General features: G+C 43.8%; 1 protein-coding gene across 1 annotated transcript; it reads right to left on the bottom strand.

Moving 5' to 3' along the window:
* Window positions 1–1,041: 1,041 nt before the first annotated feature.
* LOC124700714 lies at window positions 1,042–7,744 on the bottom strand. Its single transcript, XM_047232802.1, has 17 exons — window positions 7,639–7,744; window positions 7,488–7,545; window positions 7,231–7,367; window positions 6,343–6,394; window positions 6,185–6,243; window positions 5,430–5,908; window positions 4,673–4,833; window positions 4,292–4,480; window positions 3,238–3,454; window positions 3,080–3,160; window positions 2,762–2,889; window positions 2,593–2,677; window positions 2,332–2,459; window positions 2,144–2,249; window positions 1,935–2,008; window positions 1,746–1,785; window positions 1,042–1,447 (listed from the first exon to the last, which is right to left on the bottom strand). The coding sequence occupies exons 1-17, from the start codon at window positions 7,722–7,724 to the stop codon at window positions 1,383–1,385; spliced, it is 2,145 nt and encodes a 714-aa protein (XP_047088758.1). The 5' UTR covers window positions 7,725–7,744; the 3' UTR covers window positions 1,042–1,382.
* Between the last annotated feature and the right edge of the window lie 53,204 nt (window positions 7,745–60,948).

Genomic DNA, 60,948 nt, shown 5'->3' with positions numbered 1-60,948 from the left:
AGTTCCTGCGACGCTTTTGTCTGATATAAATCAAAGAAAATGAAAGGGATTTCTGGGCGATTGAAGTGAACCGCGTAGCGACGGGGAGGGGACGACTAGACTGCGCTGTGTGGGACGGGTAATTTCTGTTCTTTTTCCATCCATTTTCCTTGGTTGTTCCGGTGAGTTCCTGTGCATATTGCATCTCGTCGGCATTAGGTAGTCTCAAATTTCTCGAACAGATCGGCTGGCCTTTCTCGGGTCCGCGTTCTTCCTAGATTTTTTTTTTTTAAATCTGGGTTCTTCCTAGAAAGTTGAGCGCGGTTTCAAGCGTTTTGCACTAGCGACTTTTCCGTACTAGCCTGCTAGCTGGGAGATTGTAAATCCATGAGTTTCCTTCACCATCAATTTTTAAGAAGATGCTGGTGTAGTTGCCCCTTCTCTCAAAGCCAGATCCATGTCGAAATGAGAGTGTTCAAGAGAGGCGACAATTGCCATCGTCCGCCAGTGGGGCGAGTTCATCACCCCAGGCGTCCTCTTCCTCTACATCGGCAGCTGGATCGGGTGGTTCGGCAGGAGCTACTTCATCCACGTCGACCTCGCATCCAAGATCACCCCCCCGTGGGGTGGATCAATGGTGACATCGTCGTCGACTGACATCGGCTACTAATTAGCGGCCTTGCGTGCATGGTGGCTACTCGGTCCCAATTCTGTGAAAAAATCTGCATCCATCCACTCATGATGCGCTCTGCCTCATTGTTGTCTCAGGGCTCAGCTAATTAATTAATTAATGGTGGAAGATTAATGTACGTTCTTTTGCTTTTAGCAGATGGGCAGCGGATGTGGGTTTGGTGTAGGAGCTGCAGGATCATGGAAAAATGGATGCTCTGTTGTACTTAAGAAACTGGAATCTTTTATAACTATTGTTCTCTCTCTTGTGTGTATTTTTATATTGTTCAGATCATTCATAGCTATTTCATGATGCACAGCATACTTTCTGTGTAAATGTGTGAACATGAACCGAGATGACAACTTAGAAAATGAATATTTGCAATATGAATAGGATTAGACAAGGTTCAGAATATTTGCTCTCAGTATTCTATATACAGTTAAGCCATGTGTTCTCCTTCTCTGAATGATTTTCGGTAGAATACAAGCCAAATGTCTAGCACAGCCAGTAGAAAATTTAGCATACATGGAGAAGTGTGAAAAAACGGTTGCTAGTTACAACACAATTGATTGAAGACTTGAGTCTAGTAGAGAAAAGCCTGTTCCAGTGCGCCAAGTTCAATCACTGGTTGGCACCATCGTGTTCATAACCATCACTTACAACACAATTGATATTTACGAAATAAATGAACACTTCAGTCTTGTAGAGGAAAGCCTCTTCAAGTGCCCCAAGTTCAATCACTAGTTGCCACATCATGTTCATAACCATCAAATTGGTTGTTCGAATTCGGCAATTCCGCTGAAATTAAGGAAATACAGCATCAGGGCACGAAACTGAAGGAACATCTAAGATTCAGACATAGTTTAACTTTCAAGAAGCCGGCATTTCCATAGTTTGGTACTCATGATCCAAACATACTAGCTCTATTTATTCTGAAGTGAAGGTAAATTATTTGCTTCCAACTTAGTTGGAAAGTTGAAAGAGTTCTTATTGGAAAGGACGTTTGGAACATTGTAATAGAAGCTCCATGATTTAGGAAATGAGATTATATATCAAAAGTTATTGTAATGGCTATCATGGTATCAAAATTGCATACCGTTGATAGCTGCCACAAAGCTCTGGTCTGCCATAAGTTCCTGGGATCACAAGGATAAACGTGATTATCACAATACAAAGGAAAAAATATAAACCATATGACTAGCTGACTGCGACATACACTGGAACAAAGATATTAGTTTTGTTCTTAGCTATAATTCTTCTAACATGTTCAAAAGAAAACACATACTTGAATTGGAGATAACACACTCCAGATGTCATCTGTCGCATGGTTAAATGAAGAGGTTCCCTGACTATGTCCATCTGAAAAGTTCCAATGCCAATATTTTCAACACTACCCAGCAATGCACAGTCCACAAGGGATTTAAGTTTGATGATCTAGAACACTGCATAGGGCATATACTATGAAATTAGAAAAGTGGGATGTAGCCATCACACCTGTTACAGGACAAGAAGTACCAGGAGCATCAGTCATCAAGGAGCTTAAGTACCCATTCTGTTGGTCAGTTGGACTTGTGCCTGCGATCAAGCCCTCCTCTCGAACCTACCATTAAAAATATATTTCAGGTTGTTGATGAAATATTGTGGGTGGAATTGTTGATTGTACCATAGGTAACTATACTTACCGGCAAAGCACTGTGGGATGGAATAGTTGGCTGTCCTGAGAATGGTCCCTGATCATTTAATATATTTCTCTGCATCGGGTAGCAAGGAGTTTCATTCTGTGACGTACAAGCATGGTGCTGACCAAGTTCTACAGCAAGTTAATTAAAATTATCAGATGCTATAGTAATAATAATAATTTTCTTATGATGAAGCAGCAATAACAGCATGGAGGATGAATGCAAAACCGGGATGTAGCAAGCACACTATTACAGGACAAGTACCAGGAGCATCAGTTATCAAGGAGTTTAAGGATCCATTCTGTTTGCCAATCAGACTTGCACCTGGAATCAAGTCGTCCTCTGAAACCTAGCATCGAGGAAACCATTTCAGGTTATCAACTAATAATTGCAGGACCAAATTGTTGATTGTGACATACTTAAGTTTACTTACTGAAACAAAATTCTGGGAAGGAACAGTTGGCTGTCCTGAGAATGGTCCCTGACCATTCAAGAAATTTTCCTGAGTTGGATAGTAAGGAGTTCCATGTTGTGGCATAGAAGGATCATGCTGACCAAGTTCTACAACAAGTCGATTGCCAAAACTATCAGAGTAATAATAGTAACAATAACAAGATTTTTTTCTTGCAATGAAGCAGCAATAAAAGTATGGAGGATGAAATTGGAAATAACAGGGAAGTTTTTTTTTCGAGAAAACGCAACAAAACTTTGCATTTCATTTCATTGTAAATAAGGAAGTAAAAAAACATACCTTTTACAGGACAAGAAGTACCAGGAGTATCAGTCGTGGAGGAGCTTAAGTATCCATTCTGTTGGCCAGTTAGACCTACACCTGTGATTAAGTAATCCGTAAATTGAGTGTTGACACAGGTAACAACCAAGATCGTGGAATACAATATTAAAATTCACCCTTTTGTGCAGCCATATTATTAGGATATGGCCATGTTGTTGTAGCTCGTACAGAAGGACCTGCATCTTTGTTCAGAGGGACTGCACAGACAGGGAGGCCATTGATCATCGGGCCACCATTGAACTTGCACATCACATAGTCAGGAATAAGACCCCCTGAGTTCTCTCGCTCCTCAAATTTCTCGCACGCCGATATTTTCCAGTTGTTCACTTTATGCTGTAACAGAATGTTTCATTTATGTACATGCTGGCTTATAATTTTGGATACAGCAATGAACCTAAAGTTCAGACCATTATAAAACCTCCTAAATCATTGAAAAAGAATATTTTACTGGGATAGCAATCAATTGATGCTATAAAATATTTGTTTTCTTAGATATTTTTATAATGAATCTGTTTTTTAGGGGTTTGCATTTGGTGTGCTAGGGTTGTTGTTAGCTCCTCTGTTGAATTCCACAGTGTTTGAAGGACTTAACATGGTGCCAACACAGGAATACCAAAATGTGGGAACCCAATTATTCTACATAATTCTGTTTGGGATATTAACTAAACAACAACATATTTTTAATCGTGAGGGAATAGGCCTATAGAAAAATAAACTCCACAGTAGAAGCAGAGGCTCGGTTTAGTCATAAGAGTTCGTTCTGAATCCTTCCATAACTAAACAATACCATCATTTCACCTATTTGGGAATGAAAACTGGAAGGGAAAATCCCAACGGTATAAATAAGAACTCACATCAATGCCCACGTGGACTTGAACCCCCAGATGGTGGGATCGCTCCCTTGACCAAGTAAGCTAGGCTCAATTCTCTAACAACATTTTGCCTTGTTTTGTTCAGCAATACCCGTGATAGGTGACCTAATTGCTATTCACTATGACACCATGAAGTATCCAAATCCCCAAAAGTAAATCTTTTTATATACCTTACCCACAATAAACGTGTATATATGTTGTAAGTGTGACATTTGCAAGATAATTTTCCGAATAGTATTATTTTAGTGAATAATAACAGCCTAATTGCGGTGGTAGCAGAACAGTATCAAATGCATACCTGCGGAAACTGATCAAGGTCTTTGATGGGAACATATAATCCATTTATCATCATACCAACAAGATAATAGAAATCATTGAAGAAGAGTTCACCCTCTGCGACTCTATAAGAATAGATCTCGTCCCCAGGATCACACCTGGTGGCATGATTAATCATGGTGCTCCAAGCCTCTTTCTTCATGCCAGTAAGCTGATTGCCAGAAAATACGAGTTCTTTTAGCAACTAAAGAAATGGTAGAAGATATGATAGTGCATACAAACATTTAGTATTACTGCAGTCCAGAATAGTTACAGGAGGTGCTGGATAATGATCAAATAATATCTATTACAGGTATTTTGGAATACTGAAGACTGAGAAATATCATTACAACTGCATATTTACCTTTTGTAGACCAGATTTATCTTTGTTATACTCACGCAACAAGTGCTTCACAGTAGTGATATTTTTCCCCGTAAGGGCAATCCAATGTTTGCCCTTTTGGGAAATTTTCTTCAATTGATGTATTGCATCTCCCTTAGATGGAACATTACTCTTTGCGTTTACTGAAATATACAAAAAAATTGCATGCGTTAAGACAAGATTGCTGATATGAAATTTGCTCATTCTAGCTATCTTTTTTTTTGAGGGAAAACAGTGGGGATTTCCCCACTACAATTCATTCTAGCTATCTTTGCATCTGATGTTAATGTTATGTATCATAAATACATTGTACAAATTACCATGCATATATTAAACTACCACATAATATACAGCATCACAATATTACAGCATTGAACACCCTCTGCACTACTGTGAAAATAAACATGTTAAAATTAAGTACTTAGGAAAGAAATGTGCAATTTGTAATTCCAGCTCTGCATACTGTTTTGTGACAGAGGTATCCGTTCCCTTCTAAAAGACTTCATATTTCAATAGAAATTAATGACATTGGATGTATAAGGTCACAACTCGTTATGAAACATATAATATGCGTTGCACTCTTTTTTTCTTAAATCAGCTTGGCAGCCACTTAAAAGAGAGGCTGTTCTTCAGCTGACTATGGCAGATAATACTGTTTGAGCAGATTATAATGTATCAAAATCCAATTAAGTATGCTTAAAATGTTTTGATGTTCAGAATCGGTAAATGAAATACTCACATTCACTGCGGCGGTCTTTGACAACGAAGGGATCAGTGATTGCTTCTTGAACTCTGACCGTAAGATCCTGCCTTTTGACTCTTGCTGTCAATCTTAACTTTTGCCTGTGGGAGCTATCTTTAAAGATGATGGAACCAAGATCAGCCTCACCATTCCTGAGATTAACAGTTGTCAAGACTACCTCATTCCCTTTATACCTATGTATCTGGTTGTTGAATTCCTCTTTGGTAAAATCCTGGTGTCCCCGCTCAGTAAAAAAATCAGCATAGACTGGTAAAATCTCAATTTGTAATTTAGAAAGATCACCTCCTGTGATTTTCTTCTGATTTCGAAATATTGCTACCTTAGGGCTTCCTCCATTCTGCCATTTTACTGGACCACCAGTGAAAAGTGGATCTTTTGGTCTGTCAGCATCTACAAACCGTAGACTGACTACTCCAGAGCTGCTTCCAGTTTCAGGAAGACCTTCCGATATCGCCCTAAAATTTAAAGTAGGATGGGAGTGAGAAAGTAACAACAGGAAAGATATTCCCAGATTATGTCAAAAAGCAAATACTTGGTTTGATTTTCCATTTGCGGTTTAAATACTTGATTTGATAGGTTTTAGTATCATAACATGAACCGGATTTTTTTTTTGTAAAGAGTAATTTCCAGAGGAACTACACATTAGCATGTTCCATGCTCGACTTTTAAGGGAGAATTAGTATTCACAGCTATAGAAGGAAGACATATGAGAAAAATAAAATGGCTGGTACCTTGAGCTTGAAGGCTGACAAACACCATTAGGAGGCGCAGCTGCTTGTGGTTGCTGCATCTATTGCATGACAGGTGGGGAATGGGTTAAGATATGTATAGGGTGCAGTTACAGAGACAGACAAAATATTTTACATGGATAAAGGTCGAAAATACTAACCTCTGTCTGGCGAACTGACCGGATCATATCTTCCATGGATACCATAGAAGTCCTTTGGGGATGATACAGACAAAAAAAAAAGATAAAAAAATAATTAATTAAACAAAGGGAGAATTTATCCATCACATTGACAACACCCAAAGTTGAATACTCTAAAAGATACCATCTCCTTATATTTTAACGCGTGCAGTTATGATTACTGAAGAAGAACACATTAGTACCATGGTTTACTCACTCGATAAATATAACTTGATAATCTGAACTCGAGTTAGTACTACAGTTGTAAAGTTTCGTTTCTAAATATGATCTTTTTTTTGAAACAGGCAAAAAAGCTTTTGCCTTATATTAATATAGGAGAAGAAAACATGGGGATGGCTGAAGCCATAAAAAAGAAAAAGGGAACAAAAGGGGGGAAAAACGAAACAAACCGAGAACGTTTCTAAATATGATCAAGCTAGCATGTTGCTGACAACATCTTATCGTAAAAGGCTATGTACTTTCCACTTCCAGGGGTCAAGAACTGTCAGTTTCCATAACAAGCAAGTCAACACTTCACTGGTTAGTTTCCAGAAATATGTGCATTTCTAGGGTCGCTCATAATAACTAGTGTAATCCTAAGGGGAAATCTATGTGGCATATATATGTTTTTTTTAGATAAAGGAGCATAGCTCCAGCCTCTGCATTAATAGATGCACACAGCTTGCTTTATTAAACCAAACTGTGAAATCACCAAAATTCCGATAGTACTTATTACATTCACGGATCAGTTAAAGTGGATACATGAATCAACAAAAAAAAAATACAGCACACAGAAAAGCTATGCATCTGCTATTCTATGAAGATGCCGCCACCCAGTAATGTACCCTAGAGGAGAGAACATGTGTGTACCTGTGAAAATCAGCCAACTGATCCGCCAATAATGCCCGTAGCATGTTGGGGAGCTGGAGGAGCAGGCTCTCCATGGACCCAATCCGCAGCAGGAGCACCATCAGAAGTACAAACAGTTTCGCCATATCGAGCTGAACCTGTCGCACGAGAACCCGACAAAGTCGTCACCTAGTGGCCGCAGAACCGAAAACAGAAACCGGGAGGGAGAGAAGACTATTCAAAATCGAAATGCGGAGAGTAGAAGGGGATCCGCTTACCTGGCGAACCATCTGCGCCATCTGCTCGACCGTGGCCGCCCTCGCCCTGCTCCTGTCCCTGCGGCCACCGGGGGAAGCGCAGATCCGGGCGACAGGTTAGTTCAGGTTAGGGAGACGAAAGAAGGATGGAGTGATCGGGAGGCGCGCTCACAGCCACATCATGACAAGCACCGTCCGCCGCAGCCGCTTCCTCGGGGATGCCTGCCCGACGGCGTCCAGCGGCCGCTTGTGCACCATGACGCGCTTTCCGGTGGAGCTGGGAGCTGTGAGCGAGTGGGGGAACTCTGCGATGTGCAGTGGTCGTGTGGCTTGGGAATTTTGGAAGCGAGCTTGGTCGCCTATATATACTAGTGGGGCTGGGGTTCAGGGGTTTGGAAGCTAGCTCGTCTACTTGGATTCAGAAATTGGAGGGAAAATGAGAAGGGGCGGAGCTCGGCACCCACGGGCCACGGCTCGGTTCCGAGATGGTACCGCGTGGAGTGTCAGGGTGGGACTCCCCGACCCCGGGGTGGTGGTGGTGGGGTGGCCGCGGCCATGGCACCGGAGAATTGCAGATCACCACTTCTAGTTCTACGAAAATGCTCGGACATTTTTTTTCTGCCTTATTATTTGGTGTTTACTCTTTTTTTATTTAACTGATAAAGACATTCATCCCTCCACAGCTCCACTGCTCGTCATTTGCGAGAAGACATTCAAAATGGTTGACATCGAGTTTTGAGTTGCACAATGCCATTGTGTATTGTCTCCATTCTCCAAGCCAGATCGTTGGACGGCTAAGGGCATGGCCAACGCGCCAGCGTGTGCTAGGTCCCACGGGCAGGCTTGGGTGATACCAAGACATGCAAACTAGCTGCTTCCGGATGGAAGGCTGCCTCTTACACCCGAGACTCGAATTGTATGTTTCGAGTTGCCGAACATCTCAGTGTGACATTTTCAAAGGTGTCGCAACCTCTTGTACAATGTAAAATTCCAAAACAGCACCTCCGATGCGCTTCAAATTGGGTTGATAATCGTTCCACACGTAATTTTCCATTACATCTTGAGACAAATGCAACTACAACCATTAAACCTGTCAGGTAAAGGAAAATATACCTATCAAGCTTGCTAAAGGGATCCACATATGACCTTTTCTGTGCTTTCCCATATGTATAATGATGAGACTGGCATGCAATCTGCTAAACCGTTGGGTTCAGGGTGGTGAATAAAAAGGATATATGTTAACCTACAACAAACCAACACATAATTTGCAATTGCATTTTGAGACAAATGCATATACCACCATTGAGCTTGTCAGGTAAGTGCAAATCTAATCTTCAAGCTTGCTAAAGGGATCCACATATGACCCTTTATGTGCTTTCTCGTATGTATACCGATGAGGTGGCATGTGTTCTGCTAACCCGTAGGGTCCAGGGTGGTCTATGATTTGTTAACCTGCTACAAGCCAACAGAAAATTCCCAAGCCACACGACCATTGCACATCGTAAGTTCATGAGGGTGATGTCGGCGAGGCCATCACTGGCATGGATTGAGTAGTGAGCTTCATGAGTACTCGTCGATCAATACAGTCGTAATGAAGTAGTCACTTAGGTCGCTACATTCGCCTCTGGTTTGCCTCCTCTTTCTCTTATGAACCGTGAGGGGTGGCATGGGATTGTATTGATCAGATATCATGGAGGAGGAAAATTGCAGAAAGCACGTTGGAATGTGGACACCTACATATGGTGCATCATTTCCCCGTCATAGTTGTACATATTGAAAAAAAAAACTAGAAAAGACCAAACCCAATTGGAACAGTTTTATATATGCATGTATTTCTCTTTCTTTTTTCGAAGCCCGATGGTTTATATATGCATGTATTAACTTAATGTAAACTAGACCAAGTTTTTGGAGAAATATTTCAACATACATAATACTAAATTAGTAACTATAAATATTTTTTTATAATATATTATTTGGATATTGTTGATGTTGCTATTTTTGGTTAAAATTAAAGAGGGTCGACTTAAGATAAGACTAATTGACCATTGTACGTGGAATAAAAATCGTATGCATCATTTCGACGCATAAGCCGGGTACTTCCCCTTTTAAAAAAAAACATTGTGCGTATGTATAGACGGCCGGGTAAGAGAAAAGAGCTGGAGAACCACAATCCTTGGTTCGTCCTCGAGCCCTGTTCCCTTTTTTTTCCTGATATATATTTTGGTCAACTCGGCATTTCACCCTGTGCGATGACCATTCGTATATAATACTTTTAGCTTGGACAGAATTAAGCATTCAACTTGTTCTGATCAATCCTATATAATCCTATTTTGGTCCAGTCGGCATTTCGGCCTGTGCGATAACCATTGTCTTGCTCATCAGGGAGTATGTACTAACACATAATCCTTTTAGCTTGGACAGAATTCAGCATATTCAACTTGTTCTGATCAATCCAATACAATCTTTCCGATAACATTGCTGGCCCATTGGGGAGAAATGGATATACTGCCATATATGGCTGGCTGGTCGTCTTCGTCTTCGTCGTAACCCACTGCTCCTGCATTGAGAAAATGCAGACATGATGATGAACTTACAACAAATACGAAATCATATAATTAAGTCACAACTCACAGATGGTACTGCCTACCAAAGACGATGATCGACACTGATCCCAGCTAGCTTTGGGGTATCGCCCCGCCCTAGCCAAACAAGAATGGTGGCAGAAGGGAGCGAGAGCCCTACAGTGTGTTACCAGCGCACACGAGCATGAAGAAGAGAGACATTGGCCGGGCATCATATATACATAAGCCGCCGAAAGGTGGACAAGTCTTTGATCAATGGAGACGCTGCGCCGCCAGCGCGCGTTCAAGTATCGGGCGAGGAAGTTCCTGCGAGGCTTCCGTCTGATAAACAACAAAAATAAAGGGGGATTTCGGAGCGATTGAAGCGAACCGCGTAGGGATGGGAGGGGAAGACTTGACCGCGCTGGGCAGTACGGGGAATTTCTGTTCCTTTTCCATCCATTTTCCTTAGTTGTTCTTGGGAGTTTCTGGGTATTTTGTACTGCTTTCATGGGACTGCATCTCGTCGGGATTAGGTAGCTAGAGTATCAAAAAATTTGAAGGACGCGTCTAGCGGGCGGTCGCGTGCTCGTTTGTAGTGCCCAGCATCCCCTCTATATTAGGAAAGTTTTTGTCCCCACTGATAAAAATGGAAAGATTCCACGGTTAATTCGCTGCTTTGCATGCGGTGGTATGCTTTTTCTTTCCTAAACGTGTAGGCTAGCTAGATATTGTAGATCTATTTTAAAAAGCTATAACTTTAAAACCGTGTATCGAAATTATGATTTGTTTTCACATTTGGAATCCTCGTGACAAGATCTTTAAAACTAGATCTCGCTTGCATACATTTCGACAAAAGAAATTAAGAAGCAACTTTGGTGTGCTTCAAAGCAACTTAGGTGAGCGACTAAGTAATTTTAGTACGCGGCGAAAAAATGTTTAAAACAATGGTAGATAACTTCGCAACAACAATTGACATCGTTACAACAACTAAATACAACTTCGCATGTTCATAAATAACGATAGATTGCAGTGGCATGCATCTATACAAAAACGATACACAATTTAGAAAACAACCACAAAAGCAACGAGCAAGTTCACGATAATAGTAAGAAACTCTAGTGCAGTTTTAGGTACCTTCACTGTAGTGGTAGGAAAACTTGACAAATAAAAAGGTAGCCAACTTGGTGTACCAAAGTAGTGTACTCGACATCAAAGTTGCCACTTGGGCATTGTCAACAGTAGAGTTGCACAGTAAGGCACTAAAGTTACTATGTCAGACACCAAGAATGTGCCGCAAGCACCAATGTTGCTCTGTCCGGCAACAAAGTTGCTATGTCGGGTTCCGAAGTTGCAAAGTTGCTATGTCGGGTTCCGAAGTTGCAAAGTTGTTCCGTTGGGTTCCGAAGTTGCTCTGTCCGGCAGCAAAGTTGCTCTGTCTGACAACAAAGTTGCTCCGTCGGGTTCCGAAGTTGCTCGCTGGGCGACAAAGTTGCTCCGTCGGGTTCCAAAGTTGCTCCGTCGGGTTCTCGAAGTTGCTCGCTAGGCAGACAAAGTTGCAAAGCAGGCTTGAGATTACCTCCCCATAAGTTGCCGACTTGAAATGAACGCCACGACGTGGCATGGCGCGATGGTCTGGACGGCAAGATCACCCCTGATGTGGGAGATGTGGCCGAATCGGATGGCCTCCGGCTTCACCCGCTGGGCCTTGAACTGGTCGCACTTGTTGCCTATGCTTTTGGAGGCACATCCCTGGCGGCTGCCGACGGAGCTCATGGAGGAAGGCTGGCGATGGTCGACATGGGCGAAGGGAGGACTACGACTACCGTCTACTGCAGTGTTACCCATGTCCGAGGCAGCCCCAGCTCTGAATCAATCTGGCCTAAAGGACCGCGGCGGCGGGAGCAGCGTCGTGAAGGCCTTCACGGTCGCCGCCTCTCACCCGCTCACGCCCAAGCTATTCCCCCTCTCCTACGCCTCCTTGCACTACCGAAAAGCATTATAGGCAACTTAGCAATGACGAAAATCTTGCAACAAAGTTGCTAGGATGACTTGGCCGGTATGAGCGAGGGAACGACTGACTCGACCGACGTGGGGGTGTTTCGGAATGCAAAGCTCGCTATGCCAGAGCCACCAAATGTGGGGCGATGATACTTACAACTGTGCTTGTTAGTGGCGAGCGCTCGGATGGCTTGATCGGCAACATTGTTGCTGCGACCGACTAGGGCCAAACCTTGTGAACTACATCATGGGTGTGGCCAACGACCTACAGTTGCTCGTATCATTTTTTCTGGTGCATTAGGAGTTGTTGTTGCAGCTGTTGTGAAACCTACCATCGTTGTGAATCAAGTGTTTTGGTTGCACATCAAAGTTGCTTTGCCGCACACCAAAGTTGTTTTGTTGAACAACAAAGTTGCTCCGTCGCGCATCAAAGTTGCTTGTTAAAAAAACCCATCGAAACATATGAAAATGTGGTCTAGTTTCGAAGCTCTCGTCGTGGTGATTCTAGAAGTGAAAACAGGTTGTAATTTCGCTGCACGATTTAAAAGTTACAGTTTTTTCAAAAACAACATGTGTTATCAGCTAGCATACGGGGATACACGGTTTAACAGCTGTCAGCTGTCGTGTACTGCGTCCGCCCGGAGCTTTCGGTTTGGCACGCGGTCGCCCGGAAGAATTCAGGATCAAAAAATCCTGGAACAGATCGGCCGGCCATTTTCGGGGACGCGTTGTTCCTAGAAAGTTGAACACGGGTTCGAGCGCCTTCTACACTTAGCGACTTTTCTGCCTTTGCCTGCTAGCTGGGGGATTGTAAATGCACGAGATTCCTTTGCCATCAAAATTTTAAGAAGATGCAGCCGCGTGGAGTAGCTGTCCCTTATTACAATAGGCTTTTTTTTAGGGACAAGGTGTTTCTACACCTGGGTGCATATGCACCCTTTATTTGAAATGTATATTAAATATATTTCTAAATTTCAAAAAAATACAAACAAAAATGCCTCGTGTATATCTTGACATGTTACATATTCACAAAGTTGTTTCAGAAAAAACCGATATGTTTTGTGTCTTGTACTAAAAAGTCAAATTTTTGGTGTTAAAATAGTCTATTTCTAGAGACATTATTTGTCTTTTTTACATAGGGTACAAAAATTGTCGGTTTTACGTGAAACTTTATGTGTACTCATAGAACGTGTCCCTCTACATGCTAAATGTTTGTTCCTAATTTTTTACTTTTTGAAATATGTGTTATACATATAGGGTGCATATGCACCCATGATCAGTTTTGGTTTTCTGTTTTTTTAGTCTCATCTATATCCTAAATTTATGGTGAGAGGAATCATGCTAAGAGATCATCTCTTAATTAAGAGAAGACACACCCTTTTTCAACTTTCTCTTTCCTCCACCTCAGCATTTATCCTACGTGGCACCGCTAAGATATCACCATTGCACATGTCCTTATGTTTTACATAGTTTTGAATGAAATTAATCTAAAGTTAAACTAAAATCTATTGGCGTCCGTTACGGTCATTGTGGTAGTAGTACTAGAAGTACCGGTAGTCAGAGTCGCCAACCACGTTCTTTTCGTACGGATCGGTGGGCTCGTCCTTCGTTACGCCGATGTATCCAGCGTTGTTGTCGTTGCTCGTGAGGTCGACGAGGTGCTAGCCGAATTCACGGATCGATGCCGCAATGACATCCTCAATGTTCCCCTCCCACGCCTTGAAAAAGTGATAGGATAATTATGAGCTCGATTAAGATTTTGGGCTTAAGGTTATAGGTGCTTAAATTTGTAAGCATGCTATCATACATGTGATGCCTCATTACACTGTCCACATATCTGTGGTATTAAGTATGTTTAAGTACTATGGTGCAACTATTTCCAGCACTAGGAGTCATATCTAGCATGATCTACTACAACTGTCATTGATCAATTGGACCAATGATTTGATCTTATTGATCCAAGCTGTTTATGATCTAATTACTCACTCTGTCTCATAAAAAAGTTGCGTGGTGATAATTTTGCAAAAAGATCCTTGTCCTTTTCACTTGATGCCCGTAATCCCTGGTCGCTTCCTACCTCGTCTCCAACCCCGACGTCTCCTCCTCGCCTTTGCCCCTTCTCATCTTGCTATCGACCCCGCCTCTCTCCCCTTGATTCGTTGTTGTGCCCCACGCCCCTCCACTCCTGTAGCACCCTACCTTTTAATAAAGGCAAGATACCTGTGTATAGTGCTATTCCCGGGATCACTGATAGCACATACATTACAAAATATAGTAATCATTGCAACAGTATCAAATTACTACATCGTTGATCCAGAGGGTACAATAAAACCTTACAAATTGCATAGTCACATGGACTAGCTCAGAATAAACACAGCGGAAAGTAAATCAGCAATGAGCCTTCATCATCTTCATGTGCCACGGGCAGTCATGTTGGAATGTAGACTCGAGATCCTACCACGTACTTCTCCTCGGAAAATCCTGCACGTTTGAATATGCAGCCCCACGAATGGAGGTCAGTACAATGATGTACTGGCAAATGACACTTATATGGTGGCTGTTTTGGGCATGACTATCTACATGATATTTGGCAAGTGGAGTTTAGGCAAATTTGCATAAAGCCAATTTTATCCTATATTTTATTTTAAAACAAAACATTTTGAAAGTCTTTGAATGTCATTATGAAATCACACCATGGTTAAATCCTCCATGGGTTTTAGAATAATCACATGGTTACATCTCCCATGAGTTTTCTCAAAGTTGACCAAATTTTAAATACATTCAGAAAACAATGATGAGATTCTTCCGTACATTCCTTGCCTAGAAGCTCAAATTGTCCATAACCGGGGACACGGCTAAGATCTTAGGTTTAACTCTCGAGAGGTTGTACACTTTCACCTTACGACCCACCCTTCCCAAGAGAAGAATGAGACAAGATCTTTCAGAAGAAGAATTCAACCATACAAACTAGACTCGTTCCCTTGGCCGTCGCCTCCACCCGCTGTCTAGCCACAAGTTGAATCCTCACAACTTACTTAATCCTGGCAGAGCCCATAATACCATAAGGCTGCACTGGAAGCTAACTAAAAACATGGACGACATAGTAATCTCTTTAATCTCGGGTGGCCAACCACAAGTGGAACTCACAAGCTTAAAACCCCTCACGGGTAGTAAACCCCCACACGATCCCCGGTGAAAACCAGGTGTGCGATCAAAAGCGACCACTCTACAAATGCGAACTCTCAGGGATTCACCACTTCAGCCCACTTGGGGCGTGGACCTGAGCAGCCGCCCACCAATCAACCAATCCACCCAGGTGTTTCATTAGGGTTGTTAATTTTAAATTTTCAAACACTCACAACCAATAACGAAACATCATTTGAAATTTGTTGTTGCAAAGCAAAAATTAAAGCATCCTAGCAATGGGTTCATGAGTAGCTACACACTACTAGGGTTTGCTAAGCATAGCATAATACTTTAATTTTGAAAACAAAATCCTACCATGCATACTAGTTTCAAAAACACTAATGCATAAATAAAATAAGTAGGATTTGAGTGTCACTTGCCTTTTTGGTAGTCGAAGCGCGTTCACTTCTCTTAAACAAAATACGTGCCTCTCCGTACAAACTATAACATAGAATATAGAACAACATAAACACATCATTCAACAACAATAAAATCAAACCAAGCAAACAATAAGTAGTTATTCATTGTGTTTTTTTCATCGGATAAAGAAGATATGGCATGGGGTATGCCTTGCAGGACACGGTTGTGAGAGTTTGGACGGAAAGTCACATGATTAGAAAGAATTGGATAATCCAAGATATAAATGAAGAATATTTATGCTTTACAAAAGCATGAAAAGAATTCGGAACGACTTATGTGAATTGAATCACATAAGTGACAAATAGTGCAACAACAATACTACTGAATAAGTGTGACAACAATTACTCAAAATAGTATGAATTGCACATAGGCTTGGGTATGAACTTGTGTTATATTGAATTACTCAATTAACTCATTTGGAAATTGAATATTTTTAAATTAGTTAAAGGAGTAAATGAAAAACAATTTAGATAGACATGATATTGATTCAAGATAGAGTGTCTAGTGGTATTGGTGTGTGGATGTGATCATAAGTTTCAGCTTCACAGAAGAATCATGTTGAGAAATGATTATAGAAATCTATAATGGATATATACTCAAATTCTCATATTTGAATTTGAATATTTGCAAAGTGATTCAAATATTTTGGATAGTGGTGCTATTGGATGAAGTACTGTGAAGCAAGGCTTATGCAACTGACATAGTGTGACAACACTTATCAGAGCAGCACAAGGTCACACATAGCATTGGATATGAACTAATGGTATATTGAACTACTCAAGTAACTCATTTGAAAATTGAATAGTTCGAACTAAGTGAAAGAATTGAATGACATGAATGATATCGGGATTTGGTTGGAGGGGCCTAAAGGATAACAAAGGTTCATCACACGTGATATGGTGTAGAGTATCTCCACCCTACTAAAGCAAGGTAAAAATCTAAAGTAGGACACGTCACACTTTACTCAAACAACTCAATTCTTATTTGAATAATATGAACTAGACAACCCGGGGTAAGCTATGCATTATCTGTGAACATGATAAAGAATATAACTGGTTCTGAAATATGGGTATGAGCATAAGTATCAATTTGGCTAAAGGAATTATGTTTAAGCCAGTCATAGGACTGCACTTTTCGCGAAAAGTCATTAGAAGAAGTTTTTTCGGATGGAAGACTTTTCTACACGGAAGTTGTAGAGAATTCCATTACAAGCGTATCGCTAAAAGAATCTCTCGGAAAACAATTATAGGATTTATTTTATAGACGATGTTGCGAATCAAAGTGATACCGCGAAAATAAAGTGGGCGAAACTGCCACGCAAAATGTGTAACATGATCTACATGATTTGCTAATTGCAACGGTATAAAGTTTGCCGAATTCCAACTTGTAGAACTCAAGATATGAATTTTACAAAATTATACTGAAGCGGCTATAAATTTAATGGTGTGCGAAAAGTTGTTCGAACAAGTTGCTCGGATGGAAAAACTTCCTACGCGAAAGTTGTAGAGAATCTAATTAGAAACTTAACGGAAAAATCACTATTCTAAACGGAGGTGTAGATCTAAAGAAATAAAATTGCGAAGTTACTAAAGACAATCTACGTAAAAAGGATGAAAATCGAATTATTACCGAACAAGAGATGCATCGAGTCGCGGCGAGTTTCCCAAATAGCGTCGCATGTATGCGTCGCGAACCGCTGCGTCGCGGAAGGGAGAGCAGCAGCAGCGCCGGAAGAGAGGAAGCAATAGGCGTCGGGCGCTGATGTGTTTTGGGCTGCCCTGGGGTGTCTTTATATAGACTGTACATCGGTGCAGTTTGATTAAAAGAGACGAGGTGGGACTAAAAGAAGAAAGGAAAAAGTGCGGCGGCGCGCAATGGCTGTGTGCGGCGCCTGCGCTTGGGCTGGGGGCCTGGGCTGAAAAGGAAAAAGAAAGGAGGCGGGGGCGAGCTGGGCCGGGGTAGGGGCGGCCTGGCTGGTGGCCGGGTGGGCTGGGGGCAGGGGAGGCCGAGCGGCGGTTGGCTGGCTGCCGCGCGGGCGGCGCTGGCTGCTGGGCCGCAGCGAGGCGAGCTGGGCTAGGCGGTGGCTTGCTGGCTGCCGCTCGCGCGAGCTGGGCCGAGAGGCGGCTGGCAGGCCCGTTTTACTTTTTTTTTCGTATTCTTTTTTTTTTACTGAAAATGGAAATACACTTTGGGGCTTCAAATAAAATCGGAAAAATACAAATAAGATACCGTTGGGATCGTTATGAAAAATACTTTAATATGAGACTAAATTTGGAATAAAAATGTAAATTTTATAAAACCAAAATTTGACATACATGTCTATGTGGCTATAGTGCCTTTTTAGGGTTTAATGTTTTTCTCAAATAAAATATTTTTATAAGTTTCAAAACCTCCGAACAAAATAGAGCATTTTTGGAAAAATCTTTTCAAAACTAAGTTTTATGAAAACCCTATATTTTGCAAAAACCTTTTTAATATCCCTTTGTGAAAACAAAATAATCATTATATACATTTGGCCTATATGTTTGATTTTGAAAATACTTTAAAACCAAAAGTCTTTGAAAACACTATTTTGGAATTAACTTGTAAATAAGTTTAAAAAGTTTTAATTCTTTGTGAATTTCAATCAATTTCAAACAATCAAGCATCAAATGTATTTTTATTTTACATTCCAAAATTTAGGAAATTTCGGGATGTGACAACTCCCCTTTGCCGCTGCGCTCCACCTCCAACACCGCCTCTGCTAGATCCGTGCAAAAAGGTTGAATTTTTTTGACCTTTCCCACAGATCCGGTGGCGATGATGCTAGGTCAGGTGCCAGAGAAGCCGTATGTGATGGATGGTAACCCTAGCTCCAACCCCTCCTTGTCGCTCTAGGATGTGGTAGAGGCGGAGAGAGGTCGGGAGAGCGGGAGGAGTGGGATGACATGTATAGCAGGCGGTGCAGAAGAGTGGTGGGTGCTTCGGGAGGAGGAGGTCGTCCGGTGGGTGGAGGAGGAGGAGGCCGGACGGCGGTGGGTCGAGGAGGAGGAGGCCGATCGAATTGGGTGGTGGAGGAGGAGGATAAGTGGAGGTCGCCGGAGGAGGAGGAGGTCGCCAGAGGAGGAGGAGGAGGAGGAGGAGGAGGTCGCCGGAGGAGGAGAAGAGCTCGCCGGAGGAGGAGGAAGAGGAGGTCACCGGAGGAGGTCGCTGGGTTGAGGAGAGGAGGGAGGAGAAGTGGAGGAGAGGAGGAGAAGTGGAGAAGTGGAGGAGAGGAGGTGAAGTGGAGGAGAGAAGGAAAAGCGTAGGAAGATCAAGTTGCACATCTTCTCCAACACGAAGCTGGACATGAATGGAAGCCATATCATGGTGGCGTTGGCCTTGTGTGAGGCCTTCAAGGCCTTGTCCACCTCCATGCGGTTCTTGTTCTTCTTTATGGCGGCCAATCGTGTTGCCACCTCTGCAGCTACCTGAGCCACCAGGTCAGCCACAGATCTATTGACGGCCGGCACAGGGGTGACCGCCACCTTGGACTCAAAGAGAGGCTATGAATCGACAACTTGCGAAGGTTTCTGAGAGTCCCCAACGCATACAAGTGCCTGGCGAAAGTCATCACAGAAGGAGTCCTACATATGTTTTAGTACATATAGCGCGAATCTAGACATGGCTAAAGTGGACAACACAAACCATACCAATATCATCCTAAATCAGACAAGCAATTCATTTCAACTGTGGACAGCATAAACCCTAGCAACATCATGATAGGTCAGCATATTTGGGACAAATAAGGAATCGGAAATGTGGCACCCTAGCAACATCATGATAGCTCAGCACAATTCAGACTAACCCCTGCTACAAGATCAAACCCTAGCTAAGATCTGACAACTCTTAACCTAGATATAAACATAACCGAGGTACCGGGATAAGGGAAATCCTTACAGTGATCGTCGGAGGTGAAGAAGTGTTGCACCAGGAAGAAGATGAAGCCGCTCAGATGCAGTCGTCGCCGTCGCCGACTGGAGATGTGTGCGCCTCTTACCTGCTTGCCGACGGGTGGAAGAGCTAGAAATTTGGAGCGGGGAGTGGAGGAGGGGGTAGAAATAGGCGATGAGGTGCGGCGGGAGGTGACGAAATCCTTCCCGCTCCCCTTTTCTCTTTTCACTGATGCGTGGGGCAGCTCCCGCCATCTCCATGCTCGTCTCCGTGCGTGCGCCAAATATCCCTTTTGCATCAACTGCGTACAAGATTTCCCTGCATCGCTAGAAACGGCTGAACCGGGCGTCCTCCAGGGCCTGGCCCGAGGCTGCTTTAATACCCGGTTCGTGCAAGAACGCGGCAACCAAATGAATCGAAAATTGCTAGGCTGATACGAACAAGACGAGACCAGGAAACCAAACGCACCCTTTGTTCTTCGTCCACGCCTTGCGAGGTCGCTTCCGCTCTACTGATAAAAAAAACTACGGGCGCGTTTGGTTGCGTGCATCCCCTTGGCTCGCATCGTGCCAGCAATTTTTGGCCCGTTTGGTTGCCTGGGCCGAGCCGCGTTCTTGCACGAACCGCTTCTCAAAGCAGTGTCGGGCCAGGCCCTGGAGGAACGCCCGGTTCGGAAGTTTCCAGCGGTGCAGGCAAATCTCCAGGCCCGCTGATGCAAAATGGAATTTTCGGCGCACGGGCGGAGACGAGAATGGAGATGGCGGGAGCTACGACGCGCATCGGCAAAAAGAGAAAAGGGGGGCGTGAAGGATTCCGTCACCTCCCGCCGCGCCCCATGGCCTATTTCTACCCCCTCCTCCATTGTCCCCCCAAATATCGAGCTCCTCCTCCCATCGACAAGCAGGTAAGAGGCGCACGCATCTCCGATCGTCGATAGTTGCAGCGGCGGTGGTGACGGCGGCGAGTACATCTGGGCTGCTTCATCTACTTCTTGGTCCAGCGCATCTTCACCTCCGGCGATGACTGTAAACCATCCCTTATCCCCGTACCGCGGTATTGTTTAGATCTAGGTTAGGAGTAGTCAGATCTTTCCTATGGTTTAGTCTTGTAGCAGGGGTTAGTTCGGATTGTCGTGACCTATCATGATCTAGCTACGATTCAACATTTTCGTATGCTACTGCCATGATCTTGAGTAGGGTTTGTTCTTGTAGCAGGGGTTAGTCCAAAATGTGCTCACCTGCCATGATCTTGCAAGGGTTTGTGCTATTTACCGTTGCAATGAACTGCTTGTCTGATTTAGGATGATTATTGGTATGGTTTGAGCTATTCACAGTTGCAATGAACAGCTTGTCTGATTTAGGTTGTACTACTATGTGTGTAGGACTCTTTCTGCGATGACTTTAGCCAGGCGCTGGTCTGCGTTGGGGACTCTCAGATCCCTTCGCAAGTTCCCGATTCGCAACCCACGTATGAGTCCAAGATCACCCCTCTGTCTGTGTCTGACCTGGTGGCTCAGGTAGCGGCAGAGGTGGCGGCTAGGATGGCCACCACTAAGAAGAACAAGACCGCAGGGAAGCGGAGAGGGCCTTGAAGACCGGGCAGGAAAGGAATGCCACCATGAAATGGCTTCCATTCATGTCCAACTTCGTGTTGGAGAAGATGTGCGGCTTGATCCAGAGCGGAGTGAGAACTGACAAAGGATTCAAGGAAGTCCATCTCAATTCTGTGGCGAAAAGCCTAGCTGACCACTGTGGTGTGACCGTCTGCTCCACTCAGGTGTAGAACCACCTGAGGAAGTGGAGGCAGAGGTGGCTCACCATTAGCGCGCAGGCTCCGCGATCTAAGCGGTGCTCAGTGGTGCGAGGACACCAAATGCATCGTCCTTGAGGGTGAGCACTACTGCGGGCACGTCGCGGTGAGCACCTCACTAACTCAGTCCTCCTCACTAACTTTTTTGATCAGCCACGAGCAGAATTAACATGATTGTCCCTTTGTATCGTAGGATCACCAAAAGGACGCGGAGTTCCTGAATGTGCCCATCGCCAACTACGACGAGATGCATACCATCTTCTCCTTCGGCCTCGCCACCGGCAAGTACGCCATGGGATCCAGTGAGCCCCTGGGCTCGCCTACAGCAAATCCTGCACCTGAGGATGCTGACACCCATGAGTCCGACACGGTCAACCTCGATGCTGACAAGCCCGACGACGCGCCTGAGAATCCGACCGCCGGCAAGAGGAAGAGAGGTGCCTTCGCCGACGACGAGCTGGTGGCCTTCACCAACATGATTGTTGTTGTGAAGGACGTCGCACAGGCCATCAGGGACAACAAGCCCACTGACATGCACCTTGACCTGTACAATGCGGTCATGGACATGCTTGGCTTCGCCGAGGATGATCTGATGGCCGCCCTTAGCCACCTCGTCGACCACAAGGCCCAGGGATCTAGCTTCGTCGGCATGATCGAGCCACACCGCGTCATCTGGCTGAGAAACTACCTTGGCAAGTACCACAACAATGTGTAGTGGTGCCCTTGAGGGGGTGGTTCAGGGATGCATGCATGGAGATGGTGATGAGGATGATGATTCTAGAAGTAGCTAGGATGAAAAACATTTGATGGCCCCCTTTTGTAAGTATGATGTGGTGGTATATACTAACCCCTCAGGTGATGGTGAACTTTGCGGTGTTAGGATCAGACACCCACTTTTGTTGTGGTGGTAGGACGACACCATGGTAGTGTAGGATGAACTTCTGATCGACTTTTGGAATGATCATGCATGCCCCTGTTAGTTTAAGATTTGCTATCAACACTTGTCTTGTTCTATTGCTCTTTCCTGAATTGCTTCATTGTTATGATCGCTAACTTCTTCTTATGCCATGCTAGTGGTATGTGGTGTTTCGCGGGCGGATTCGAGGAATCTACAGCTCATGGAGAGTCTGTCAAGATCAGGTCAATGGCTACTCCAACAACAGTTACCGAAGATATGCAACATTGGAGGAGGCACAGCAAGAGTACCTCACCTTCCTAGAAGAGGAGCTCCTGGAAGATCATGCCATCGATGATGCAATGCCATTAGCACAACTGCCGCCGGAGGAAGTACATGCTCTACAAGAAGCACCGCCGGATGTACGTCCCAGCCGGGTCAAAGATTACATCATCGCCTTCCTCATCGTGGTGATCGTGAGGATCGTGTTCTTCTGAGTGGTCTATGATCGTATGTAATATGCCATGGCATGGTAATCTCACCCTATTTGAATTGTGGTAAGGACATGAAACTGTGATTTCAGCAACCAAACAGCTGATTCCTGTTTTCCTGCGTGCAAGATGGGCCGGAAACGGACAACCAAACAATGGGGCATGGATTCTTTCTCCGGCGCGCAAAAGACCGCACAGGCTACCGAACGACCCGCCAAAAGTGTCCCATGGCCCATTCACGATGCGCAAGGGCTTCCATCTCGCTGACGCAGTTATACAAGAATTCGTCCAGGCAACCAAACACATCCTACATGTACGGACACGGTAGTTGTAATATGCGGCCAACTTCGGCACACGCCAAACGCTTCTCGAAGACGTCGAAAACGGAGATAGAATACAGCATACCAGCTCGGTGGACGCCATCAGTCACTCCAGAGATAAGATCCTTGACCATACTATCTCTCCTACCTATGTGATTGACCACGCGCATGGATGATTAGATCTTCAGCAACCCCACGATGAACAGTGCAAATCAGCTGCATGAGATTACAGACGTGGATTCAAACCAAGATGCCACCTAAGGCTAGCACCAATTCGGCAACTAACGTGCCACAACAGGAAAACTCGGCAACTCGTCGTCAGTAAGTTCAGTGCCTATTTATATCAGCTTGCTACTGAGCTCATCGATTAGTTCCCATCCTCCAATTTTGTTTCGTCGATTTCTTTGACTCACCAGGGTAAACATAACATATGGATCCTCTGTTTCGTCTTGACATATTGCGATAAACGGGTCGATCCTAATTCTTCTCTCTGTTCATGGTGCAGGTGCTGAACTGGGCGCTCGCAGACCAGGCTTCTTGGACCGCACTGCCGCAAGAAGAAACCAGAGTTTCAGTATGGACCGCACTGAATTTTCCTGCGATTTTAGAGTTTTCACCATGTCGCATGAATCTGAAACGACAGTTCTTCCTCCAGCTGTTGACACTTCGTGTTCCAGTGGACCTCGTCGGGACGTGGACGATCTCCCGGCGATGCTGTCGATCGGGACGCTCGGGATGCGCCAAGGTCGCCGGGAGGAGCCCCAGAGGATGCAAAAGGAGATTGAAAACGTGGTTTAGGGTTTTGCGTGAGGTGAACAGCCCTCACGTCTTTCCACTATATATAAGGATCAGTACATGTACAATACACGTATACATACAATTATACAAGAGGCTAGACTACTTAACACTCCCCCTCAATCTAAACCTCTGCTAACTAGGTTGAGATTGTTCTTAAATCTGTCTAGCATCTGTCTTGTAGCCGGTTTAGTAAATACATCGGCCAACTGATCATTAGTGGAAATAAACCTGACATCCAATAAGCCTGCTGCGACTCGTTCACGCACAAAGTGAAAATCTACCTCAATGTGTTTCATGCGAGCGTGGAAAACTGGATTAGCTGTCAGTATGTAGCCCCAAGATTATCGCACCATAATATGGGAGGACGCTGCTGAGTTACGCCAAGCTCTCTAAGAAGTGAATCAACCCATAATGCTTCAGCAGCGCCATTTGCCAAGGCTTTGTACTCTGCCTCGGTGCTGGACCTCGAAACTGTTGGTTGTTTCTTCGAACTCCACGAGATAATGTTCGAACCAACAAACACGGCGAATCCGCTCGTGCTACGGCGATCATCCACACAGCCAGCCCAATCTGCATCAGTAAAAATACTAATGATGGATGACGGAGATCTCCGAATCTGCAAGCCAACTTGGAGAGTCCCCTTGATATACCGCAAAATTCGCTTCACTGCTTCCCAATGAGCGTCAGTGGGCTGAGAGAGATACTGGCACACCTTATTTACAGCAAATGAAATATCCGGGCGTGTCAGAGTCAGATACTGTAAGCCTCCCACTACACTGCGGTACCTGAAAGCATCATCAGTACTAAGAGCAGTTCCTGTATCACGAGCTAGCCTCTCTGATGTCATCAGAGGAGTAGGAGCTGAATTACAATTCTCCATATTGACTCGATGAAGAAGGTCAAGTGCATACTTCCGCTGAGTCAATGTCATGCCCCCTGAATTGTAAGATGCTTCTAGTCCAAGAAAATAATCCAGCTTTCCCATATCCTTAATGGGGAACGAAGCAGCAAGAGCATGTACCAAGCGATCCACTGCCTCAGATGTAGAGCCAGAGATAACAATATCGTCGACATAAACCAACATGTAAATCTCAACACCATCTCGAGAGAAGAAAAACAGAGATGTGTCGGCTTTAGATGCCGAAAAACCAAGCTCATACAGGCGCTGACTCAGACGAGCATACCAGGCGCGTGGCGACTGCTTCAGACCATAGATAGACCGCTGAAGCTTGCAGACATGGGAAGGATAACGTGCATCCTCAAAGCCTGGGGGCTGCTGCATATAGACGTCCTCATTCAGAAATCCATGAAGAAAGGCATTGCTAACATCAACTTGACGCAGGCACCAACCACGAGATACTGCAAGAGAGAGCACAAGTCGGACTGTCGCTGGCTTCACAACCGGACTGAAGGTGTCGCCATAGTCGATGCCATGCTGCTGGGTGAAACCTCGTGCAACCAATCGAGCCTTATGTTTGTCAATGCTACCATCAGGACGGTGTTTAGTTTTAAAAATCCACTTACTGCCAACAATGTTAACTCCAGGAGGGCGCGGGACCAATTTCCATGTACCCGTCTGTGTGAGAGCAGCGAACTCATCTGCCATGGCAGAGGACCAAGCAGGCTCCTGTAATGCTTCCCGATGAGAGGATGGTGCAGCAAAGAATGCTCGTCGTCGAGGGTCGTAACGAACCGTCCCATCGGTGTAGACCTTCTCCGTCCTCGTGTGATCGCGTGCACGAGTCACCATAGCATGCGTGGAACCAGTAGAGGGAGCAGCCGAAGGTGCCACGGCCAGGGTATCGGCAGTAGGCGGCACGGGCTGCTCCAGTGCCATTTGCGATGCAGGGTCAGTGAGCGACGCAGCCCCAGGCGAGGGCGAAGCAGAGGCCACGCGGGGCGTGTCCTGCATGGGCGTGCCATGCACGTCGATCGGCGACGCGGGCGGTGCGACTAGCGGCGACGCAGAAGTGACGTCGCATGCAGGACCTGGCACCTGTGAACAAACAGCATCTGAAACAGGAGCATTAGTGGACAAAAAGGTCAGGTCATAATTTCGAATTGGCATACTCGTAACTGGTTCATCGGAGGGAAATGTAATGGATTGCTCTAAAGTGGAAACATCAACAGAGACTCCGGGTGTGGCGAAAGGAAACACCGATTCATCAAACACGACATCGCGAGAAATATAGATGCGGCCTGTTGATTTATCCAAGCACTTGTACCCTTTGTGCATCGGGCTGTACCCGAGAAAGACACACATTCTAGAGCGAAAATCTAGTTTGTGGGAGTTGTATTTGCGGAGACTAGGCCAACATGCGCACCCAAAAATGCGAAGAGAAGAGTAGGTTGGCTGGACCTGAAGGAGTCGGAACATGGGCGTCTCATTCTTAAGGACGGGTGTAGGCATACGATTTATAAGGTAGCACGCCGTAAGGAAAGCTTCATCCCAATAGCGGAGAGGAAGTGAAGAATGAGCGAGTAAGGCAAGGCCTCGTTTCCACTAGATGGCGGTGTTTACGCTCCGCAATACCGTTCTGCTGAGATGTATGTGGGCAGGAAACACGGTGAGAGATACCCGTGCGCTGAAAATGCGGTGAAGGCGATGGTACTCACCGTCCCAATCAGATTGAACAGATTTAATTTTGGCATTCAAAAGACGCTCAACATGAGCTCGAAAAGCATAAAAGATCTGCTCAACATCGGACTTGTTTTTAAGGAGGTAAATCCAGCAGAATCGTGAATAGTCATCAACAAAACTAACATAATATTTGTACCCCCCTGAAGAAGCACGCGCTGGACCCCAAACATCAGTGTGTATCAACTCAAGAGGCATAGTGGTAACATGAGATGACAGAGAATAAGGCAACTGATGACTTTTAGCACGCTGACAAGCATCACACACAAGAGATAAATTGTCTGACGATGAACAGGGGAGTTCATTTGTTCTAATGATGGATTGAACTACATTATTGGATGGATGACCGAGGCGTTGGTGCCACTGTGATGGTGTGACCTTGACACTAGCGAAGGCATGGCGAGTGGAGGCTGACGTCGCTTTGGCGAAAGGAATAGGATAGAGCCCTCCATGGCTTCTACCTTGCAGGACGATTCTCCTCGTGACCTTGTCCTTTACAAAGAAAGCATGACGGTGAAATTCAACGAACACGTCATTATCAGAAACAAGGCGAAAAACAGAGAGGAGATTTTTGCTAATGTAGGGTACATGGAGGATGTTTTTAAGACGAAGAGATGAACCAGCTAGATTCGAATAGCCAATATGCGAAATTGACAAACCTGAGCCATTTGCCACTTGCACTTGATCCTTGCCACCATAACGTTCATAGAACTGAAGGCGCTCTAGTTCACTTGTCAGGTGGTCCGTCGCGCCGCTGTCCAGGTGCCACTGAGGGTTGCCGCCACCGCTAGTTGAAGCAGCGTTGCCGGAGCGCTGGGTGATGTAGTTGTTGGCGCGCTGGTCCTCTGCAGCACGGCGGCAATCAGAGGCAAGATGCCCCCAATAGCCGCAGTAGTCACAGCGTGGACGCCAGCGCTGGCGTCCTCCTCCGTTGCGTCCACCGCCGCCGCGACCACCGGCGCGACCGTTGCGGCCACCGCCGTTGTTCCCGCCTCCGCGGTTGTCGTAAGGGTTGCCGCCGCCATAGGTGTTGTGCCCCCCGTAGGGGTTTTGCCCCCCGTAGGGGTTGCCACCTCCGCCACCGTGTTGGTTGCCCCCGCCATTGGGACGATATGCACCTGGAGCGGGCGGGGCATAGTAGTCGGGCGCACGAGGGCGGTGCTCGGCCGGAGGTGGTGGTCGAGAGGCGGCGTTGGCCGTCGAGGTCCATCCTTCGACTTGGGCCTCGCTGTGCTCGGAGTGCCTCGAAGGAGAGGATGTGAGAGTAGAAATCAACATAAGGCACGGACTTGTTACCAACGGTGAGTGATGCTGCGATGCCGTTGTACGCGGAGCCGAGCCCGGTGATGATGTAATCAACAAGGTCATCGTCGGAGATGGGCGATCCGGCGGCGGCCATGGAGTCCGCCGAGCCTTCATCATGTGCATGTACTCAGCTGCGGATCGATCCTCCTTCCGCAGGCTCTGGAGTTGACGCCGAATATTCCTGACGTTGGCGCGGCTGTGAGCGCCGAACATGGCGTGAACGGATGTCCACACCGCGGCCGCCGTCTTGCAGCCAATCAGCTGGCACGAGATGGACGGCTCCATAGCTCCGAGAAGGAAGCCCAGAACCTTCTGGTCCTGAGTCCACCAGTGGTGGTAAGCGGGGTTGGAGACGGTCACCGCCTTGTCTCCCTCCCCCGTGGTGATCTCCGTCGCCGGCGCGGGCTTGGTCCCATCGAGATGCCCATGAAGATCGGCGCCGGAGAGGTTGGGCAGTAGGAGGCCCTTCCACAGCAGGAAGTTGCCATGGTCAAGACGAACAGGAACGGAGAGCGAGATCGCGGCAGGAGTTGAAGCCGTCGATGAAGAGGTGAGGGCGCCGATGTCCGTTGTCGTGAGAGCAGACGACGACATGGTGATGCCGCGAGGAGGGGCTCGCGGTGAGAGAGGAGCGGAGGCAAGCTCCGATCGGATCTACGGCCGCGCGTCGCGGAGAGAGGCTCGCGGCGGCGGCTTGCTCTGATACCAAGATTGAAAACGTGGTTTAGGGTTTTGCGTGAGGTGAACAGCCCTCACGTCTTTCCACTATATATAAGGATCAGTACATGTACAATACACGTATACATACAATTATATAAGAGGCTAGACTACTTAACAAAAGGAGCTCACGTTGCTCATGAGGGCCAATGCAGTGACCACCCCAGAGGAGGAAGACGAGGAGGGCAGGAGGCGTCACCTAACGCTAAATGGAGGGATATTCAGGCACAAGTCGTTCAGGAAACTCATGTTAAGTGTTCTCAGTGGCTTCCTTCCAAGACTAAGCTTCAGGGGAACTACGCCTGAGCTGATACCTACCGAGGTGCTGTTGCAGAATGCTTTTGGTTCACAACTCACGTCCTGTTTAGAACTGTTTCCTGTTAAATCCATAGCCATCAGTGATTAATACTTGCTTATTGCGCATGCTCATACATTAGCCCTACTTGATTTTCTTCATGACAGATACCCTGGCCATTGCTTCATAACGATATGCCAGCTGACAACTCGGTAATGTCAGAGGCCACCATCAAAAGCTATCGAACAGCGCAATTGCCTTGGAGGGGCAGCGCCATGTGGTCAGAACAAGGGAGAAAATGGATCCAAACAGATTCAGAGTGTAAGTTCATCTGATAAGAGCGGTACTTGAAAGTTAACTTACACCTAATATTATTTTTTATTGACATAGAAGCTAATATGTCTTTCCATTTTTCACCAGATATAGTGCTGGAGATCTGAAACCAGGATCCAAGCACGGGGGAAAGGATTAGGAGCTCCTGATACTAAGGTTTCAAGGTGGGATCCTACCGGGATTTCACTTGCAGTGTATTTTATCTTTTCTAGTTTAAATTTTAATGCTAAAATTTACACTAGAAAAAAGAAGTACTACAAGTAGGATTTAGATGAGATTTCACTTGACACCCTACCTGATACACCCTTGTTTGGTACATGTACAAGTCTGTCTGCATCTTTCGTGTGTGTTCTTCTTACCGTACAAACGGATGCCATTGGTAGCAAGTGATCCTAGCAAGGAGTTGGTGCAAGTAATTAAACTGAAATATTCATGCTTTCTCCTCAACCTTGAAATGTACATATGGTCTCTCAAGTTTAGAGTACGCATGTAAACTATGAAAATGACAGATAATTGACACTGGCAATAAAACCATCTTTCTCCACATCTGATGCTTTTTCGATAAAGGTATTTTATTATTTAAAAAGCTTAAGCATTACACACGGTTTTTGTATAACTATGATGCACACAACTGCACACTCATCCAACATCCAACGATACAAAAAGTAAAACAAAAGGATCAATACAAGAGATCATGGACATTGTACGAACGCCTACAAAAATGGAGGGCCGATCCATATCCATGTTGGAAAAATATACCTCGTTGTGTCCTCCAATCGTGTAGATATTTTCATAAATAGGTTTTGGTTCTTCACACGTTGAAGAGACGACAAGAACAAAGCAAAAGTGCATTGGTAGATAACCTGCAAGAGAAAACAAATTTTATCATTAAAATATTACCATTGCTACATAGCTATAGCGACCAAATAATGGTAAATGCGTCCACCCTAATAAGTAGTTTAAACCTATGATCAACCACATTTATCCAATTGCTAGAAATATTCGCAAGGCTACGTGTAGAACATATTTGGAGGACTAACCATATACATCTATCAAAATGGCATTGGAAGAATATGTGTTTGTCGTCCACATCTTGTCCTAAGGACAGAACACACACTTTTTTACTTCTATATCAATTGTGTTTCGCAAGGTTGTCTTTAGTAAGAATAACCCCTACAAAGATACCACACAAAATTTTAATTTTAATGGCATCTTCATTTTCCAGAAACTTTTGTTATTATCCACTAGCACATCAGACTGGATCATGGTGTTGTACATGGATTTTTCTACTCTCATGTAACCTCCATACTAACTCATCAGTCCCTTGCGACAATTGAACCGAAGGCAAGCGCTCAAGCAAAGAATTTCAAGATGCCCCTAGGACCGATAAGATCACATATGAATGTCATATCCAGAGGTAAAGTTGTCATCACCTTTGCTAAAGTTTTCGATTTCTGATGCACAATATTGTACGGTGGAGGATATTGTTCTTTAAGAGTGGTATTTTTTACTAGAATTCTACCGATCTATTAATAATCATCAACAACGGTACAAAGATGCCCAAAATTAATAATAATTACAAATAGGTCACTCGTGATGGGATTCGTAGCATAGAAAACTGTTATCACCAGAATTTGACCAGATCAGAGGTGGGCCGTGATTGGAGATGAGCTTGAAGAATATACATAGAAGAAATACATGAATCGGCCTTTTATACCAAGTTGGGCTAAATTGCCCGTGTATCTGTAACATATTAGATCGCATCTTAGTTTAGAAATTAGAGTTTTGCCCGTGCACGGTTTGGTGCACGCCTCAATTAGGAAGTCCCCTGGACTATAAATATGTATCTAGGGTTTATGGAATAAACAACAACTCACGTTCAACCCCAAAACAAACCAATCTCGGTGCATCGCCAACTCCTTCGTCTCGAGGGTTTCTATCAGGTAGCGACATGCTGCCTAGATCGCATCTTGCGATCTAGGCAGCACAAGCCCCACGTTGTTCATGCGTTGCTCGTCATCGAAGCGCTTTTGATGGCGAGCAACGTAGTTATCATTAGATGTGTTAGGGTTAGCATTGTTCTTCGTTTAAGCATGCTTACGTAGTGCAACCCTTGCATATCTAGCCGCCCTCACGCCTATCTTAGGCGTGGGGGCGGCACCCCGCTTGATCATTATTTAGTAGATCTGATCCGTTACGATTGCTCCTTGTTCTACAAGGATTAGTTTAATATCTCGCAATAGTTAGGCCTTACAAAGGGGGAGGATCCAGTGGCACGTAGGGTGGCGTTCGCAAGTCCTAAACGGGATGTTCCTAGGATCGGCTTCATGCTGGTTTTTTGGCCTTGTTTAGGATCGGCTTACGAGCACCGTGCGTGGCCGCGAGGCCCAACCTGGAGTAGGATGATCCGATTATGCGGTGAAAACCCTAAATCGTCGTAGATCTCATTAGCTTTATCTTGATCAAGCAGGACCACCAAGTATTCGTGCACCCCGTACGAATCATGGGTGGATCGGCTCTTTGAGCCGATCCACGAGATAACCTGAGAGCCGATCGAGGCTCGTATTTAATGTTTACATGTGTGCCCTGCAGGAAACTAAGCGAGGCATCACCATCACCTTCCCGACCGGGTATAGGTCAGGTGGCACGCCCTTGCACTTCGCAACGCCGCGTGTGACCGGGAGAGCATTGCGGGCCGTCGCTCGGAGGGGTCTCAGCCAGCCGCAGCTCTAGGCTCTTCCCGGCTCTACGGTGTTGACAAGGCCGCTGCCCGCCGGTGGGTTTTGGCAGTCAACACATTCTGGCACGCCCGGTGGGACATAAAGATCTCATCTCAAGCATGTCACGTGGCTACCGTAAGAAATCAGGACGTGGTAAAACTTCACGAAGCATTGCAATGAAGAAGGAGGCCGATTCCAGCAAGCGGCCAAAATTGTCCTCGACATACGTTTTGCCTGAGTTCAGCATTGATCTAACAAGGAATGCCTGAAGAGCCGATACCCTCAATTACTTGAAAGAATCGGCTCGGGGGGCACTTAGGTGGATAAAACACGAGGATATGAAGTTCGAAGTGGCTTTCAAATGCCCAGCAGCCCAACATATATTCTTTGATGATGGTGGGTATTGAAGTATGGGGGCCGATGTGTAAATCGGCCGTAAAAAATTCAAAATTTTTAAACACAGCCGATGCACAGACATCGACTTTAGAATAGAAAGCCGGTGCATGGCCATCGACTCAAGAGGAACAGCTGTGATAAGCAGAAGCCAAGTGGAGCAGTTATCGAGTTACATGGGGAGGCTCTTCTGGATGAACTCCTCAATGGGATTGTTTGGTGGCTCAGATCCTCTCTTCAAGAATCTCCAACTCCTTTCTGCAAATCTTCGAGTTCAGCGGTGCCGGTATAAGCGTGCGGTGGCTGAATTGTTACGTCCCGAGTTTTGGAGGGCATCGAAACTCAAAACATCCTCACCGGAAGTTGCATCGGCCTGCCAAAGATGATGAGCCGATCCGATCGAGCAAGACGCAAGGATTGAACGGGAGAAGCTCGGGGGGCAGCTCACCCTAAAGGTTCTCTGCTCCGGGGAGCCATGAAGGTAGACACGCAGCCGTTCCCTGGCGTCAACATGGTAGAACTCAGCCGCTCCGCAAGGCGTCGACTAGACTTCTCGTTCGATGTCAACATGGCAGGGTCTGTTTACCGCCATGGCAAAGACAAAGAAGAGAGCGATCACTCACGGTGGCAAGGACAAAGAGGAGGCCGGTTCAAGCGATCGGCTTCGATATGATGATAAAAGGTACAACAATGAAGACGGTATAGAGTCTTATAATGCTTTCAATATGTCTTTTATGTGAGTTTTGTCTGTACCGGTTCATACTTGTGTTTGCTTTAAACAACCTTGCTAGCCTAAACCTTGTATCGAGAGGGAATACTTCTCATGCATCCAAAATCCTTGAGCCAAACACTATGCCACTTGTGTCCACCATACCTACCTACTACATAGTATTTCTCCGCCATTCCAAAGTAAATTGCTTGAGTGCTACCTTTAAAATTCCATCATTCACCTTTGCAATATATAGCTCATGGGACAAATAGCTTAAAAACTATTGTGGTATTGAATATGTACTTATGCACTTTATCTCTTATTAAGTTGCTTGTTGTGCGATAACCATGTTTACGGGGACGCCATCAACTATTCCTTGTTGAATATCATGTGAGTTGCTATGCATGTCCGTCTTGTTCGAAGTAAGAGAGATCTACCACCTTAATGGTTGGAGCATGCATATTGTTAGAGGAGAACATTGGGCCGCTAACTAAAGCCATGAATCATGGTGGAAGTTTCGGTTTTGGACATATATCCTCAATCTCATATGAGAATAATAATTGTTGCCACATGCTTATGCATTAAAGAGGAGTCCATTATCTGTTGTCCATGTTGTCCCGGTATGGATGTCTAAGTTGAGAATAATCAAAAGCGAGAAATCCAAAATGCGAGCTTTCTCCTTAGACCTTTGTACAGGGCGGCATGGAGGTACCCCATTGTGACACTTGGTTAAAACATGTGCATTGCAAAGATCCAGGTAGTCCAAGCTAATTAGGACAAGGTGCGGGCACTATTAGTATACTATGCATGAGGCTTGCAACTTGTAAGATATAACTTTCATAACTCATATGCTTTATTACTACCGTTGACAAAATTGTTTCATGTTTTCAAAATAAAAGCTCTAGCACAAATTTAGCAATCCATGCTTCCCTCTGCGGAGGGCCTTTCTTCTACTTTTATTGTTGAGTCAGTTTACCCATTTCCTTCTATCTAAAAAAAGCAAACACTTGTGTTAACTGTGCATTGATTCCTACATACTTGCATATTGCACTTGTTATATTACTTTATGTTGACAATATCCAGAAGATATACACAAGAGCGCATCCGAGTACCGGGTTCGGTGGGCTTGTTTGAATATGTAGTCATGACATTTGGACTCGAAGAACGCCGGTGCAACGTACCAAAGAGCCATGAACTACATATTTCATGATCTGATCGGCAAACTGGTTGAGATCTACATTAACGACGTGGTGGTCAAGTCTGTCTCCGTAGAGGGACACTTGGAGGATTTACGACGCATCCGGGACCGAACTAGGAAATTCGGACTAAGGATGAATCCAAAGAAGTGTGCATTTGGAATGACGGCCGGTCAATTCTTGGGCTTCTTGGGTCATGAACGCGGAATTGAGATCGGCCTAAAAAGTCAGGAGGAAGTGCGCACAATGAAGCTGCCTATCACGAAAAAGGAACTACAGTGTCAAATCGTGCAGAGAAGTTGAGAAGGCAAGGCGATATGATGAAAGGCTCTGCGACGGTTCTGCTCTGCCATGACATGACCCTTCGAAGGAAAAGCATAATGATTTTGGAAATGTCATTTCCAAAACCAGGGGGGCATGTGTTATCACCAGAATTTGACCAGATCAGAGGTGGGCCGTGATTGGAGATGAGCTTGAAGAATATACATAGAAGAAATACATGAATCGGCCTTTTATACCAAGTTGGGCTAAATTGCCCGTGTATCTGTAACATATTAGATCGCATCTTAGTTTAGAAATTAGAGTTTTGCCCGTGCGGAGGTTTGGTGCACGCCTCAATTAGGAAGTCCCTGGACTATAAATATGTATCTAGGGTTTATGGAATAAACAACAACTCACGTTCAACCCCAAAACAAACCAATCTCGGCGCATCGCCAACTCCTTCGTCTCGAGGGTTTCTATCGGGTAGCGACATGCTGCCTAGATCGCATCTTGCGATCTAGGCAGCACAAGCCCACGTTGTTCATGCGTTGCTCGTACTTGAAGCGCTTTTGATGGCGAGCAACGTAGTTATCATTAGATGTGTTAGGGTTAGCATTGTTCTTCGTTTAAGCATGCTTACGTAGTGCAACCCTTGCTTATCTAGCCGCCCTCACGCCTATCTTAGGCGTGGGGGCGGCACCCCGCTTGATCATTATTTAGTAGATCTGATCCGTTACGATTGCTCCTTGTTCTACAAGGATTAGTTTAATATCCGCAATAGTTAGGCCTTACAAAGGGGGGGAGGATCCAGTGGCACGTAGGGTGGCGTTCGCAAGTCCTAAACGGGATGTTCCGAGGATCAGCTTCATGTTGGTTTTTTGGCCTTGTTTAGGATCGGCTTACGAGCACCGTGCGTGGCCGCGAGGCCCAACCTGGAGTAGGATGATCCGATTATGCGGTGAAAACCCTAAATCGTCGTAGATCTCATTAGCTTTATCTTGATCAAGCAGGACCACCAAGTATTCGTGCACCCCGTACGAATCATGGGTGGATCGGCTCTTTGAGCCGATCCACGAGGATAACCTGAGAGCCGATCGAGGCTCGTATTTAATGTTTACATGTGTGCCCTGCGAGGAAACTAAGCGAGGCATCACCATCACCTTCCCGACCGGGTATAGGTCGGGTGGCACGCCCTGCACTTCGCAACGCCGCGTGTGACCAGGAGAGCATTGCGGGCCGTCGCTTGGAGGGGTCTCAGCCAGCCGCAGCTCTAGGCTCTTCCCGGCTCTACGGTGTTGACAAGGCCGCTGCCCGCCGGTGGGTTTTGGCAGTCAACAAAAACAAAAAAAATTCCTACCGCAAGAACGAAAACACAAGCCAAGATCTAATCTAGTAGACGGTAGCAACGAGGAGATGAAGAGACTAACCCTCGAAGATCGCAAAGCTTAACGAGATTAGATCTCGGGGTGGATGTAGTCGATCACTTGCCGCTTGCAAAAGCGCGTAGAAGATCTTGACGGTGCCACAATCGGGCAGCACCTCCGTACTCGGTCACACGTTCGGTGTTGATGAAGACGACGTCCTCCTCCCCGTTCCAGCGGGCAGCGGAAGTAGTAGATCCTCCTCGGGATCCCGGCAGCACGACGGTGTGGTGGCGGTTGTGGTGGAGAACTCCGGCAGGGCTTCACCTATGCGCTGCGGGAGTATTATGTGGAGGAGGGGCGCTAGGGTTTGGGGCGCCGGCCTCAAGGGGGTGCGGCCAACTGTGGCTTGGTGTGGCCGGCCCCGTCCCCTTGCTCCTCATTATATAGGTGGAAGCCCCCAAGAGTTGTAGTCCAAGTCTTCGAATAAGACCCCAACACCAAAACTTGTCATAGGTGGGAAACCTACTCAAGATGTGAGTCCTACTCAAGGTGGGACTCCCACCTTTCCTTGGAGGGGGGTGGCCGGCCACCTTAGGTGGAGTCCACCTGGGACTCCTCGTCCTTAGGGTTGGCCGGCCATGCTAGTGGAGTCCCTCCGGGACCCCGCCTTCCATAGTGATTTCTTCCGGACTTTTCTAGAACCTTCTAGAACTTTCCATAAATGCACCGGATCATTTTCAAACTTATAAAATGACTTCCTATATATGAATCTTATTCTCCGGACCATTCCGGAACTCCTCGTGATGTCCTGGATCCCATCCGAGACTCCGAACAAAACTTCGAACTCCATTCCATATTCCATATCTACTTAAACGACATCAAACCTTAAGTGTGTCACCCTACGGTTCGTGAACTATGCAGACATGCTTGAGACTTCTCTCCGGCCAATAACCAATAGCGGGATCTGGAGATCCATAATGGTTCCCACATATTCAACGATGACTTAGTGATCGAATGAACCATTTACATACGATACCGATTCCCTTTGTCACGCGATATTTTATTTGTCTGAGGTTTGATCAACGGTATCTCTATACCTCGTTCAACCTCGTCTCCTGACAAGTAATCTTTACTCGTACCGTGGTACGTAGTCTCTTATGAACCATTCATATGCTTGCAAGCTAATTAGACGACATTCCACCGAGAGGTCCCAGAGTATATCTATCCGTCATCGGGATGGACAAATCCCACTGTTGATCCATATGCCTCAACTCATACTTTCCGAATACCTAATCCCACCTTTATAACCACCCATTTACGCAGTGGCGTTTGATGTAATCAAAGTACCCTTCCGGTATAAGTGATTTGCATGATCTCATGGTCGAAAGTACTAGGTAACTATGTATCGAAAGCTTATAGCAAATGAACTTAATGACGTGATCTTATGCTACGCTTAATTGGGTGTGCCCATTACATCATTCACATAATGACATAACCTTGTTATTAATAACATCCAATGTTCATGATCATGAAACTATGATCATCCATTAATCAACAAGCTAGTTATACAAGAGGCTTACTAGGGACTCCTTGTTGTTTACATAACACACATGTATCAATGTTTCGCTTAATACAATTATAGCATGGTATATAAACATTTATCATAAACACAAAGATATATAATAACCACTTTATTATTGCCTCTTGGGCATATCTCTAACAGTCTCCCACTTGCACTAGAGTCAATAATCTAGATTACGTTGTAAGGTACCTAACACCCATGGCATTCTGGTGTTGGTCATGCTTTGCCCTAGGGAGAGCTTTAGTCAACGGATTTGCTACATTCAGATCAGTGTGTACTTTGCAAATCTTTACTTCTCCATCTTCGATGTACTCGCAAATCGAATGAAAACGCAGCTTGATATGCTTCAGCTTCTTGTGTGACCTTGGTTCTTGTGCATTGGCGATGGCACCCATGTTGTCACAATAGATGACTAGTGGGTCCAATGCACTAGGAACCACACCAAGCTCAACAATGAACCTCTTCATCCATACCGCTTCCGATGAAGCCTCCAAAGCCGCTATGTATTCCGATTCTGTTGAAGACTTCGCCACCGTGCACTGCTTGGAGCTGCACCAGCACCATTCAATATAAACACGTACCCAGACTGAGACTTAGAGTCATTAGGATCAGTGTTCCAACTTGCATCGGTGTAACTAGTTACAACGAGCTCTTGGTCACCGCCATAACAAAGAAACATATCCTTAGTTCTTTTCAAGTACTTCAGGATATTTTTGACCGATGTCCAGTGTTCCATTCCTGGATCACTTTGATATCTGCTAGTCAAACTAACAGCATGTGCTATATCCGGTCTAGTACACAGCATGTCATACATGATAGAGCCTACTGCCGAGGCATAGGGGATCTGATTCATCCTCTCTCTTTCTTTTGCCATAGCCGGACCTTGAGTCTTACTCAAGACCTTACCTGGCAACATCGGTAAGAACCCTTTCTTACTTTCATCCATTCTGAACTTCTTTAGAATCTTGTCCAGGTATGTACTCTGTGAAAGCCCTATTCGGCGTCTTGATCTATCTCTATAAATCTTGATGCCTAAAATGTACGCTGCTTCACCAAGGTCCTTCATTGAAAAACACATATTCAAATAACCTTTTACACTTCTTAATAGTTCTATATCATTCCCAATCAATAATATGTCATCTACATATAATATCAGGAATGCTACAGAGCTCCCACTCACTTTCTTGTAAATACAGGCCTCTCCATGACACTGTATAAACTCGAAGTCTTTGATCACCTTAGCAAAGCGTCGGTTCCAACACCTGGATGCTTGCTTCAGTCCATAAATGGAATGCTGAAGTTTGCATACCTTGTCAGCATTTTTAGGATCGACAAAACCTTTGGGTTGTACCATATACAACTCTTCCTCAATGTCACCATTAAGGAACGCCGTTTTGACATCCATCTGCCAAATCTCATAATCGAAAAATGCAGCTATTGCTAACAAAATCCTCACGGACTTTAGCTTCGCTACGGGTGAGAAAGTCTCATCGTAGTCAACACCTTGAATTTGTCGAAAACCCTTTGCGACAAGTCGAGCTTTATAGACAGTAACATTACCATCAGCATCTGTTTTTCTCTTGAAGATCCATTTATTCTCGACAGCCTTGCGGCTATCAGGTAAGTCTACCAAAGTCCACACTTTGTTATCATACATGGATCCCATTTCGGATTTCATGGCTTCTTGCCATTTGTTGGAATCTGGGCTCATCATCGCTACTTCATACGTCGCAGGGTCTTCATCATTGTTGTCCACAATCATGACATTTAGACAAGGATCATACCAATCGAGAGTGGTACGTTCCCTTGTCGATCTGCGAGGTTCAGTAGCTACCTCGTTCGAAGTTTCATGATCATTATCATTAGCTTCCTCTGTTATCGGTGCAGGCGGCACAGGAACATCTTCCGGTACTGCGCTACTCTGATCGACAAGAAAAGGTTCAGTAACCTCGTCGAGTTCGACTTTTCTTCCAGTCACTTCTTTAGTGAGAAACTCTTTCTCAAGAAAGGTTATGTTCTTAGCAACAAAGATTTTGCCTTCGGATCTGTGATAGAAATTATACCCAATAGTTTCCTTAGGGTATCCTATGAAGACGCATTTCTCCGCTTTGGGTTCTAGCTTGTCCGGTTGTAACTTTTTTACATAGGCTTCGCAACCCCAAACTTTAAGGAACGACGACTTAGGTTTCTTATTAAACCATAATTCATACGGTGTCGTTGCAAGGGATTTAGATGGTGCCCTATTTAAAGTGAATGCAGCTGTCTCTAATGCATAACCCCAAAACGACAACGGCAAATCAGTAAGAGACATCATAGAACGAACCATATCTAAGAGAGTTCGATTACGACGTTCGGACACACCATTGCGCTGTGGTGTTCCCGGCGGTGTCAATTGTGAAAGTATTCCGCATTTCTTTAAATGCATGCCAAACTCATAAATCATATATTTGCCTCCGCGATCAGAACGCAGAAACTTAATCTTCTTATTACGTTGATTTTCTACTTCACTTTGGAATTCCTTAAACTTCTCGAAAGTTTCAGATTTATGTTTCATGAAATAGATATACCCATATCTACTCAGATCATCTGTGAAGGTTAGAACATAATGATAACCACCGTGCGAGGCTACACTCATTGGTCCGCACACATCGGTATGTATGATTTCCAATAAGTCTGTAGCTCGCTCCATAATATTAGAGAATGGAGTCTTAGTCATTTTTTCCATTAGACATGCTTCGCATCTATCAAGTGACTCAAAGTCAAGTGACTGAAGTAGTCCATCAGAATGGAGTTTCTTCATGCGTTTCACTCCAATATGACCAAGACGACAGTGCCACATATAAGTAGAATTATCATTCAATTTAATTCGCTTAGTATCAATGTTATGAACATGTGTATCACTACTATCGAGACTTAATAGAAATAAACCATTCATCTCAGGTGCATGACCATAAAAGATATTATTCATAAAAATAGAGCAACCATTATTCTCAGATTTGAATGAATAACCGTCTTGCAATAAACAAGATCCAGATATAATGTTCATGCTCAACGCAGGCACTAAATAACAATTATTGAGGTTTAAAACTAATCCCGAAGGTAGATGTAGAGGAAGCGTGCCGACAGCGATCACATCGACCTTGGATCCATTTCCAACGCGCATCGTCACTTCGTCCCTCGCAAGGCTTCGTTTATTCCGTAGTTCTTGTTTCGAGTTACAAATATGAGCAACCGAACCAGTATCAAATACCCAGGCACTAGTACGAGAACCAGTAAGATAGACATCTATAACATGTACATCAAATATACCTTTCTTCTTCTTGACAAGGCCGCTCTTCGGATCAGCCGAGTACTTGGGGCAATTACGCCTCCAGTGCCCCTTCCCATTGCAGTAATAACACTCAGTATCAGGTTTAGGGCCACCCTTAGGCTTCTCAGGAGGCGCGGCAGCTTTCTTGCCGCCCTTCTTGACGTTGCCCTTCTTAGGTTTGCCTTGCTTCTTGAAACTGGTGGTCTTGTTGACCATCAACACTTGGTGCTCTTTACGTATCTCAATCTCGGCAGATTTTAGCATGGAGAAGAGTTCGGGTAACTCCTTGATCATGTTCCGCATGTTGTAGTTCATCACGAAGTTCTTGTAACTTGGTGGCAGTGATTGGAGAACACGATGAATACCCAGTCTGGTTAGGGATGACTATCCCCGAGTCATCGAGCTTCTTCGCGTGTCCCGGACATGGCGAACACGTGCTCACTAACGGAGCTGCCCTCTTCCATCATACAGCCAAAGAACTGTTTCGAGGCCTCATAGCTCTCCACAGCCGCATGAGTTTCAAAGATAACCTTGAGCTCATTGATCATATCACAAGGGTCATGGTGCTCAAAACACTTTTGGAGCTCTGCCTCTAGGCTGCACAGAATGGCACACTGAACTTGAGAGTAGCGAGTCACCCGAGTCTCGTAAACATTTTTTACATCCTCGGATACTGCAGGGGGTGGTGGGGGACCTAGCGGTGCATCAAGCACACATTGCAGATTTCCGCCATTGAGGAAGATCCTCACATGACGGAACCAGTCGGTGAAGTTGCTACCATTGCTTTTAAGCTTTTCTTTCTCTAGGAACTCGTTAAAATTGATTGATGGGGACACCATGATCTACAACATATATTTGCAATAGTTTAGACTAAGTTTATGACAAATTGAGTTCAAATTTTAATTCAACAAAATTAGGTGAACTCCCATTCAAAACAATATCCCTCGCATTGTCTTAGTGATCACACAAACAAAATCCACCACAACAAGTCCGATCATCACGAGACAAGATGTAATTTCAATGGCAAACACTCAAAGTGTTCATCATATCAATCATATGACTCATGCTCTACCTTTCGGTATCCCGTGTTCCGAGACCATGTTTGTACATGCTTCGAAACAACCTTAGTATCCGCGTGTGCAAATCTGGCTTGCACCCGTTGTATGCACATGTAGAATCTATCACACCCGATCATCACGTGATGCTTCGAAACAACAAGTCTTAGCAACGGTGCTACTAAGGATGAACACTTTATTATCTTGATATTTAGTGAGAGGGATCATCTTATAATGCTACCATCGCGATCTAAGCAAAATAAGATGCAAAAAAGGATTAACATCACATGCAATTCATATGTGATATGATATGGCCCCTTTGTCTTTGCGCCTTTGATCTTCATCTCCAAAGCACGGACATGATCTCCATCATCAACGGGCATGATCTCCATCATCGTCGGTGTAGCGTCAAGGTCCATGGCGCCGTCTTCATGATTGTTCTCCCATGTAGCAACTATTACAACTTCTTTGAAATACTACTCAACATGAATTTTAAAGACAACCATAAGGCTCCTGCGGGTTGCCACAATACAATAATGATCATCTCATACATATTCACCATCACATTATGGCCATATCACATCACCAAACCCTGCAAAAACAAGTTAGACGGTTCTAATTTGGTTTGCATATTTTACGTGGTTTAGGGTTTTCGAGTAAGATCCAATCTACCTACGAACATGAACCACAACGGTGATACTAGTGTTGTCAATAGAAAGAGTAAATTGGATCTTCACTATAGTTGGAGAGACATACACCTGCAAAGCCACTTATGCAATACAAGTTGCATGTCGAGCGTGGAGCAAATCTCATGAACGCGGTCATGTAAAGTTAGCCCGAGCCGCTTCATCCCACCATGCCACAAAGATGCAAAGTACACGAACGAAAGACAACAAAGCATCAACGCCCACAAAACAATTGTGTTCTACTCGTGCAACCAATCTATGCATAGACACGGCTCTGATACCACTAATGGGATTCGTAGCATAGAAAACAAAAAATTTCCTACCGCAACAACAAAAACACAAGCCAAGATCTAATCTAGTAGACGGTAGCAACGAGGAGATGAAGAGACTAACCCTCGAAGATCGCAAAGCTTAACGAGATTAGATCTCGGGGTGGATGTAGTCGATCACTTCCCACTTGCAAAAGCGCGTAGAAGATCTTGACGGTGCCACAATCGGGCAGCACCTCCGTACTCGGTCACACGTTCGGTGTTGATGAAGACGACGTCCTCCTCCCCGTTCCAGCAGGCAGTGGAAGTAGTAGATCCTCCTCGGAATCCCGGCAGAACGACGGCGTGGTGGCGGTGGTGGTGGAGAACTCCGGCAGGGCTTCGCCTATGCGCTGCGGGAGTATTATGTGGAGGAGGGGCGCTAGGGTTTGGGGAGAGGCTAGGGTTTGGGGCGCCGGCCTCAAGGGGGTGCGGCCAACTGTGGCTTGGTGTGGCCGGGCCCCTCCCCTTGCTCCTCATTATATAGGTGGAAGCCCCCAAGAGTTGTAGTCCAAGTCTTCGAATAAGACCCCAACACCAAAACTTGCCATAGGTGGGAAACCTACTCAAGATGGGAGTCCTACTCAAGGTGGGACTCCCACCTTTCCTTGGAGGGGGGTGGCCGGCCACCTTAGGTGGAGTCCACCTGGGACTCCTCCCCCTTAGGGTTGGCCGGCCATGCTAGTGGAGTCCCTCCGGGACTCCGCCTTCCATAGTGATTTCTTCTAGACTTTTCTAGAACCTTCTGGACTTTTCTAGAACCTTCTAGAACTTTCCATAAATGCACCGGATCATTTTCACACTTATAAAATGACTTCCTATATATGAATCTTATTCTCCGGACCATTCCGGAACTCCTCGTGATGTCCTGGATCCCATCCGAGACTCCGAACAAAACTTCGAACTCCATTCCATATTCCATATCTACTTAAACGACATCAAACCTTAAGTGTGTCACCCTACGGTTCGCGAACTATGCGGACATGGTTGAGACTTCTCTCCGACCAATAACCAATAGCGGGATCTGGAGATCCATAATGGGTCCCACATATTCAACGATGACTTAGTGATCGAATGAACCATTTACATACGATGCCGATTCCCTTTGTCACGCGATATTTTACTTGTCCGAGGTGTGATCAACGGTATCTCTATACCTCGTTCAACCTCGTCTCCTGACAAGTACTATTAACTCGTACCGTGGTATGTGGTCTCTTATGAACCATTCATATGCTTGCAAGCTAATTAGACGACATTCCACCGAGAGGGTCCAGAGTATATCTATCTGTCATCGGGATGGACAAATCCCACTGTTGATCCATATGCATCAACTCATACTTTCCGAATACCTAATCCCACCTTTATAACCACCCATTTACGCAGTGGCGTTTGATGTAATCAAAGTACCCTTCCGGCATAAGTGATTTACATGATCTCATGGTCGAAAGGACTAGGTAACTATGTATCGAAAGCTTATAGCAAATGGACTTAATGACGTGATCTTATGCTACGCTTAATTGGGTGTGTCCATTACATCATTCACATAATGACATAACCTTGTTATTAATAACATCCAATGTTCATGATCATGAAACTATGATCATCTATTAATCAACAAGCTAGTTATACAAGAGGCTTACTAGGGACTCCTTGTTGTTTACATAACACACATGTATCAATGTTTCGGTTAATAAAATTATAGCATGGTATATAAACATTTATCATAAACACAAAGATATATAATAACCACTTTATTATTGCCTCTTGGGCATATCTCCAACAACTCGACCACCTAGGGACAACTACATACACTAGCGTGAGCCAAAGGCGCGTCACCATCCTCGCCCCTCCATCATCGGAGCCAGGAAAAGCTTGTCATAGTAGAGCTTGTTGTAGTAGACATGTGTAACCGTACATCGGAATATACTGAGATAAAACCACACAATCGAACACAAAAGATGACTGGATCACGGGAGATCCGCTGGACACACAACTCCACGTGCCCTCCGTCGGCGCTAGATGCACCACCCGAGCAAGGATAGGATGGGGAGGACCTTATTCTGGCTTCAGGAAGTATATGTCTGATGGTGCTCAGTACAAGGAGTTGGGAAACCCCAAGAGGAAGGTGTGATGAGCACAGCAACAAGTTTTCCCTCAGTAAGAAACCAAGGTTTAATCAACCAGTAGGAGAAAGGAGTGACTTCTGAAGGTGTTGCTGGCTGACTATTGGCAGGGCGCACTACCGGCGTCAGCAACAAAGTGGAACCTGCACACAACACAATCGCAATACTTTGGCCCAACTCACTGTGAGGTTGTCAATCTCACTTGTTTTGTTGAATCAAAGGTTTAAATGTATCGAGTGGAAGGAGATGTTTGCAGTAAATGAAAAGAAACAGTGCTTGCAGAAAGTAAACCGAACATGATGATTGTATCAGTGTAAAAGAAAGGACCTGGGTCCACAGTTCACAGGTGGTGTCTCTCCAGAAAGATAAATAGGATGTTGGATGAACAAATTACAGCTGGGCAATTGACAGAATAAGGATCATACATAGCAAGACGACTACTATGAGTTTCGTTTGGGCATTACAATATAATACATAGACCATAATCCAACTGCGTCTATGACTAATAATCCAACTTCCGATTAGCATTCACACCTCTTCCGGTATTAAGTTACAAGCAATAGATAATTGCATTAAGCATTGTGTGTAAAGTAAACAATAGAATTACCCTCAGATAAAACATTGTTGTTTTCTCCCTGGTAGCAACAGCACATCTACAATCTTAAAAGTTATTGTCACTCTTCCAGAAAAATAGAAGCATGAACCCACTATCGAGCATAAATACTCCCTCTTGGAATGGCCAAAGCATCTACTAGCAACGGAGAGCATGCATGATCACAAATAACATGTGACATGAATATAATCAATCTCAACCATAGTATTCAATATTCATCGGATCCCAGCAAACACAACATTTAGCATTACATAAAGATGATCTTGATCATGATCGGCAGCTCAAGAAATCTAAACATGAGGCACGAATTGGAGAAAACAACCATCTATTTACTGCTATGGACACATAGTCCAGGGATGAACTACCCACGCATCACTTCGGAGGCAGGCATGGCAATATAGATGCCTCCGACGATGATTTCCCCCTCCGGCAGGGTGCCGGGAAGAGCTTCAGAACCCTCCCAAGATGGGTTTTTCAATGGCGGCCGCGACGGAACTTTTCGTGGATGGAGACTCGGGTGTTTAGGATTTTCCTGAGATCGTGAATAAATAGGCGGAAGGGCGAGGTCGGTGGCCGCCTGGGGGTGCCACACCACCCCTAGGCGCGGGCCCACCCTTGGCCGCGCCATGGGGTGGCCTGGCCGCATTGTGGCACCTCTTTGTCCCCCCTTCGGTCTATGTCTTCGTTACGGAGAAATATTGACTTCGGTTTTTGTTTCGTCCAATTCCGAGAATATTTCCTGTATAACTTTTCTGAAACCAAAAATAGTAGAAAACAGGGAACTGACACTGTGGCATCTTGTCAATAGGTTAGTGCCGGAAAATGGTATAAAAGTGCAACGAAGTGTAAGTAAATCATAGTGGAATTGGTGTAAAACAAGCATGGAGCATCAAAAATTATAGATACGTTTGAGACGTATCAAACATCCCCAAGCTTAACTCCTGCTCGTCCTCGAGTAGGTAAGTGATAACAAAAATAATTTTTGAGGTGACATGCAACTATCACAATCTTCATCAAGCTTTTGTAAAGCATTGTAAGCTGGGATCAAAGTACTATAAACATAGGCATGATAGATATAATTCTAACAATAGAACTTAGCAACTATGTTATAACATGAGAAGTAACTCAAACAAAAGATCATGAATACTTATGCAATGAAAGCAACTGTTTGTTTATGAGCATAGGGAAAACATAGAAAAGTGGTATTCAGCTTGCCCTTTATGAAATAGCAAAACATAAATGCTAGGACACCTTTAAAGTTTAGAGGATGACTAGATACAAGTAATTTAAGAACAAGCAATAGCATAACCATGAATCAATAAATAAGTCTTGGGACTATGCACATTATACTCAGAATTACAACTATGCTCTCTTAATTGGTGCATAAAGCAAGAAGATCATGAAGAATCAACATAAAAGTAAAAGAAGTGTCCTTTGAGGAAGGAAGTAAGAATCAACAATTTTTATAAAGCCTTCAAAAAAGGTATGATACTTATTAGCTTTGAGCTCTCATTGACCCTATCATAGGCATCTTGAATGGTTAAAGTTAATGTGAGTGCACAAATGAGTCATATGCTTGACAAATCATAAGTCGAAAATCTCATGCCCCTTGAATACGAGTACCTACACCTCATACTACTCAACTTAGGTACCAAATAAGTTCTTGTCATTGTAAGTATACATGTATCATAAAGAACAAAGCAGGGGTACCTCTTGCCCCATGATATGGAAGTACTCTTTCAAATAAGTGCAATCCCACACCAAAATGACAAGACAAACAGACTATGAACAAAGATGTTTGTTTGCAGTGGAATTAATTAAAGAGAACAGTGCTTGCAGTAAGTAAATATAACAGGATGATTTTATCTGTGTAAAAGGAAGGACCAGGGTCCACAGTTCACTAGAGGTGTCTCTCCATAGAGATAAATAACATGATGGGTGAACAAATTATAGTTGGGCAATTGACAGAATAAAGACCATACATGACAAGATGATTACTATGAGATTCGTTTGGGTATTATAACATAATACATAGACCCTAATCCAACTGTGTCTATGACTAATAATCCACCTTCCGGTTAGCGTCCGCACCCCTTTCGTATTAAATTGCAAGAAACATATTATCGCATTAAGAAATGTGTGTAAAGTAAACAATAGAATTATCGACAAAACATTGTTATTTTCTCCCTAGTAGCAACAGCACATCTACAACCTTTGAAGTTATTGTCACTCTTCCATATTACTGGAGGCGTGAACCCACTATCGAGCACAAATACTCCCTCTTGGAGTCACAAGTACATACTTGGCCAGAGCATCTACTAGCAACGGACAGCATGCAATATCACAAATAATATATGACAAGTATATAATCATTCTCAACCATAATATTCAATATTCATCGGATCCCAGCAAACACAACATGTAGCATTACATAAGGATGATCTTGATCATGATAGACACCTCACAAGATCTAAACATGAGGCATAAATTGAAGAAGACAACCATCTAGCTACTGCTATGTACTCATAGTTCAGGGATGAACTACTCACGCATCACTTCGGAGCAGTGGTGGAGGCAGAAAGAAATTCTAGGTGTGGTGGAGTCAATAAATGAGAAATGCAGGACTATATATACTATATTATTTTTGTGGGCGACTATACTATATAAATATTACTTCTATTCACCACGTACGATATAACTTCGTAATGTTAAAATAAAGTATCGCGTCAAAAGTACCTCACATTCTCTGCGTCTTCGGTTCTTCTAATTGTGCAGTAACAACACCAGGTGTGGAGCCAGTTTAATTAGGGTTGGTAGTCCCAGGTGATTTGGCAAAGAAGCTCTTTATATCTGTAGAAAAATTCAACAAAATCACGGGAGCCAACCGAAAATTAATCAGTTGATCATTGAGAACGCTACAGACTTTGTACTAGATCTTATTTTAGTCAACAACGAGATTGATTTCAGAATTTGAAGTGCGGTTTTAATTCCTAAATCAAATAGTGCCGTATGTTATGCAATTGGTGTTCTTCTTTGGTGCCATTTCCTAGTCGTCCTCGTGGCCTTGCCGGTCGTGGCCCCCGCCTCCGCTCGCATATCCGCACGACCACGACGGCGCAAACAAGGAACAAGGAAGTTGTTGACCAGAACGACGGCAGCAGCTTGTATCATTTCTGAGTTGCCGCTGTGTTTTACAGATGGAGATCAGGCCCAACAGTCACCAAAGCCCAGGCAACCAGGCCCAACACGGGACTAAATCGATGGATCGTACCTATTCATTGTTCTGACTGCTGAAGCGTACAACAATGATGGCATCTGAAGACAAACCTGAACAGAGACTAGAACTGAAGCATATAACCTAGTATTAGTGCTAAAGTTTAGGTATGGCGGCCGCCAAATATTGCCATATTGCTGGCTCCGCCCCTTCTTCGGAGGAGGGCATGGAGATCTAGAGGCCTCTGATGTCTACGGGTGCTTCTATTCTTGTAGACAGTGTTGGGCCTCCAAGAGCAGAGGTTTGTAGAACAGCAGCAAGTTTCCCTTAAGTGGATCACCCAAGGTTTATCGAACTCGGGGAGGAAGAGGTCAAAGATATCCCTCTCATGCAACCCTGCAACCACAAAGCAAGAAGTCTCTTGTGTCCCCAACACACCTAATAGGTGCACTAGTTCGGCGAAGAGATAGTGAAATACAAGTGGTATGAATGAATATGAGCAGTAGTACGGCGCCAGAAAAGTGCTTCGTTGCCGGGATCCGGTGTGTGAGTGCCGTTTACCTTTCCTCCCCAAAAACGGCGCCAGAAAAGTGCTTGCTGGCGTGCAGTTGATGGTAGTAATATTGCAGGCAGTATAAATGCAGTAAAACAGTAAACAAGCAGCGATAACAGTATTTAGGAACAAGGCCTAGGGATCATACTTTCACTAGTGGACACTCTCAACATTGATCACATAACAGAATAAATAGATAGATGCTAGACTCTACACCCTCTTGTTGGATGATGAACACCACTAACTGTGTAGGATTACACGAACCCTCAATGCCGGAGTTAACAAGCTCCACAATATTCAATGTTCATATTTAAATAACCTTAGAGTGCATAACAGATCAACATAAACAAACCAAGTACTAACATAGCATGCACACTGTCACCTTCACACTACGAAAGGAGGAATAGATCACATCAATACTATCATAGCAATAGTTAACTTCATAATCTACAAGAGATCACAATCATAGCCTACGCCAAGTACTACACGACGCACACACTGTCACCATTACACCGTGCAGGAGGAATAAACTACTTTAATAACATCACTAGAGTAGCACACGGATATATTGTGATACAAAACACATTGCAATCATAAAGAGATATAAATAAGCACTTCACTATGCCATTCATAACGGTGAATAAGTATTCCGTGAAATATAGCCTAAGAGACCCACACGGTGCACACACTCGTCACCTTTACACACGTGGGACAAGGAGTCTCCGGAGATCACATAAGTAAAACCCACTTGACTAGCATAATGACATCTAGATTACAAGCATCATCATATGAATCTCAATCATGTAAGGCAGCTCATGAGATTATTGTATTGAAGCACATAGGAGAGAGATTAACCACATAGCTACCGGTACAGCCCCGAGCCTCGATGGAGAACTACTCCCTCCTCATGGGAGACAGCAGCGGTGATGAAGATGGCGGTGGTGTCGATGGAGAAGCCTTCCGGGGGCACTTCCCCGTCCCGGCGGCGTGCCGGAACAGAGACTCCTGTCCCCCAGATCTTGGCTTCGTGATGGCGGCGGCTCTGGAAGGTTTTCTCTGGTTTCGTCGAACGTAATAGGGTTTTCGCGACGGGGACCTTAAGTAGGCGGAAGGGCGGCGTCAGAAGGGGTCCGGGGCCACCAGACACTAGGGCGGCGCGCCCCCCTCCTGGGCCGCGCCGCCACCATGTGTGGGCCCCCTGTGGCCCCTCTCTGGCGGCTCTCGGGTGTTCTGGAAGCTCCCGGGGATTCTAAGATGCTGGGCGTTGATTTCGTCCAATTCCGAGAATATTTCCTTACTAGGATTTCTGAAACCAAAAACAACAGAAAACAGCAACTGGCCCTTCAGCATCTCGTCAATAGGTTTGTTCCGGAAAATGCATATATATGACATATAATGTGTATAAAACATGTAGATATCATCAATAATGTGGCATGGAACATAAGAAATTATCGATACGTCGGAGACGTATCAGCCTCCGGTGATGATCTCCCTCTCCGGTAGGGTGCCGCGAAGAGCTTCAGAACCCTCCCGAGCTAGGGTCGGCGATGGCGGCTACGATGAAACTTTTCGTGGATGGAGCCTCAGGTATTTAGGTTTTTGCCGAGATTGTGAATAAATAGGCGGAGGAGAGAGGTCGTTGGGGTGCCTGGGAGCCCACACCATCCCCAGGCGCGGCCAGGGGTGGGGCCGCACCCAGCCATGGCGTGGCCGCCCTGTGGCGCCCCTCCATCTCTCCTCTGGACTCCGTCTTCGTTTCGGTAAATTAGGAACTTTCCCTTTTGTTTCGTAAATACAAAAACAACAGAAAACATGAAACTTGCAGTGTGTCATCTTGTGAATAGGTTAGTTCCGGAAAATATATAAAAGTGAAACGAAGTGCAAACAAAACATGTATAAATTGGTGTAAAACAAGCATGGAACATCAAAAATTATAGATACGTTTGAAACGTATCATTATGCCTTAGTAATTGATAGTAAAATGACCAATATATCCCACAGCTAAAAAGGTCCCCATACAGAGTTGCTTCTTCCCGAGCCTCACCAAATAAAAACAACTCACTTATATGGAAGTTAATTTTAAGACATGATAGCTTCTCAAAAGCTGATGAAATCAACTTAAGATTTCTCCCTTTCTCAAAATCATGTTCCACAAATAGAATCGTATCATTGACATACTAAAGAATAGATAGTCCATCACCAACGAGATTTATAACTGCCCCTTCAATTTTTCCATCAACCTTTGCATGCTAAGTAAGTATGGCTAGCATAGTTGCTGATACGTCTCCAACGTATCTATAATTTCTTATGTTCCATGCTTGTTTTATGACAATACCTACATGTTTTGTTCACACTTTATGATGATTTTATGCGTTTTCCGGAACTAACCTATTAACAAGATGCCGAAGTGTCAGTTCCTGTTTTCTGCTGTTTTTGGTTTCAGAAATCCTAGTAAGGAAATATTCTCGGAATTGGACAAAATCAACGCCCAACATCTTAGAATTTCACGAAGCTTCCAGAACACCCGAGAGGGACCAGAGGGGGGCCACAGGGCCACCACATGCTAGGCCGGCGCGGCCAGAGAGGGGGGCGCGCCACCCTATTGTGTGGCGCCCCCGTAACCCTTCCGACTCCGCCTCTTCACCTATTTAAAGCTCCCTGACCTAAAACATCGGGACGGAAAAGCCACGGTACAAGAAACCTTCCAGAGCCGCCGCCATCGCGAAGCCAAGATTCGGGGGACAGGAGTCTCTGTTCCGGCACGCCGCCGGGACGGGGAAGTGCCCCCGGAAGGATCCTCCATCGACACCACCGCCATCTTCATCACCGCTGCTGTCTCCCATGAGGAGGGAGTAGTTCTCCATCGAGGCTAAGGGCTGTACCGGTAGCTATGTGGTTAATCTCTCTCCTATGTACTTCAATACAATGATCTCATGAGCTGCCTTACATGATTGAGATTCATATGAGTTTTGTATCACTATTCATCTATGTGCTACTCTTGTGATGTTATTAAAGTAATCTATTCCTCCTTCACGGTGTAATGGTGACAGTGTGTGCATCGTGTAGTACTTGGCATAGGTTATGATCATAATCTCTTGTAGGTTATGGAGTTAATTATTACTATGATAGTATTGACGTGATTTATTCCCCCTTCATAGTGTAAAGGTGACAGTGTGTATGCTATGTTAGTACTCGGTTTAAGTTGCAAAGATCTATTATGCTCTAAAGGTTACTTAAATATGAATGCCGAATGTTGTGGAGCTTGTTAACTCCGGCATTGAGGTGCTCTTGTAGCCCTACGCAACGAATGGTGTTCATTATCAAACAAGAGTATATGTAGCACAAAGGAAGAGAACTTATTTATTTATGTGATCAATGTTGAGAGTGTCCACTAGTGAAAGTATGATCCCTAGGCCTTGTTTCCAATACTGCAAACACCGCTTGTTTACTGTTCTACTGCATGTTTACTTCCTGCAATATTACTACCATCAACTGCACGCCAGCAAGCACTTTTCTGGCACCGTTACTACTGCTCATATTCATTCATACCACTTGTATTTCACTATCTCTTCGCCGAACTAGTGCACCTATACATCTGACAAGTGTATTAGGTGTGCACCAACCGGGCAATTTCCCCGTCCACACTTCCTTTGGTGTGAGGCCCGGTATAAGGTCTAGCCAATCATGTTCCTCCGCTACCTCGAACACCCACCCTTTGTTGCATGCCCCGACCCTGGGTCCACGCCGGTCCCATTATTCCTGTAGATTTCAAGGTGGACCCCGACCACGACGAGCAGTTGCTTGGGCTCTACCATACACTCCTACGTCGGTAGCTGCAACCCATCATAGACCGCAATACCGTGGGGACTTAGGACTCCCCAGCCTCACCGCTTGCTCCTTCGGGCGACAAGTGTACTACGGACAATGCCGTGGGGACTTAGGACTCCCCGGCCTCACCGCTTGCCCCCTTGGATTACAAGTGTACTACGGTAAAGCGCATCCGTTGATGAACGAGAGGTGGAAACACTTTTGACTACTCCGTCCCACTCCGGATCTTATGGTTAACACGGGTATTACGGCACAAGAATCACTTGGTGACATTTGTTGTTTAATCCTAGATGGATATAAACCCTTGCAATGGAACCTCCACCATATCAACACAATCCATGGTTCCATTGCCCACCACATAGTCATATTCATAGTTATGAAAGTAGTGGTTTTGGTTTGTATGCAATAGTGATAATCATAGTACTTTGCAAGTAATTTGATAGAAATAATCAAATGACATGAGCAAGTGATGAACTTGCCTTTCTTGACTGCAAGATTATGCAGGCAAGGTCTTCGATACGCAATAACTCCAAATTCTGGAATAGCATCATCGTCCGGTAAGGACGATGTTTAAAAGATTGGCAAGGATGCAATAATGCATAAATATGAGATGCAATCGCTCTAAGCGTGACCTAACCCCGATGATTTAGGATTAGTGAGTTGAAATGATTTGTTTAAAGTGTGTTGCACTTTTAGAGTGATTCACAAACAAGGTTCTTATTCAGGTAGGATTACTTGGTATCATGAACATGTGCTGCAATATATCAGAAGAATAGCATTAATAGCACACAACAATAAGATTTGATGTAATCCTAACATGTAATGAGTAGTGGTTGGTTTTAGCACTACTTGTCATGGTTAATGATTGATTATTATATGCTTAAAAAGAATAACTTTTGAAGAACATGTTATTTAATAAAGAACGAGTATAATAATCAGGGTTGTGGAGTTCCATGGTTTATTATGGTTCTAATTGGTTTCTGGAGTGAGTAGTAGATGGATCATAACCTAGTTGGATTCATCAGCACCGAGGGCTTGTAAGGTGGAGTTAAGCCTAGGCATCCTAAGCAATTAATTACACATGGGTTTTATCAAGATTGGTTTATCTTGCTAGTGATGGCTGGCTAGGGTTTATAGGTCCTTATAAGCAGGGTTGATGATGATTCCTTATTTTCTTCAAAAGAATAACTTTTTGAAGAACATACTTCTTAAATAATAAGAAGTATTACAATTAAGGTTGGGGTTGTCTTGTATTAGCCATTGGATCTCTGAGTAGAGAATGGTTGGTTCCTAAATAGGATGGTTCATAAGTATCTCACACTAGTAGGGTTTAGTGGAACAGGGTTATGTAAAGTAAAATAGTAGGTGTGGTTGCTATTAGGGTTCATCACAATGGTGTGATGCTAAATAAGAATGAATAAGGATGAGGGCTTTGGTAATAGGATCTAGAGTTTACACTTGGTTGACCCTATTGATTATTTAGGTCTGATGAGGATGAACACATGGAATGCTAATTGTAGTGATAGGGTTCTACCTTTTATGTGGACATAGGTATGTCTTTTAGTTGTTGATGATGGCTCTATGACTTGAAATAAAGTACCATGCTCACCTGTTCTAATCTAGGTTTTAGATTGGAAGCAAATTAGGGTTCATAAGAATAAATGGAGCTAGGTTGCCTAATGGTATTAGGGTTTTAGGGTCCCACATGAAATTATGGTTTTACGGTTCTATTACTTATGAAATTAGGGTTTTCTAAATACCCTAAAGTTCTTGAATTAATAACTTCACTTTAAGGTTGAAGTTATTAATAACTTTGAAATAAAATTAATATTGGATTTGGCATTTTATTATTTTTAAATAATTAATAATTAAGATAATTATTAATTAGGGTTTAAATCCTTCTAATAAGGATTTAACAAAATAATAAATAAAGAAATTAGTTTTAGAGGGTTCTTTATTTCTTTACTGGTTTCTATTTAATTTTTAAAGTTTTCCTTATTTGTTGAATTTTAATTCAATCAAGTATAAAAGAAAAGACTTAATTAATGAGTTTAAAATAATTAAATTTTTATTAACAATAAAAATTCTATATTATATTTTTATTGGATAGATTTTCTTTTTAGGAACATTTTGATATCTAATTTGTATTTTTCTGAATTGTAATGAATTTTCTAAATTTACTTGAAGTTGCAGCAGTTTTTGAATTTGAATTAAAATGAACAGAACTGTTAAACTCACCCTGTGGGTTCTACCCGTGGTCACTGACCTGTGGGCCTTGGTCCATGTCAGGTGCCATGTGGGCGTGGACCGGGTCAAAATCAGTGGCATGGCTTTGGGGCTCCTGGCCGGCGGCCAGTCGAGGATGACCCCGACGCTCCAGCGCGCGCGAGGCTCAGCGGGTGGTTCCGTTTGAACCAGCGCACAAACACGAAGCTGATGGTGGCGGCGCCGCCCAAAAATGGTCACCGGAACCTTGCAGGTGGCCATGAACTGCGGCGGTTCCCGGTGAGCGACGGCGACAGCGGGCTACAGGGCGAACTAGGATGCAATAATAGGCTCCCAAGAAGCGCATGATCACCTTGATGCTCCCTGGGTGGTCGACGGCGTGGATAGAAGACGGAGGCGACGAGGCGGTCGCCGTTTCCCTCGCGAGCTGCGGAAGGGGACGGTTGATTTCTCGCCCTCCCCGAGCTCCCCTTGACGCAGGACTTCACCACGAGGACAAGCAAGACGAGGCGCTCCTCCTGAGCTAAATGGCTGGCTTCGGGGTGGTCGGAGATGGTGGAACAAGGCGGCGGCCGATGGTCTAGGGTTTCGGAAATTCGCGAGATTACAAGGAGGAAATGGCAAACTAGGGTTTCCCATGGCGGCGTCGAGGATTTATAGACGAACGACGGCGGTGGCGTGAATCTTGGCGCGGCGGACGGCGAGGCTGGTGACTCCGAGCAGCTTCCAGGGACGAGAGGTTGACGATGAAGCTCTTCTGCGCATAAATTTGATGCCAAGGTTTATTTGGGTCGGGCTGGCGCTGGGCTGCTCCTTGGTCTGCTGCTCGGCTGGCTTGTGGGCCGCGTCCTTGGGCCATTTCGGCTGATGTGGTGGACAGGTAAGTCTCCTCTCTTATTCCTTTTTTTCTTTCTATTTTCTGTTTTATTTTATTATATTTTGAATTCTGTTTTAATTCAAATCTTTTTTTGCAGGTGTTTGTCAATTGGAATTTACTGAGGACTAATACAGGGATCATTGTATTACTGTATTGTTCTTGCATAAACATAATTATATGTGGGCCTTGTTGCAATATTTAATTAGCAAGAATTTAGGTATTCATTTTAATTTCCTTTCTCATTTGTAATATAACTCCCTGTTGAATAATTAGAGTTGGTTATTCCTTTCCAATTGTTTTGGAAGTTATTATTAGGACTTGATTTCATATTGGAGGAATTGGTCAATTGCACATGATTTTATGTGAGCTCCAATGTACTAGGGTTTTATAGTTTCTATCATAACCCCCCCTTATTAAGGTAATACTATTATTATATTTAAAGTATCTAAGTAGGTATTGTTTCCCTCATGGTTCATCTTGATTACAAAGTTAAATGGTTGTTAACCACACCTGGGTTAATTAAGGACTAAGCATTAGGTGGCTCTTTTGTTTTACAATTGAAGCATAGAATCTGATTAATGAACCATTAGGGTTCAAATGCTATTTACCTAATGACACCTGGTTTGAATCTCAATTATGGCCTGGTTTTATAATTGGAACCACTCAAGGGATTCACAACTAGGTTTAAGATATAATTCTGGGTTGTAGAATTGAGATGATACTATCTTGTATTTGCTAGGGTTTAATCTCCCCTAACCAAAATAAGGTGGTTACTTACTTTAATTATTATTGTTCTCATTTAGTTGTTAAGGATCTGAGAAGTGATTCTATCTTATTCCTATAGACTTGTTTTATATCCTTAATCTATTATTAAAGTAACTAAAGTGATTGTGGTTCTTTTTATAGTTAACTTTGGTCATATGGATGAATGGTTTCTCACCATACAAAGTATAGAGTTTGACTCTAAGGTTTTCTTATGTTCTTTAATGGAGGAATAGGTAGAATATAAATGTGGTAGGATTCTACTTATGATCACCAAGTGATTTATATGTTAGGGTTGAGATATGGCCTAGGGTTACTTACTAGTGATCTCCCTATAATTTCATGTGGTGAATTATATCTATTTATCATATAGGGTTTAACTTCGGCTTATCCTTCTATTTCTCCAACTCATGATTACGGCATTATCTTGGTCCACTATTCTCAATGGCTTCTACTCCCAATTCTTAGAGTATATGATCATTACCCAATTTGTAATGATCAAAGGTTTGGCTTCCAAAGTTATCTCTCAAGAATTAGGTTTCTCACTCCCAAGATTAAGTATTGTCTTGATCAACTAAGTATAGCACTTTTAATTTACCTTCTTGAATGGTACTACTATGGTTGCCTCATTAGTTTATATCCCAGGAGAATGCCTGAGATATTACTTAGGGTTCTTTCCAGGGAACGATGATATAATCATCTGGGTATATGGATAGTTCTTTCCCACAATTGGGAAGTACTTCAATGCTAACCTAAGGTTATTCTCCAAAGATAATGATGTGGTCACCAATATCATGGTTAACATGAATGGGTTCTCTTTCTAGGAATGTCTTGAATATTATCCTAGGGTTACTCTTAAGGATGATGATTTGAATACTTGGATGTATATCCAAGGCTTAGCTCAAGGTTTGTGTTTGCTTCTCCAATAAATAATATAGAACTCTCATCTCTTTGGTTTTGATGTATAATAATATGGAATGGGGAAGAATACATACTTCTAGGTTTGATCTCCTTGTCTTATTACCAAGATTGAATTAAAATGAATACCATGAGGTTCATGGTAGGATCAAGGATTAGTTTAGACATGGAAAAGATAAGTCAAGAATGTTTTCTCCATTTTATTGTTACTTGACTTCCAAATGAATTGATGTTCATATGCCATGACAAGGATTACCATATTCTAATCTTTTATAAGATCAAGAAATTGATCATTGAGTAAAGTGTTGTTGTGTTGATTATTAGTTCCATTTGATCTAACCCCTTAGATCAAATCATCTCTACCCAAAACAAGGTTTTAGCAAAGTCACATTGAGGTTTATAGCGCTTGACTTGATGAGCTACTTCAATTCCACCAAGGTCAAGTGAAACTTCGATTCTATCGTGATCTGTTTTACTTTAAAGCGCGAAAATTCCCAGATTTTCTATGCATGAATGCAATGCACACATCTGTTTCCTCTATTTTTGTAACCCCAATACCTGGGATATTACAGTCTCTACCCCTTAAACTAAACTTCGTCCTCGAAGTTTGAACTCTCTCACGTTTCCGAAGTGTGGATCTGACTTGTGCAGACAACGACTTTTCTCGAACTCCGTATTGATCTTACTGGATATAATAGTATATATCCCTTATCCAGATTCTTCCTGGAATCCATTAGTATCTGTCTCTGAACATTAGTTTATTACTCCAGTGCTATGATTTTTCTCTAGAATCTAATAATACTTGACTCTGAACCATGGCTCTTACTTTGATTCATTGATTTCTTCCAACTAATATAATCTTGTTTCCTATCTCATTGAAGATTCAATGATTGGGACTTCTTCTTGTCCTGGCAGTCTTTATTGAGGACTAATTGGATAACATTCTCCTATTTGATAAAATAGGTCTTTGTTTTTCCCTTACCACCAAAACTTCAATATTGGGACTTAGTAAGGTACTTACCATGGAAATGGTCGTGATGGTTTATTCCTAAGAATGGATTAGACTAATTTAGTCCATCCAATCATGGTTTATAGGTGATACCTAAAACTATTTTGGTTATTTAGGTTCCATGAAAGGAATCATTCTATTAGTCTTTGGTATTGATGTGTTCAATCTTCTTCGATCTTTGGCCATCTAGAGCTTTATTTGGTCTTTGGTATTTTCTTCGTCCAACTTCATTAAACTTAGTTGACTTGAGCTATCGTACTTCTGAGTAAATATTACTCACTTGCTCAAGTTATAATCCACTTCTTACGTCCTCGAGGTATGAACCTCGGCTTCTGGTCTGACCTTCTTCTGAAAGTATTGTTCCACAATCTTATGAAAATAAGATCGAACTTCCTCTCAGTTCAGACCTTCTTCAACTATCTTGCTCAAAGTATTGAGTTATTGTACATCCAACTCAATCTTTACTCTACCCCTTAGAGTTTTCTTATGGTCTTTAACTCCTTTTCTTCCAACTATTGGACATATGATTAGAATAGTTGGTCTAGGTGTAGCTTGTGGTTTATATTCTTCTAAGGTCTTGTGAAGAATCATTGTGGTGTATCCACTCAATTGTGGACATCCAATGCGAATCCTTCGACTAAATGTTTATGGATCTAGCTATTTGGCTGACAAGAGTTTTATTTGTTCACAAACTTTTGTTACAACTAATTAAATCGTGGACTATTTGTAATACCAACTGATACCAGTTGTGGTTATTATACCAACTGTGGCTATTTGATATCTAAAAATGGATTCTATTATAGGTTCTGATCAACTGGACGAGACATCTTCTACTTTATCTCGCAGTATTAATATTATACCAATTGTTGTCTTCTGATATCAACTATGGTCTTCTTATGTCTGCTATGATTTCATATATCACCTTCCTTCATTCAGGGTTTATTTTGCAAGAAAACCACTAGCTGACACTATGATTATAGTATCCTAAGTGATTTCCCATGCATTCCATCTTCTATGTTGACTATGGATCTGCTTGAGCTTCACCATAATCACCATATTTCTTACCTTCATGCTTCTCATGTACTAAAGTACTCCTCTGTTGAGGTAAAGCATGAATGTTGATTGGCACTTCCTTCGAGTATTGTGGTTGCTTCCCACAACTTTGTTTCCTTTACTCGATGAACCTTCATCTTGTCTTCAAAATATACAGAATTCGTCACTTCCTCACACGAATACCATTACCCTCTAGATCTATAGCATCAAGTAAGGACTTGATATTGCAACATGCATTTGCATATCAACGTCAAACTTCATGTATGGATCTAGTCAAACAATGAAAATCCAATAAAATCCAAGAAGATTCAGCTTTGTGTTTATAATACACACCATCATAAGCCTGAATATAATAGTTGAGTAAGACATCTCTAAACATCAGGCCGAGATGTGTAGTATATAACACCACATAATATAGGATTATATCGTGATATTTAGCACGAATATATGGGATTCTACTATTTGTCTCAATATTTACCTTAATTGCACAATTGCAATGGGATAAACTTGACACAAAGTGGTTTGGGGATGGTTAAGGTTAACCTAATTTTCTTTGGAAGTACTACTTAACCTTCTTTATATTGAGGACTATCTCACATGATAGTTCTAGGTTCTAACATGGCTCATCTAAACACATAACTATTGGAATATAGCTCCTATACTTTCAAGTGTTTATACTATTATAAAACTATGGTCATGATGTGCTTGGCACACTTCCCATGGTTTTGGAACACAATTGCTGCACTTTTGTTGAACTACTGGATTCTTATTTTTCTTCTCCTAAATGTTTATGATGTTTTATTCCATCATATAATGATTCTCAGGTGAATCATATATGATTAGCAACTCTACCATGTAAGTAGACATATATTATTCCTATCACTCTTCCTTATTTCCCATGATTGACTCATCATGGTCTATACTACCTCATATCACTTGTTTTACAAGTTTGGATAATTTACTTACCCATTACTTGTATTGGTTTATACCTTCTAATAGGATATCATAATTATCTTCATCACTTGATATTATTCCTATTAC

This window comes from Lolium rigidum, chromosome 3, assembly GCF_022539505.1.
Source record: "Lolium rigidum isolate FL_2022 chromosome 3, APGP_CSIRO_Lrig_0.1, whole genome shotgun sequence".
Taxonomy (NCBI): Eukaryota; Viridiplantae; Streptophyta; class Magnoliopsida; order Poales; family Poaceae; genus Lolium; species Lolium rigidum.
The sequence above is the reverse complement of the archived record's forward strand: the minus strand, read 5'-3'. Positions and strand labels throughout refer to the sequence as shown.

What these genes read in the sequence shown, in the direction of transcription:
- LOC124700714 (XM_047232802.1), bottom strand. Translation starts at nt 7,724, where the DNA reads ATGGTGCACAAGCGGCCGCTGGACGCCGTCGGGCAGGCATCCCCGAGG. An exon ending in CAAAGACCGCCGCAGTGAAT is followed by an intron (nt 4,834 to 5,429) that starts GTGAGTATTTCA and finishes TGTATATTTCAG; the next exon opens with TAAACGCAAAGAGTAATGTT. An exon ending in TAATATGGCTGCACAAAAGG is followed by an intron (nt 3,161 to 3,237) that starts GTGAATTTTAAT and finishes ACTTAATCACAG; the next exon opens with GTGTAGGTCTAACTGGCCAA.